Source organism: Eucalyptus grandis, chromosome 4 (genome assembly GCF_016545825.1).
Source record: "Eucalyptus grandis isolate ANBG69807.140 chromosome 4, ASM1654582v1, whole genome shotgun sequence".
NCBI classification, from domain to species: Eukaryota; Viridiplantae; Streptophyta; class Magnoliopsida; order Myrtales; family Myrtaceae; genus Eucalyptus; species Eucalyptus grandis.
Window position 1 is genome coordinate 7,360,763 of NC_052615.1, and position 71,031 is coordinate 7,431,793.

General features: G+C 38.5%; 5 protein-coding genes across 6 annotated transcripts in view; 2 read left to right on the forward strand and 3 right to left on the reverse strand.

Moving 5' to 3' along the window:
* Positions 1–1,537: 1,537 nt before the first annotated feature.
* On the reverse strand, positions 1,538–8,559 carry LOC104440832 (ABC transporter B family member 9). Its single transcript, XM_010053818.3, has 13 exons — positions 8,418–8,559; positions 7,871–8,135; positions 7,069–7,123; positions 6,545–6,720; positions 6,205–6,426; positions 5,870–6,108; positions 5,241–5,766; positions 4,644–4,917; positions 3,878–4,553; positions 3,516–3,744; positions 3,164–3,430; positions 2,802–3,065; positions 1,538–2,450 (listed from the first exon to the last, which is right to left on the reverse strand). Exons 2-13 carry the CDS (start codon positions 8,111–8,113, stop codon positions 1,803–1,805), a joined length of 3,819 nt encoding a protein of 1,272 aa, XP_010052120.2. The 5' UTR covers positions 8,114–8,135; positions 8,418–8,559; the 3' UTR covers positions 1,538–1,802.
* Positions 8,560–29,527: 20,968 nt separating this feature from the next.
* Positions 29,528–32,909, forward strand: LOC104442557 (eukaryotic translation initiation factor 4E-1). Of its 2 annotated transcripts, none has more exons than XM_010055972.3 (5): positions 29,528–29,986; positions 31,982–32,147; positions 32,237–32,362; positions 32,463–32,528; positions 32,634–32,909. In XM_010055972.3, the coding sequence occupies exons 1-5, from the start codon at positions 29,667–29,669 to the stop codon at positions 32,682–32,684; spliced, it is 729 nt and encodes a 242-aa protein (XP_010054274.2). In that variant the 5' UTR covers positions 29,528–29,666; the 3' UTR covers positions 32,685–32,909. The 2 variants fall into 2 exon arrangements, with proteins under 2 accessions (XP_010054274.2, XP_039167210.1); XM_039311276.1 differs by having other exon boundaries at positions 32,261–32,362.
* Positions 32,910–32,925: 16 nt separating this feature from the next.
* On the reverse strand, positions 32,926–39,022 carry LOC104440834 (transcription factor GTE12). Its single transcript, XM_010053819.3, has 12 exons — positions 38,657–39,022; positions 38,002–38,016; positions 37,121–37,915; positions 36,872–36,932; positions 36,694–36,798; positions 36,552–36,595; positions 36,399–36,447; positions 36,230–36,313; positions 36,024–36,145; positions 35,878–35,944; positions 33,889–34,010; positions 32,926–33,790 (listed from the first exon to the last, which is right to left on the reverse strand). Exons 1-12 carry the CDS (start codon positions 39,014–39,016, stop codon positions 33,539–33,541), a joined length of 2,076 nt encoding a protein of 691 aa, XP_010052121.2. The 5' UTR covers positions 39,017–39,022; the 3' UTR covers positions 32,926–33,538.
* A 9,296-nt stretch (positions 39,023–48,318) lies between these two features.
* LOC104440835 (bidirectional sugar transporter SWEET2a) lies at positions 48,319–50,173 on the reverse strand. Its single transcript, XM_010053820.3, has 6 exons — positions 50,016–50,173; positions 49,524–49,560; positions 49,222–49,438; positions 48,836–48,994; positions 48,638–48,757; positions 48,319–48,544 (listed from the first exon to the last, which is right to left on the reverse strand). Exons 1-6 carry the CDS (start codon positions 50,074–50,076, stop codon positions 48,431–48,433), a joined length of 708 nt encoding a protein of 235 aa, XP_010052122.2. The 5' UTR covers positions 50,077–50,173; the 3' UTR covers positions 48,319–48,430.
* A 16,956-nt stretch (positions 50,174–67,129) lies between these two features.
* LOC104440836 (exonuclease 1) overlaps positions 67,130–71,031 on the forward strand; it is a 7,514-nt gene continuing 3,612 nt past the window's right edge. Inside the window, 8 exon segments of the mRNA XM_010053823.3 lie at positions 67,130–67,385; positions 68,017–68,136; positions 68,537–68,660; positions 68,744–68,881; positions 69,004–69,213; positions 69,306–69,478; positions 69,574–69,646; positions 70,706–70,826. Coding sequence (XP_010052125.2) covers positions 67,219–67,385; positions 68,017–68,136; positions 68,537–68,660; positions 68,744–68,881; positions 69,004–69,213; positions 69,306–69,478; positions 69,574–69,646; positions 70,706–70,826 — 1,126 coding nt within the window. The 5' untranslated portion in view covers positions 67,130–67,218.

A 71,031-nucleotide genomic window follows, 5' to 3' on the forward strand; every position in this document is an offset into this window, starting at 1 on the left:
CGTGACCTCGCCAGCCACTAGCGAGCTCACCAGGGGCTATGAGGACAGCCTCACCCATGGACTATGAGGGTCGAGCCTCACTAGCCATGGGCGAGGCCGGACCTCGCTAGTGGCTAGGCGAGGCTCGACCCTCGCTAGCCTTGCGCAAGGTTGCTCTCGCGGCCTCTAGCAAGCTCACCGGCCCTCACATTTGGCCGGTTGCTGACCAATGACTAGCTCGAGGAAAAAGGAAGGGAAGGGGAAAAACAAAGGAAAGAGGGAGAAAAAATAGGAAATCAAAAAATATTAAAATATTAAAATATTATTAAAAGTTATCCATGTAAGCACCGATGTATCACGTAAGCTCACTGGCATCCAGTAAAATCTAGCCAAAATTAGTCAAAATAATTGTATTGGCACCAAATCAAAACATGTATTACTAAGTTGGTATCGATGCAATAAATTTAGGAATTTTTTGACATTTTTCTCCCAAAGAGTATATACTCAAATCTTACATCTTTACTATCAATAATAGAATATAGAGATGAATGTATTAGTATGACACCATGTTGAGGGGGAAATTTTCGTGTATTAAGCTTAGATGGGTGTAAATTCTAGAAGATATACTTGCAAGAAAAGAAATACATATAATAAATTTTCCAAACTTCTAACGATAGGGTTCCAAAACTTCCAAAACTTCCAAAACCAATAGCCGTATATTTAGATAATAATTATCACCTACTAACTCTAACTAATATCCATAAATACATTGCGACACTTTGTACCGTAAACAAAATGACACGATTTCTTTTTTTTGGGCCAAAAAAAAGGACACCGTTACTCAGGAGGGAGGAGTATACAAATCCCAGCCTGTCAACTCAGAAAAGACTACCGACCAAAAAACAAAACTCAGAAAAGACTAGACAACTATTGGGGCCACGGAATTAGGGTAATAAAGGTGATAATGAGCGAAAGGTTGGGTTCCTTATAGCTGTGATTGGTGAGTACCGCCCTAAACATGCGCCTCTGCTTGGGACATGATACTAGTAATGATTTATTTGCAACTCAAGTGATTTGATTGTACAGGCATGAAACATATTCCATCCGCTCATACGGAATATTAATTCGGTATCCCTTATGTGAGTCGCGATGGTCCGAAGGAGAATGCCAGGGTAAAGCAGGGTGTTTACATCAGCACTTGGGGAGAGGCGCCAGAGATTACCAATCAATGTATGACTCCAGAGGTTTACTGATCTGTACCGATCTGTCTATAATTATTTTTTACCCGTCAATGGCCATGTAACAGTTGCTGTTCATGTTTTTGGTCTGTCAACAACGACACCTCAATGCAATCTGCTAATGAATTCGTTGCAGTTCTTCTCTTGAATATGCTCGCATTTCCTCAACAGCACAACTCTCAAACGCAAAGGGGACTCAGACTACTGACTAGTATTGTTTGGATTATTTATCTTTTCCTGCCTTTGTTGTTTCAAGCCTCGAGTTTCTCATATATTGACAAGTCAAGTGCGCGAGAATTGGTATCCTAGGATTCTCTGTGTGGCCCTCGTAGGTTTCACATTATCCAGGACCAGAGCAATCTAGTCCTGCAACAGCTGCAACAGCTGCATTCAATCTGCCAAAAGATTAACAGTACAAAAACGTGTTTTCATCTTTGTGAAGTGTGGTCTCAGGAAGATTCTTATAAGAGCATTGTCTATGACAAGAAAAGAATTGAAGGTTATCTCATTTAATTATCCTTGGCTGTGAATAGATAGGCTTCGTACTGCATCCTAAAGCCCTGCCACCGTTTCTTGATCCCGTCTTCACTTTGAAGCACTCGCATGAAGTGCCACCAACGACGCATAAGCACCATCAGTTATCTTCATCAGAGTGTCGTGCCTACCCTGCTCAGCAATGACTCCATTCTTTACAACTGCAATAATATCAGCATTCTTTATCGTCGTAAGGCGGTGAGCAACAACTACAGTTGTCCGATTTACCATAACCCTGTCCAGTGCCTCTTGCACAATCCTCTCCGATTCCACATCCAATGCACTTGTAGCTTCGTCAAGCAGAAGTATCTTAGGATTCTTCAAAATAGCCCTAGCAATAGCTATCCTCTGTTTCTGCCCACCAGATAATTGCACTCCTCGCTCACCAACTGATGTATCATAACCTTGAGGCAGGGAAGATATAAAGTTGTGTGCATTTGATGACTTTGCAGCAGCAATGATCTCGTCCTCAGTGGCACCACCTTGCTTACCATAAGCAATGTTGTCGCGGATTGTTTCGTTGAAGAGTATAGGCTCTTGGCCTACCAAACCTAGCTGTTGCCTCAGCCAACTAAGCTTGAACTTTTGGAGCTGCACATGATCTAAAAATACACGGCCGGAATCAGGATCATAAAATCTCTCTATGAGACCAATCACTGTTGATTTCCCACTGCCGCTTTCTCCAACTAAAGCAACAGTCTGCAAGGAAAAGTTTCATGGTTCAGTTTTCTTCAATAACTTCAAATCATACTAAATATTTAGTGTCAACCATTTTCACATACGCAATCAGTAACCTGTTGAACGTCAAACCAAACACAGTCTTCTAGTTTTAATGTCATCTGGATTGTTAAGTTGTATTTGAACTTTTTACACGCGCAAAACTGCTCAAGTGTTCAAGATATTAACTTTAAATTCCAAATCTAAACATAATCATAATGTTCTATAGCATTGAAGTAAATAATCTTCTTTGTCAGTGAAATCTACAGTTTCTGATAAATTAGCCAAGACCAGAGAGAGACAGAGAGACAGAGAGATGGTTGATGCTGTTACCTTGCCGGCGGGGATGGTCAGGGACAAGTCCTTGAAGATTTGGACATCTGGTCTTGTTGGATATTTGAAACTGACATGTTCCAACTCTATGTTTCCAGTTACACTCTCCAATGTAATTCCTTCATCGTTGCTCGAGTCTATCTGAGGCTTGCTATCCAAAATGGAAAAGATTGAAGCAGCCGAATCTTTGGCCTTGTTAGTATCTGGGGCCAAGGCGCTGCTCTGGGAAACCCCGACTGCCGAAATTGTTAAAGCAAAGAACACCTGCAGATCTCAATGGTCAGTAGTATATCATCTTGAGAAGGATTATTACATAAAAGAGAGAGGCCCCAAAAGAAGAATAAAACTCCCAAACTTTTTACCTTGAAAACTTCTGAAAAGTTTGCTTTCCCGTGTTGCACCAGTATAGCCCCAATGTAGAACAGGAAGGCATTTACGCAGTAGAGGGCAAAGAAGGAGAAGCCAAATCCAATCCCGCTCACAACCCCAAGCCGGACGCCCTGCTCCTTTGGGCCTTGACATTTTTCTTCATACAAGTCCATTACCTTGTTCTCAGCACAAAAGGACGCCACCGTCCGGATGCCACCAACCGCATCATTCGCCACTTGACTAGCTTCCTCGTACTTCTCCTGTAACATGGGAATACAGAAGGTGTCATGTGATATCATGTGCGAAGCGTAAACAATAGGGAACAGTTAGAACTGGCAGACAGACCTTGGCATCAGCACTGAAACCCTTCAGGAATTTGGCTTGGATAAATCCTTGAGCGAGTAGCAAAGGTGACACTGCAAGAACTATGAGAGCCAGCATCCAGTTTGCTATGAATGCTATGAGCAATCCTGCTATAATTGTTGCGATATTTTGGACAATCAGAGCTAATGCGTCGCCAACTAGACTGCGCACTGTTGATGCATCAGTGGACAATCTTGCACCAACTGCACCACTGCAGAGTTTAAGAGAAAACAAGATTATTAGGACGTCATGATGGTGCATAACCTTTGACTTTATCAAGCACACTAGCATTAAACAAGCTAATACTTTGAAAGGGCAGAAGTATGAAGATGAATGTAGCACACCTTGAGTTAGCAGGATCATCGAACCAACTAATTTGTTGGTGCACAACCTTCTGAAAACTCATATATCGTATCCTTCTAATTAACTTGCCACCAGCAACTCCAAAGAAATAGTTCTGAAGTGGTATGGCTAAAAAGGTGAGGCATCCCATACCGATGTAAATAAGCGCCCAGAAATTGGCATCTTTCTTTAGTTGGTCCGCAGGTTCGTAGAACATTTTGATAGCAGTAGACAGCAAGAGTCCAAATATTGGAAACACCACTCCGTGTACCAAGGCTGCAAGGGATGCAACAACCAGAACCGGCAACTCTGGCCTGTTCAAATATGCAAGACGTCTCATGGATACACTCTGACGCTTCTCATTGTCCAGTTCAGTTCTCTCATATTGTTCCTCCTCTCCACCCATCTCGACGAGACCAAATGGACCAGGAACACCATAGCTGAGAGCAAAAGACTGGCGGCGTCCTGATGAACCTCTGCTTGTAGATTTCCTCATGGATGGTCTACCGGATGAGTTTTTGCTAATGGCTCTAACCAGTAGCTTGTCGGCTTCAAAACTCGGCCCAAATTTAGTATCTACCTGGCCGAGTTTTTCTTCGGTGGCTTTGTTTCCTTCTTGCAAACGGACAAGCTGCGAGTAGGCCCCCTCAGGGTCTCGGATCAGCTCCTCATGAGTTCCTAAATGTTGGATTCGAGCATCTCAAGGTGAATTAGTAGCACAAAAGAGATGATAAGAATATGTCAGATGAGGTTGAAGAATTAGTTTACCTTGCTCCACTATCTTGCCACGGTGCACGACTGCAATGGTGTCTGCAGTTCTGATGGTTGTCAAGCGATGTGCAACTATAACAGTAGTTCGGTTCGTCATGACATTCTCCAAGGCATCTTGAACAACTCGTTCAGACTCTGCATCAAGCGCACTTGTTGCTTCATCAAGGAGGAGAATTCTCGGGTTCTTTAGAATGGCCCTTGCTATGGCAATTCGCTGCTTTTGTCCACCGGATAATTGCGCCCCGTGCTCTCCAACCATTGTATCAAGGCCCTACAGACGCATTCCACTCTCAAGATTATTCCCTCGAAACATCTCATCAGAAGTTAACATACAAGTAAATAAAGCTTTCTCTTCATCTGATTGATGGCTTTTCTGATTATGCTTGTGATTAGAGATAACTTAGACAAAACATCAGATGAGAAATTTCAATAATGAGCGGTATACTATGATAAGTCTCTCTTTAATTTTGTCTCTGTATGGATGAATGAGCATATTGTAAGCATAACTTCTTTTCCGTATCAAGTCAAGCTCCTTTTTGTAGAGTTCTTTTCATAACCTAAGAATGGATACTTCAGATCAAACGAACAAGGTACCTTCGGCAGCTTGTCAATAAATTTTGCAGCGTTGGCAAGTTGAATCGCTTTTCTGATTTCCTCATCAGTTGCATTTTCCTTTCCATAGGCTATGTTCTCTCTTATAGTTGTTAAAAACAAGACTGGTTCCTGACCCACTAATCCAATTTTCTCCCTGATCCATTTAAGCTGGAGCTCCTTCAAATTGACACCATCGATCAGTACTTCACCAGAATCAGGATCATAGAATCTCTCAAGCAAGCTGATGACTGTGGATTTCCCACTGCCACTTTGACCGACTAGAGCTGCAGTTTTGCCGCTCCGTACTGTCAAAGAAAATCCAGCAAAGATTTGCACGTCCGGCCTCGCAGGGTACCTAAAATGAACATCCCTAAGCTCAATGTCACCTTTTATATCTTCCAATATCCTTCCAGAGGTGTCATAGGAGTCGATAAGTGGTTTTCTATTAATGGCCTCAAACATCTTGTAGGCCGCGGCTTTTCCTGATGCAAATGCATTTATGCAAGGAGATGTCTGGCCCAAGGACCTACAGACCAAGAAATGTCCATTAGAGAAAGATGAGAGTTTCTTCTGTAAATTGGCAAACTGATAAAAAAGGAGATAGAAGAAAGAGAAAGCACAGCGCTCACATTCCGCCGACCATAATGGCCATAATGACATTGATGATTTGCCCGCCATTGTATCCTTTCTCTATGATCAATTTGGATCCGTACCACACAGCAAGTCCGTAAGTGCAGAACACAATTAACATCATAGCTCCAAGTCCCATGCCTGAGACAAACCCTTGGTTTACAGTAGATTTATATGCAACTTCCAGCTTGCTGTCATATTTTTCTATCGCTCTCTTTTCACCAGTGAAGGATGCAACCTAGTGGTGAAAAAGAAAGAAGATTAAAACTGGGACAAAAAGATATACATAATTGCATATCAGTTTTACAGGTTCATAAATCTCCCTACTACTGACCGTTCTAATGGCCCCGACTGTCTGCTCCACGACATTTCCAGCTGCTGCATAGGCAATCTGCCCTTGACTCGACATTTTGGACATGATCAACGACATAGCCCCTCCAGCAATCACGATGAGAGGAATGCAAGAGAGGAGAACCAAGGAAAGAAGCCATCCTTTTGTAAAAGCGACCACAAAACCTCCTACGAATGTTGCCAGTAGTTGTACAAATTTACCAACCTACAAGTTACGATGAAATTTCACGAGTCAATTGTGCGCATATAACAATTTTTTCCCAATCATCATGTTTTTACTGGTACAATCATGAAGAAAGAGCAAGTGCTAGCCCTTTCTCTACCTTTTCTCCCATTGCATCCTGAATGAGAATGGTGTCTCCCGACATCCTCCCAATGACCTCTCCAGTCGTTGTTTCAGTGTCGAAGAAGGCAATGTCCTGTCTTAGTATTGTTTTCAAGTACAAACCTCGAATCTGCGTCGCTTGCCTCTCTCCAGTGACCATCCAACAAGCTACCTCTGCAACACATGCAGCAATTAAGCCATTAATTGCAGATCTTACGGAGAAGCTAATAAGATGCGGCCATCAAAAAAGAAAGAATATGACCATAGAACCCGAAACTAATTAAGCATTACAGAGAGCTTTCGGTGTCATGCTACATTCTATGTTATTGTCAGTAAATATGATTCTGCCTAGACCTGAACAACATGGATAGATACTGAAACCACATCAAATAGAACATAACTTTCTTTTGACTCCCCATTTGTGCAACTAAGAGACAAACCTAGTGACCTGACCATGTATAGACATACTCAAGCACGGGGATGTTAAAGAAATGTTGTGAGTCAGAATCCAGTTGCACTTACGGAGAAAAGAAACGACTGCGGTACCGAGAGCCAAGTACAAAAACAAGACGGCCACCTGAAAGTCAAAAAAGGTATAATCATTGACCATTCGCAAACATACATAAACATATATAGGAAAGAAGGACTTTTCTAGTATCTCCAATGCGGCATCCTGCTCAGGATGGTGCATAGAGTTAGGAAATGTGGATATTACTGAATTCACCGCAACTGAAAAATCAATGTCTTTCCTTCTCAGCCATAAGATTAATCGAGTGGTGAAATTGACTCTTGAAATAAAATATGACAGAAGGGCACTTGCGCAAGTGAAATCTAAACACAAAATCGGTACCTTCTGAGGAAAAAAAAAATGTTTTTTTCGAAAGAAAATAGGTACCGATTATACCTAATTAATAAATGCGTGCTACTATGCTAATCAGCCAAAACATATGACTAAGTTAAAGTCAAACCAGAACAGAACTTGTAAAGCATAAGCTTTCCTAAGTGAGATGTTTTCCTCCATAAATTCCTTCTGTTTCCTTTTCTTGAAAAAACCCAACAAAATGCAGAACATAAAAAGAGTCATACGGTTCTCCTCACGTTCATACACGTGACAGCTAGAGCATTTCACAGGGAAAATGAGATCTTGCAAGGTTCACCTCGAAACCCAGAAAAGTATGGATCCCGATTTCGAGCGCTTTCTTGATAATTGAACATAATCACCCATCGAAGCTTCAGACAAGCAATGCCCGATTTCCGGGTTGCAGAAGAAATCCGACCGGTTCAAAAAGAATAAGAGCTAAGCACGATAGACATATATATATACCTTGGAGACTTCCTTAACGACGTGGTCGCGGTCGGAGGAGCCGAAGGAGTTGATGAGCTTCCCGAATATGAGCGTCATGAGGGGCTGGGCGAGGCCGTTGGCGCTGGCGGCGATGGTGCCGACGACCATGTAGAGGACGTCGAGGCGGTCCGCGAAGGCGAACAGCTTGAAGAAGGACACCTTCTGGTCCATCCCTTTGTTCCCGCCGCCCTCCGGCTGCTCCGACGCATTGCCTTCGTTCATGGTTCCGCCGCACTCTCTTCCTCTAGAAAAGAAATGAATGGCCCTCTAATAAAGATCAACGGAGGAGGAGGAGGAGGAGGAAGAGAAAGCCACCGCCAATGCGGCAAAATGCAACGAGAACGGGCGAGTCCGGGACCGCAGGAGAACCGGAGCCACGCGGAACAAGCCGAGAGCGAGGGCAGACAAGAAAAGCCGCGCACGTATATTTCGTATGCCAGCAACATAAACAAGGAAACGCCGGATTCACCGGCGGCTGACGTGTTGAAAATGTGGTCTGGAGAGAGAGAGAGAGAGAGAGACGTACCGAATTCACAAGCGGACGGTGCAGAGAGAGAGAGAGAGAGAGAGGGAGAGGGAGAGGGAGGGAGGGGTTCTTGGTTTGTGTTTCTGAGAGACCAGGAAAGAGGTTGATGCAGATGGAATGGTGAAGCTCGCATGTAATGCATATATATAAGCAAGTGATTTTCTTGATGCCGAAGGGGGGCTGTTCCGTTGTCTATTTTTAAGCGGCCGACAACGTCGACGGTCACGTGACCGAGGAGGGGGGTTTCCAAGAAACGAAGCCCGACATGACACCCAAAAATAAAAACCTTACAAGAAAACCAAAAGGTGCCGCGCACTTCAGCTTCTCGAAGGTTTGACCTTTTTCCCCTCCGGTGAAAGTGCTCTTGTAATGTTGACCCCCACCATTTATTTTGTTTGTTTTCGTTCCTGTTAACCTAATAGATGAGAAGCCCTAAAAATAGAGGGCTGGAGCTTTTCCGCCTCTGTTTCGGGCGTATTTTCGCACGCGCCTCGTGCGCGGAGTTCCCGGATGTCGGGCGCAGATATTTTGCAGTTGGAGATGAGTGGAGACAGGATGCTTACGACTGATTGAACAGATGTCGAAGGCGGATGATGATCCAGCCTTTCTTTCTTTTTTTAATGAGATTCTTTTGTGGAGTTTGATTATGGCTTCTAGAACTTTGATTTGGCTTCTAGAAGACTGCCTTACTGGTGATGACAACGTATCCACTGGCGTTGTTACATTTCCCCTAATTCATATGCGAAATTCAATTTCATTTTTTTCCCTTATTTAGTGAATGATTATGCCCTACAGGTCATGAATCAGGAAATCCAAATCTTCCATTTATGCAGATGATCCTAATTCAAAACAGTTTGGCAACAATTGATAGGATGAATATGAAATCTCTCGACATACCCCAATCAATTTCGATGAGTCCAAGTTTCAAAATAGGATATGGGTGTGTATGGTTTTTTTAGTCACAAACACACACATATATTTTGCTCTTAACATTTAAAGTTACAGTACTCCCTAATTGTCTTTTGCATTCCCCACGCAATTTATTATTTATATATATATTGGAAGATTAAAGAGAACATAGAACCTCGTGGGGTTTAAAGGAAGTAATTGCTCATGTTTTATATCTAGCCATTAATTTATTCCAAATAACTAAATGTGCACTGTCGAGTTCATCACATAAATGTAAACAAAGACTCTACTTATTTAGCAGAAAATTTAAAAAAAAAAAAAAATTGAAAAACATTTTTCTTAAAAATAATTGGTCATATTGTTTATAAAAATGAGTAAACAAAAAAAAAAAAATCATTATTCACAAAAATGTTTAAACATAATTACTTATTTCTACCAATTATTTTTAGAAATAATATTTTTCAATTCATTTATTTTCTAAGAAATAAACGCACCCGAAAGTATTTTACCTTGACTCTCTCAATTTATGGTGCTAAGTTCAATTTAAGGTCTTAAATTCAATTGCAAAACCTCAAATATTATTAAAATGAGGATTGATGCAAGGTCCACAATACTCAGCACAATATGATTATGTTATATAATCATCTCGTCCACCTCCTTCCTTTACATTTTTCGAGCCTTAATTGATAAGAAAACCCACAAAAGTGAAGAAAAAAAGAATTTTTCTATATAGTACGACACTGGTTGGGCTAGAGTTCGATCAAGGTGCAATTCCCAAGTTCTCGAGGATTCGATCTTTGGGGAACATACAATGGTTGGACCACGAAAGAATAAGTTTGGATCACTCAAATATACATGCAATACGCACGACACATCCGTGCAATCACTTCATAATAATCCCGTAAAATTTTCACATAATTCCATTCAAATTGAGCCGACATAAAGTGTCCCTTCCAAAACCATATACGAGATTTTCACCTCATACAATTCCCTCACATGGAAAAAGATCTTTTAGAACATCAAACGGGTCGGATGGGGAGGATCGGTCACTCGAGAGAGACCACAAATCGTACGGGCCAAGCATTAAAATAAAAAGAAAAAGAAAAGGCAAAGGCAAAGGCAAAGTTGGGAACAAAGAAAGCCAAAGGGCTCATCCAATCTTATCTTCTCCGCAAAGCGTGTGGCCCGCCGCTGTCGCCACCCGTCGATAGCAAGTGACCCTACGAACCCTGTCCTGTCGTTTGGCGCGTTGAGAACCAGGGCAGAAAAAACACGAAAAACGTCTTTGCCGTTTCTCCTCGAGAAAGAATGCAATGTAAGGGAGAGCGGTGACGCCACTGAGTGCGTCACCCGCTCTCTCGACGGCGAATTATTGGATGCAACGATGAGTGACGACGAACCTGGAGGAACAGAGCTTGTGGTCAACGGGTTTTGTCAAACTCTCGTTGACGCGTGGATTGCGAGCAATCCTCGAGCGTCATTGATGACCTCTTGCGAAGGGCTTCTCCAATCCAAGTATGATGTTGGCTGCTTTGCACTCTCTTAAATGATGCTTTTAATTAGCTACAAGACACGCCCCCATGTGCGTGTTATATTAAATTGAAATGCATATTTAAGTTACGATTTTATTACCCTTAAGATATGTCATTTTCTATCGTGATACATCTTATTAATGATCCAAGCATCTCATGAAATTCCGAGGTAAAAAGTTTGATATCAGAATCTATCAGAGGATTGGCTTTATGTAATCTCTATCAAACAATGAGCCGGAACGAGTTTGGATCGGATTAATGATTGTCCGATCTAAATTAACTCACTAATCCGCGTCGATCCATTTTCCTGCAATACAAATTTAGTTACATATATTTGACTCAACTCATATTTGACGTGACCTATTTTGCTTAAATATTTTCATATTTTACTTAAGTTATGAAAATGTGTACTCAAACTAAAGTAAGAGTGTGAAGTGAGCGAGATCGACTAAAGATGAGAGAAAATAAAAGGAGAGATATGGAAATGGGTTGGACCTAAGTAAGTTATAAACTCATTTAACACTCATATTATATGAGACTTTATCATCCTAAACCCATTTATGACCCACAACTAAATATAAACATCTCATATAAAAACTCAGTCTATCAATTACACAACCATTCCTAAACACATATGTATATATTCGAGTTATTTAAGATGTTTCTAGAATGTTGAAAAGGCACATAGGAGATGAGATCAGCAAATGCTATCTGAGAACTTTATTTAACTATTCGGTATTTAATTATTTACTCATCATTATTCAACGAAGAATTCGACGGATCATGTTAAAAGCACCACCCTTGCATCGAATTCCTTGACCTCAAGAGCTTTAGATGATCGGTCGAGCAACATGAAAGCCATATTCTCCTGGTCATGTTTAAGAAAGAAATACTACCCAAAAAAAAATCATCTCAAAATTTGCATTCATATGTCAAAAATCATTCTCGCTTTATAAAAATTTTCAATTTGCATCTCCTCAAATTTTTTTTTTTTCGAATTCATCTCCTCAAAATTGAAAAGGCCCATTTAAAAATCAATTATTCATTAATTTTTATTCACGGAGCTCGAGCTCCATGACAAAGCTGGCTCGCAAACAAGATCTAGTAGACGAAACCGAAAGAGCAGTTTGAACAGGAGACTGTGGATTGTTCCTAGGGCAAAGGTAATTTGGGCAAGAAAAGAGCATGGTGTTTGTGAACGAGTGGGAATGCCAGGATGCAAATGGGTACGAAAAGACGAAACTCGAGATGCACTGTAGGGGTTTAAAAGCGACGGATCGTATTCGATATGTAGATCCAAATCTCGGGTGGCATATTGCAATTATCCAAAAAGAAGAAGGAAAAAAGAAAAAAAATCTCTCTTTCCCTTTTCTTTTCCTTGTTCTTTTCTGTCCTTGTAGACAGGATCAATCCCGTGAACCATCCTCAGCCACTTCACCAGACTGGCTTCGGAATTTTTAGGTTTTCACTCAAAAGTCGTGTGTTGAGGTGAGAACGCGAAGGATGGGGTCCGAGCAAATCTTGATGACCCCAAAAACGTCATCCGTGACCTTTTTGCGTAGAGGTTTCCCCGATCTAGGACGGTGTTCTATAGCTGGTCGGCATCTTCTTAAATGTTCCTTCGGCCAAGGTGGAACTAGAGAACGTGTTTACTCCTTTGGCTAGCAAAAGGACACTAGAAATGTAGGTGGAACGAGAGAAAAATGTTTGAAAGATCCAAATTGGTTTTTGATGAGGAGCATTTGAATTCCAATTCAAGAAAGCAGTACGTTAGGATGAGTTGGGGATCGACTCGACATGCCCATCCGCGACCAGCTGAAAAGCGTTGAAAATGTCCTAAACATTTTGCATTTATGTCAATTTAGTTTTAAACCTTTGATTGGTACTAATTTAGTCCAAAATCTTTTAACATAATGCCAATTGAGTCATTTCAACTAATTTTGACTGTATATTACCAACGTGAACGTCGGTCAGCTTATGCAACACGACTAGCCGACATCCACGCCGGCAATATCCTGCCAAAATTAGCGAAAATGAGTGAATTGATACTAGATCAAAAGGTTTAGGACTATATTGGTATCAATAAAAGGTTTAGAACTAAATTTGCACAAATATAATAGGTTTAGGACTATTCTGACACTTTTTTGTTGTGCCCATCTTCTCTTTGCCTTGTGCCCTCTCTTTGCCCCTAACTACTCTCTCTGTCTATCTCTCTATATATATTATATCACCAAGGTCTCCATAAAGATAAATAAAAAATAGGGAAGATGAGAAGACGACGCCCAGCACATCGGTTCCAAAAATGGCCAGCAATAGCATTTTGATAAAATAATATTGATAATTAGGCTCCATTTGTTTCATAGAAAAAAAAAACTTTCAAGAAAATGTTTTCTAGATATTTTGACGTTCGTTTCACGAATAATGAATTGGCTAGGGAAAACGTTTTCCTTGAAGGGAAAAAAGCCCTCTAAGATAAGGGAAAATGTTTTCCACTTTTGAGAAAGAGTCAAATACATTTTCCTTTGATTTTTTATCTTTTAAAAATTTGATATTTTAATTATTTATTTCTTTTTCATTTCTTTCTTTTCTTTTTTTTTTTTCATGTTCTTTCTCTTTCTTTTTCTTCTTCATTAACCAATCGTCGGCCACGGCAATGGCTGGCGACCACCCACAAGTGAGCTAGAGCCTCACCATAGTCCAGTTAGGCTCGAGCTCACTATATTCTAGCGAGGTCAAGTCCAACCTTGCCAACCTGTGTGAGCTCGAGCCCTCCAAATTTCTGCCCCTTGGGCGGGGCTTGAGCCTCACTGTAGGTCTTCATACTTCAGCAAGGCTCTAGCAACCTACGACAAGGCTCGAGCCTCACCTAGCTCGCCGAATCTGGTGAGGTCCCAGCTCACCCAACCAACCTTAAGCAAGCTCGGGCCTTGCCAAATCCAACTACCTAGGCAAGGCTTGAGCCTCACTCGAGGTCACCAGATGTCATTGAGGCCTTGGCAACCTCTAGCAAGGCTCGAGCCTCGCCCAGGTGGCTAGATCTAGTGAGCTCAAACTCGCCTGTGTTAGGCGAGCTCGGCTTCATCGAAATCTAGTGAGCTCGAACCTCGTTGACCTGTGGCAAGGCTCTAGCTCACCTGTGACTGGTTGCTGGCCACCATTGTGGCTAAGGACCGGCCAATGAAGAAGAAAAAGAAAGAAAAGGAAAAAAAATGAATAAAAATTGATTTGTTTAAAAATATATAATAAAACATTATTGAAAGGGATGCATGGAGGAAAGTTTTTTTTTTTTTTTTACTAAACAACGAAAAATATTTTCTAGTTCATTTTTAGGTCTCAACCGAACAGTAGAAAATATGATTATTTTTCTAGAAAATGGCTTCCAAAAAAATATTTTTTTTAAAATGTCATATTTTTCATGAAACGAGCAGAACCTTAATATGTCAATTATTATTGTGTCCATGCTAATGTGACAAAAAAATAAATATTCATCATTGGATATGTGATATGTGAATGAATGTAGATGCACAATTATCTGCAAGCATATACATTTATATACTTGAGTTGCTTCATACGTTCATTTGATGTATAAAATGCCCACCATGAGGGAAGGTCTTCACTAGCTATGTAAGCACTTTATTCACCTATTTATTATTTATATTTTCATTCTTTAATCAATTAAGGATTTGAGATATCAAAAAAAAAAAAAAAAAAATCAGCCATGCATTGAAGTCCTTGTACTTAGTGCTTTAGACGATGGATCAAATTTAGTGAAAACCATATTCTCCATGTTCTTATTTTTAAAAGGGTAAATTGCAAAAACCATCTTAAAATTCGTTCCTTTATATCAAAAATCATTTTTCACTCTTAAAAACTTTCAATTTGGATCTCTTTAAAACTGAAGAGCAATTATCATGATGTGTCGGTGCCTGCCTGACCTCAACTTGGACCAGATTTTAGGGTTGGCAATATAGAATACCCTTATCGTTTTCGAATCTATGATTTGCATCGTGAGTTTTTGCAATTTCATATCAACTTGCATTTTGACATTCTCACTATTTACAAAAAATCATCACTTTTCTTTCTCAAATCATCCTTGCCCCTAAGGACAACCCTCCATAGGCCCTAACTCGAGTAAATTTGATGAGTCAAGCCTTCACCGATTGAACGCCTCGAGCTTGAGAATCCACTTGCGCGAACCCAAATTGCGTCGCAACACAACCTAGATCAAGCAGCCATGTTCAGGAGCTCAAAGTTGGCGAGAGAGATGGCGGCAATGGCTACCAGCTCAATGCCTGACGACTTTGGCTAAGAACAAACTTAGAGCTCTAGACCGCGCGAGTGTAAATATGCATTTTTCAAAAACAAAAATTTATGAGTGGTATATCGAGAGAAAAAAAACTCGAGTACATCCTTTTTTATAATATGTTCCTCTCATCATCATTTTGCTGGTTATATTTAAAAAAAAAAGGAGGATCCCTTGCGAAGGGATTCTGTCAAACTCACGTTGACGCGTGGATTGGGAGCAATCCTTGAACGTCATTGATGACCTCTTGCGAAGGGGTTCTCGAATCTAAGGATGGTGTTGGCTGGTTTGCACTCTCTTAATGATGCTTTTAATTAGCTACAAAACACCCCCCACGTGCGTGTTACATTAAATTGAAATGCATATCTAAGTTACGGTATATGTCTCGTGTTGTGGTATATCTAATTAATGATCGGAGCATCTCATGGAATTCCAAAGTAAAGTAAAAAGTTTGATATTGAAATATATCGGAGGGTTGGCTTTATGTAGCCTCCATCAAACAATGAGCCGGAGTGGGTTTAGATCGGATCAATAATGGTCCGATCTAAATTGACTCACTAACCTCTGTTAATTCATTTCCATGCAATACAAATTTGGTTATATATATTTGACCCAACTCATACTTGACGGGGCCCATTTTTCTCAAACATTAAACCGATGTAAGAGTGCGAAGTGAGCGAGATTGAGTGAAGGCGAGAGAAAGTGAAAAGAGAGATATGAAAATGAGTTGACTTTGAGTAATAAGTTATAAACTCATTTAACACTCATATTATTTTGGATTTTATCATCCTAAATTCATTTATAACTCAACTAAATATAACTATCTCATATAAAAACCTAGTCTATTGATTACGTAACCATTCCTATACACATGTTTATATATTCAAGTTGTTTGAGGTGTTTCTAGAATGTTGAAAAGGCACATAGGAGATGAGGTCAGCAGGTGCTACCTAAGCACTTTATTTAACCATTCGTTATTTAATTATTTACTCATCATTAGTCAATGAAGATTTCGACAGATCATGTTAAAAAGCACCACCCTTGCATCGACGTCCTTGAACTCGAGAGCTTTAGATGATCAATCAAGCAACATGAAAACCATATTCTACCTGGTCATCAATCGAGCTGTAGATCCCAATCTCAGGTGGCATATTGCAATTATCCAGAAAGAAGGACAAAAAAAAAATCACTCTTTGCCTTATCTTTTCCTTGTTCTTTTCTGTCCTTGTAGAGAGGATTAATCCCGTGAATCATCCTTAACCATTTCACCGGACTGGCTTCGGAATTTGAAGGTTTTCGCCCAAAAGTCGTGTGTTGAGGTGAGAACGTGAAGGATGGGGTCTGAGCGAATCTTGATGACCCCAAAAACGTCATCCCTGACCTTTTCGCGAGAGGTTTCCCCGATCTTCTCAGGACTAGGACGGTGTTGTACAGCTGGCCGGCATCTTCTTAATTGTTCCTTCCGCTAAGGTGGAACAAGAGAACGTGTTTACTCCTTTGGCTAGCAAAAGGACACTAGAAATGTAGGTGGAACGAGAGAAAAACGTTTGAAAGATCCAGATTGGTTTTTGATGAGGCATTTGAATTCCAATTCGGGAAAGCAGTACATTATGACGAGTTGAGGATCGACCTGACATGCCCATCCGCGACCAAGAGAAAAGCATATAAAATGTCTTAAAACATATTGTATTCATGTTAATTTAGTCATAAATATTTTTATTTTTTGGTATGGTATTTTTTTTTTTTTTTGGTAAGGCCTAAACATTTTTATTGATATCAATTTAGTCCAAAATTTTTAACCTAATGCCAATTCAATCATTTCAGCTAATTTTAGCTAGATATTGCCAACATAAATGCCAATCGGCTAATGTGGCACGGCCAGCCGGAGTGAACGCCAGCAATATCTAGCCAAAATGACTAAATTGATATTAAATTACAATGTTTAGGATTATATTAATACCAATAAAAAGTTTAGGATTGACTTTGCACAAATATAATAGGTTGAGGACTAGTCTCACACTTTTTTGCCACTCCCCATTTTCTCTCCGCCTTGTGCCCTCTCTTTGCCCCTAACTACTCTCTATCATTCCATCTCTCTCTATATATATTATATCGCCAAGGTCTCCTTGAAGATAAATAAAACATAGGGAAGATGAGAAGACGAAGCCCAGCACATTGGTTCTAAAAATCGCTAGCAATAGCATTTTGATAAAATAATATTAATAATTAGGCTCCATTCGTTTCACAAAAAATAACTTTTAAGAAAACGTTTTCTGAATTTTCTAACATTCGTTTCATGGAAAATGAATTGGCTAGGGAAAACATTTTTCTTGAAGGGAAAAAAGCTCTCTAAGATAAGGAAAATAATTTCCACTTTTGGGAAAGAGTCAAATACCTTTTCTTTTTATCTTTTTCTTTTATTTTTTATCTTTCGATTTTTTAATTATTTTTTTTTCCTTTCTTTCCTTTTTTTTTTCTTCTTCATTGACCAGTCGCAGGCCACAACGACGGCAACTAGCGACCAGCCACAAGCGAGCTAGAGCCTTGCCACAAGTCGACAAGGCTCAAGCTCGCCAAATTCTAGCAAGGTCAAGTCCAACCTTGCTAACCTATGCGAGCTTGAGCCCTACAGATTTAGCCACTTAGGCCTGGCTCGAGCCTCATCGAGAGTCACCATACATTGGCAAGGCTTTGGCAACCTCCGGCAAGGCTCAAGCCTCGCCTAGCTTGCCGAATCTGGTGAGGCCCCAGCTTGCCCAACTGACCTTGAGCAAGCTTGGGCCTTGCCAAATTCGACTACCTAAGTGGGGCTTGAACCTCGCTCGAGGTCGTCAAGTGTCTCGAGGTTGCTAGACATCATTGAGACCTTGGTGACCTCCACCAAGGCTCGAGTCTCACCCAAGTGGGCGAATTTGGCGAGCTCAAACTCACCTACATTAGGTGACCTCAGCCTCATTGGAATCTAGCAAGCTCGAGCCTTGCTGATTTGTGGCAAGGCTCTAGCTCACCTGTGATTGGTCGCTAGCCACCATCGTGGCCGGTGACTAGCCAATGAAGAAGAAAAAAAAGAAATTAAGAAAAAAAAAAAAAGTGAATAAAAATAATTAAAAATGTGATTTTTTAAAAATATATATAATAAAAAAATTATTGAAAGGGGTGCATGGAGGAAAATATTTTTCTTACCAAATCGAAAAATATATTCTAGTTTATTTTGCAAGTTTCAGCTGAACAACGAAAAATATAATTATTTTTCTGAAAAATGGCTTCCTAAGAAAATTTTGCAAAAATGCCATATTTCTCATGAAATGAATAGAGCCTTAATATGTGAATTATCATTGCGTCGTTGATGTATATATATATTCATCATTGGATATGTGATATGCGAATGAATATCCAATGATGAATATACATTTATATACTTGAGTGTCTTCATTTGTTCATTTAATGTATAAAATGCCCACTATGAGGGAAGGTCTTCGCTAGTTATTTAAGCACTTTATTCACCTATTCATTATTTATATTTTCATTCTTTAATCAATTAAGGATTTGAGATATCAAAAAAAAAAAAAAAATCAGCCATGCATTGAAGTCCTTGTGTTTAGAGCTTTAGACGATGGATCAAGTTTAGTGAAAACCGTATTCTCCATTTTCCTATTTTAAAAAGGATAAACTGCAAAAACCATCTTAAGATTCGTTCCTATTTATCAAAAATCATTTTTCACTCTTAAAAACTTTCAATTTGGATCTCTTTAAAACTGAAAAGACCAATTATCATGATGTGTCGGTGCCTGCCTGACCTCAACTTGGACCAGATTTTAGGGTTGGCAATAGTTGGGGACTGCGAGGGACCAGTCTTGGGAATCCCGGCTGACCAATAGTGGGATAGGAGAGAGAGAGAGAGATGGTAGGTAAGTGAGAAGTTTGAGTTAGGGCCTATGGAGGGTTGTCCGTAGGGGCAAGGGTGATTTGAGAAAGAAAAATGATGATTGTTTGTAAACAGTGAGAATGTCTAGATGCAAGTTGATATGAAATTGCAAAAACTCATGATGCAAACCATAGATTTCGAAAACTATATGCCAGTAGCTCCTTTTTTTTCTTCTCTATAGATCCCGAGGCCAATCTATTATGCCCCTGTCAAACATCCTCAGCCTCTTTAGCACCTAACAGATCGTAGAACAGTCTAGAATTTGAAGGGTCACTCGAAAAATTAAGGAGCCATTAAGTTATGAAATAGATTATTATCAATAACAACGGTTTATTAGGATGTTTTTTTCAACCAAATAACATCTACATATCTCTTGCTTGTCAAAATTCAGATTTTGTACCTCAACTCCACCAAAAGAACTCAGCCAACCCCCCGGAAGAAAAACTAGAGCGTAAGAGAATGAATGATAACAATTTAGTTTCTGGACATAATTTTTGGCCGGATTTTTCTATTTATATTCCCTAGACAAATTTCTAAGTGAAAATATGCATTTGATATTCGACACAAACTTTCTATTTGAAGAACAGAAATTCATTTGATAACAACATAAAATTTCTCCTTCTCGAGCCGATGGCAAGAGGCAACAACAGAGGATAGCAAGTGGGTGACCAGACAATAACAAGGGCAAGTAATAAGAAGAGTTTGTACTTCTCATTTATATTCCAGAATTAGAAAAGTAAAAAAAAAAAAAAAAAATATTACTTCTTATTTATGCTCTAAACCTATTTCTAAACTAAAAATTTGTTTCAGAAATAGAAAAATAAAATTGCATTATTAAACAGATTTATTTTCAAACCAATTCCCGAGAAAAGAAAATATATCTGGCCAAAAATAGAATAGTTATCATGCACGCTTTAACCACCCCGTGAACGCCGACTATGCCCCTCCGACCCTACTCTCTTCTTCCTCGAGTCAAGCCTTCGCCGATTGAACACCTCGAGCTCGAGAATCCACTGGCGCAAACCCAAATTGCGTCGTCACACAACCTAGAGCAAGCAGCCATGTTCACAAGCTCAAAGCTGGAATGATTATGGGGGCAGGTGAGAGAGAGAGATGGCAACCATGGCTACCATGCCTAATGGCTATGACTAAGAGCAAACTCAGAGCTCGAGGCCACGAGTGTAAGTGTATGCATTTTTCAAAAATAAAAACTCAAGTATATCCTTTTTCTTAATAATTTCCCCTCATCATCGTCATTTTGCTGGTTATAAAAATTAAAAAACAAAAATGGCCCCTTGTTTTGGCGAATTTTGATCAAACCTCGTACAGAATAAGTATAAAATCCCAAAAAAATAAAATAAAATTAGTCAAACCCCTCTTCTCTCTCTCTCTCTCTCTCTCTCTCTCTCTCTCTCTCTCTCTCTCTCTCTCTCTCTTCACAACGGAAAGTTTGACCAGTAGTACGCAAGTGGTTACCGCCACTACAACCTTTTGGAGAAAGAGAGCGCGAGACGCCAGTCTTCTACCAGACTGGCTTCGGAATTTCAGGGCAAAACGTCATGCATGACCATTTTGCGTGGAGGTTTCCCCGATCTAGGACGGTGTCATGGCTGGTCGGCATCTTCTTAATTGCTTCCTTCGGCCAGCGAAAGAGCACTAAGAATGTAGGGTGGAACTTGAGAACATGTTTGAAAGACCTGGATTGGTTTTTGATGAAGTATCTGAATTCAAATTCGGGAAAGCCGTACATTCGGATGGGTCGAGAATCATCCAACTAGGAGAATAGCGTCAGGAAGTACCTCAAACATGTTGTATCTATGCTAATTTAGTCCAAAAATCTTTTAACTTAATGTTAATTCAGTTTTTTCAGCTAATTTTGATCAAATATTCTTAACATAAATACCAATCAGCTTACATGACAATTAATATGGGGTTATTATTTTAGCGTATTTTGACAAAGAGAATAACATTGGTGATTAACATGTGGATTATTATTGCGTACGCCACTAATATAATTAAAAACATTTTAAACGTTCATTCTTCAATCAATTAAGGATTTGAGATATAAAATGAAAAGAGGTCACCCGTGCATCGAAGTGCTTGTACTTAGAGCTTTAGATGATGGATCAAGCTTAGTAAAAGCCACATTCTCCATGTTCTTATTTAAAGAAGGGTAAATTGCAAAAACCATCTTGAGATTCGTACCTATATATCAAAAACCATTTTTCACTCTTAGAAACTTCCAATTTGGATATCCTCAAAACCGATAAGACCGATTATAATGACGTGTCGATGTCCACCTGACCTCGATTTGGACCAGATTTTGAGGTCGACAACGGTTGGGGACCGCGGGGGACTAGTCCTGGGGGTCGCAGCTGATCGATAATGGAATAGGAGAGACAGAGAGAGATGATGGATGACAGAGAAGTTTGAGTTAGGGCCTATGCTGGTTTGTCCTTTGGGGCAAGCCTGCTTTGGGAAAGAAAAGTGTTTTTTTTTTTTAAATAGTGGGAATGTGGTAATGCGAGTTAATATGAAATTGCAAAAACTCAAGATGCAAATTATAGATTTCAAAAACAGTAATGGAATTCGATATGTCGGTGCAAAAAGAGACTTTGCTTCTTTTCTTTTTCTTTTCTTTTTTTAATTTTCTCTATAGATCCCAGGACCAATCTATACAAAAAAATAATGAGCCATTCAGTCATGAAAATAGATTATTAATAACATACACTTCTGATTAGGATTTTTTTTTTTCCGACTAAATAAGCATTTGTGTTTCTCTACTTCTCAAATTACAGATTTAGTACCTCAACTCCATCAAATTTACTCAACCAAAGGCCACCGCCCCCTCCTCCCCCCGGGGCATAAAAGACTAAATCACCCCACCCTTGCCCGCCACACCCTGACCGTGCCTCTTACCCCAATGCCTCGCACCCCAAGCTTTTGAGAATCTATTGGCACGAGCCCAAGATGCGTCTCAACGCAACCTAGATCAGGCAGCCATGTTCACGAGCTCAAAGTTGGAGCGGTTATGGTGGCGGGCGAGAGAGAGATGGCGGCAATGGCTACCAGCTCAATGCCTGACGACTTTGGCTAAGAACAAACTCAAAGCTCTAGACCGCGAGTGTAAATATGCATTTTTCAAAAACAAAAATTTATGAGTGGTATATCGAGAGAAAAAAAAACTCGAGTACATCCTTTTTTATAATATTTTCCTCTCATCATCATTTTGCTGGTTATATTTTTAAAAAGGAGGACCCCTTGCGAAGGGATTCTGTCAAACTCGCGTTGACGGGTGGATTGGGAGCAATCCTTGAACGTCATGGATGACCTCTTGCGAAGGGGTTCTCGAATCTAAGGATGATGTTGGCTGGTTTGCACTCTCTTAATGATGCTTTTAATTAGCTACAAAACACGCCCCCGTGCGTGTTATATTAAATTGAAATGCATATCTAAGTTACGGTATATGTCTCGTGTCGAGGTATATCTAACTAATGATCCGAGCATCTCATGGAATTCCAAAGTAAAAAGTTTGATATTGGAATCTATCAGAGGTTGGCTTTATGTGGCCTCCATCAAACAAGCCGGAGTGGGTTTAGATTGGATCAATAATGGTCCGATCTAAATCGACTCATTAATCTATGTTAATTCATTTCTATGCAATACAAATTTGGTTATATATATTTGACCCAACTCATACTTGATGGGGCCCATTTTGCTCAAACATTAAACCGATGTAAGAATATGAAGTGAGCGAGATTGAGTGAAGGCAAGAGAAAGTGAAAAAAGAAATATGAAAATGGGTTCAGTTTGAGTAAGTTGTAAACTCATTTAACACTCATATTATTTTGGATTTTATTATCTTAAATTCATTTATGACTCACAACTAAATATAACTATCTCATATAAAAACTCAGTCCATTGATTACGTAACCAATCCTATACACATATTTATAAATTCGAATTGTATGAGGTGTTTCTAGAATGTTGAAAAGGCACATAGGAGATGAGGTCAGCAGGCGCTATCTAAGCACTTTATTTAACCATTCGTTATTTAATCATTTACTCATCATTTGTCAACGAAGAATTCGACAGATCATGTTAAAAAGCACCACCCTTGCATCGAATTCTTTGAACTCGAGAGCTTTAGATGATCAATCGAGCTACATGAAAGCCATATTCTACCTGGTCATATTTAAGAAAGCAAAATTACCCAAAAACATCATCTCAAAATTTGCATTTTATGTCAAAAATCATTCTCGCTATATAAAAAGTTTTAATTTGCATCTCTTCAAAATTGAAAAGCTCCGTTATTATGGGGATGTGAAGTGACATAAAGAGAGAGATTCCGACACCGTCGTCGATGCCTCTCACCATCGACATCGGCCCCGAGCTCCGCGACAAAGCTCACTCGCAAACAAGATCCGGTGGACGAAACCGAAAGAGCAGCTCGAATTGGAGACCGTGGATTGTTCCCAGGGCAAAGGTAATTTGGGCACGAAAAGAGCACGGTGTTTGTGAACGAGTGGGAATGCCAGGATGCGAGTGGGTACGAAAAGGCGAGACTCGAGGTGCACGGTGCGGGATTAAAAGCGACGGATCGTATTCGATATGTAGATCCAAATATCGGGTGGCATATTGCAATTACCCAAAAAGAAGGAGGAAAAAAGAAAAAAATCTCTCTTTGCCTTTTCTTTTCCTTGTTCTTTTCTGTCCTTGTAGAGAGGATCAATCCCGTGAACCATCCTCAACCACTTCACCAAACTGGCTTCGGAATTTGAAGATTTTCACTCAAAAGTCGTGTGTTGAGTTGTGAACGTGAAGGATGGGGTCCGAGCGAATCCTGATGACCCCAGAAACGTCATCCCTGACCTTTTTGCGAGGGGTTTCCCCGATCTAGGACGGTGTTGTACAGCTGGTCGGCATCTTCTTAATTGTTCCTTCCGCTAAGGTGGAACTAGAGAACGTGTTTACTCCTTTGGCTAGCAAAACGACACTAGAAATGTAGGTGGAACGAGAGAAAAACGTTTGAAAGATCCAGATTGGTTTTTGATGAGGCATTTGAATTCCAATTCGGGAAAGCAGTACGTTAAGACGAGTTGAGGATCGACCCAACATGCCCATCTGCAACCAAGAGAAAAGCATCTAAAGTGTCTTAAACATATTGTATTCATGTCAATTTAGTCATAAACCTTATATTGATACCAATTTGTCCAAAAATTTTAACTTAATGTCAATTCAGTCATTTCATCTAATTTTGGCTGGATAATAGCCAACATAAGCGCCGGTCAGCTAATGTGGCATGCCAGCCGGACTCAACGCCAGCAATATTTGGCCAAAATTAGCCAAAATAACTAAATTGATATTAAATTAAAACGTTTAGGATTATATTGGTACCAATAAAAAGTGATTGACTTTGCACAAATATAATAGGTTGAGGACTAGTCTCACACTTTTTTGCCACGCCCCATCTTCTCTCTGCCTTGTGCCCTCTCTTTGCCCCTAACGACTCTCTTTCTTTCCATCTCTCTCTATATATATTACATTGCCAAGGTCTCCTTGAAGATAAATAAAAAATAGGGAAGACAAAGCCCAGCACATCAATTCTAAAAATCGCTAGCAATAGCATTTTGATAAAATAATATTAACAATTAGGCTCCATTCGTTTCACAAAAAATAACTTTTAAGAAAACGTTTTTCAAATTTTCTTACGTTCGTTTCACAGAAAATGAATTGGCTAGGGAAAACATTTTTCTTGAAGGGGAAAAAGCTCCCAAGCAAGGGAAAATGATTTCCACTTTTGAGAAAGAGTCAAATACCTTTTCATTTTATCTTTTTACAATTTTTTAATTATTTTTTTTTCTTTCCTTTCTTTTTTTTTTTCGTTTTTTTTTTCCTTTTCTTCTTTTTTTCTTCTTTATTGACCAGTCATAGGCCACATCAATGGAAGCTAGTGACCAGCCACAAGCCGGCAAGGCTCGAGCTTGCCAGATTCTAGCAAGGTCGAGTCTAGCCTTGTCAACCTATGCGAGCTCGAGCCCCACAAATTCGGCCACTTAGGCCTGGCTCAAGCCTCGCCAAAGGTCACCATACATCAACAAGGCTCGCAACCTCCGGCGAGGCTCAAGCCTCACCTAGCTTGCCGAATCTGGTGAGGCCCCAATTTGCCCAACCAACCTTAAGCGAGCTTGGGCCTTGCTAGATTTGACTACCTAGGTGGGGCTCGAGCCTCACTTGAGGTCACCAAACGTCTCGAGATCGCTAGACATCACCGAGGCCTTGGTGACCTCCAACAAGGCTTGAGTCTCACCCCAAGTGGTCGGATCTAGCAAGCTCAAACCGCCTACATCGGGCGAGCTCGGCCTCATTGGAATCGAGCAAGCTCGAGCCTTGCCGGTCTGTGGAAAGGCTCTAGCTCACTGTGATCCATTTGCTAGCCACCGCCATGGCTGATGACTAGCCAATGAAGAAGAAAAAGAAAGAAAAGAAAAAAAAAGAAAAAAAAAATAATTAAAATTTTGATTTTTAAAAATATAATAAAAAATTATTGAAAGGGATGCATGGAGGAAAATATTTTTCTTATCAAATAGCGAAAAATATTTTCTAGTTTATTTTGCAAGTTTCATATGAATATCAGAAAATATGATTATTTTTCTGGAAATGGCTTCCTAAGAAAATTTTGCAAAAACGCCATATTTCTCACAAAACGAGTAGAGCCTTAATATGTGAATTTTCATATCAGAAAATATGATTATTTTTCTGGAAATGGCTTCCTAAGAAAATTTTGCAAAAACGCCATATTTCTCACAAAACGAGTAGAGCCTTAATATGTGAATTTTCATTGTGTCGACGCTAATGTGAAAATATATGTGTGTGTGTGTGTGTGTGTGTGTGTGTGTGTGTGTGTGTGTGAATGAACGTAGTTGCACAATTATTTGCAAGCATATACATTTATATACTTGAGTTGCTTCATATGTTCATTTAATGTATAAAATGCCCACTATGAGGGAAGGTCTTCGCTAGCTATTTAAACACTCTATTCACCTATTCATTATTTATATTTTCATTCTTTAATCAATTAAGGATTTGAGATATCAAAAAAAAAAAAAAAAAAATCAGCCATGCATTGAGGTCCTTGTATTTAGAGCTTTAGATGATGGATCAAGCTTAGTGAAAGCCATAATCTGCATGTTCTTATTTAAAAAAAGGTAAATTGCAAAAGCCATCTTGAGACTCGTACCTATATATCAAAAATCATATTTCACTCTTAAAAACTTCCGATTTGGATCTCTTTAAAACTGAAAAGACCAATTATCATGATGCGTCGGTGCCTGCTTGACCTCAACTCGGACTAGATTTTGAGGTGGGCAATGGCTGGAGACTGCAAGGGGCTAGTCGTGGGGGTCTGACCAATAATGGGATAGGAGAGAGATAGATGGTAGAGAAGTGAGAAGTTTGAGTTAGGGCCTATGGAGGGTTGTCCTTAGGGGCAAGGGTGATTTGAGAAAGAAAAGTGATGATTTTTTGTAAACAGTGAGGATGTCACAAATGCAAGTTGATATGAAATTGCAAAAACTCAATATGTAAACCATAGATTTCAAAAACGATAATGGTATTTGATATGTCGGTAGCCTCTTTTTATTTACTTTTTCATTCTCCATAGATCCCGAAACCAATCTATTATGCCCCTGTCAACCATCCTCAGCCTCTTTGACACCTAACAAATAGTAGAACAGTCCAGAATTTGAAGGCTCACTCGAAAAAGTAAGGAGCCATTAAATCATGAAATAGATTATTATCAATAAGTACGCTTAATTAGGATTTTTTTTCCAACTAATTAACATTTACATATCTCTTACTTCTTAAAATTCAGATTTTGTACCTCAACTCTACCAAAAGAACTCAGCCAAACCCCTCTGGAAGAAAAACTAGAGTCTTAAGAACATGAATGATAACAATTTAGTTTCTCGACATAATTTCTAACCAGATTTTTTTATTTATATTTTCCGGGCAAATTTCTGAGCAAAAATACGCATTTGATATTCAACACAAACTTTCCATTCACGGAACAAAAATTCGTTTAATAACAATATAAAATTTCTTCTTCCCGAGCAAGTAGTAGGAGGCGATAGTGGAGGATAACGGGTAGGCAACCATATAGTAGCAAAGGCAAGTAACGAGAAGAATTTATATTTCTCAATTTTATTTCAAAAATAAAAAAGTAAAAAAACAAATTACTTCTCATTTATGCTCTAAACCCATTTTGAACTAAAAATTCATTCCATAAATATAAAATTGAAATTGCGTTATTAAACGGATTTCTTTTTCAAACCAATTTCCGAAAAAATAAAAATATATTTGGCCAGAAGTAGAATAATTATCATACAAGTCCAACCACCCATGAATGTCGACTATGCTGCTTGCCCCCATACCTCGGCATCTTCGACCCCAATCTCTTCTTCCCTGAGTCAAGCCTTCGCTGACTAAACACGTCGAGCTCGAGAATCCATTGGCGGAGCCCAAATTTTGTCGTAACGCAACCTAGATTGAGCAGCCATGTTTACGAGCTCAAAGCTGGAACGGTTATGGGGGTAGGCGAGAGAGGGAGAGAGATGGCAACCATGGCTACTAGTTCAATGCCTAATGGTTATGGCTAAGAATAAACTCAGAAACCGAGGCCATGAGTGTAAAATTTTATATCCTTTTTGGCGAATTTTGATCAAACCTCGTGCAGAATAAGTATAAAATCCCAGGAAAATAAAATAAAATTAGTCAAACCCCTCTTCTCTCTCTCTCTCTCTCTCTCTCTTCACAACGAAAAGTTTGACCAGTTGTACGCAAGTCGTTACCGTCACTTCAACTGTTTGGAGAAAGAGAGCGCGAGAAGCCAGTCTTTTACCAGACTTGGCTTCGGAATTTCAGGGCAAAACGTCATGCATGACCATTTTGCGTGGAGGTTTCCTTTCCCCGATCTAGGACGGTGTCATGGCTGGTCGGCATCTTCTTAATCGTTCCTTCGGCTGGCAAAAGAGCACTAAAAATGTAGGGTGGAACTAGAGAACATGTTTGAAAGACCCGGATTGGTTTTTGATGAAGTATCTGAATTCAACTTCAGGCCCATCCGTGACCAGGAGAAAAGCATCAGAAAATGCCCTAAACTTATTATATTTATGCTAATTTAATCAAAAAATCTTTTGACCTAATGTCAATTCAGTCTTTTCGGCTAATTTAACCGAATATTACCAACGTAGATGCCGGTCGACTTATGTGACAATTAATATGGGGATTATTATTTTAGTGTCTTTTGAGAGAGAGAATAACATTGGCGATTAATATGTGGATTATTATTGCGTCTACTACTAGTTTAATTAAAAACATTTTAAACGTTCATTCTTCAATCAATTAAGGATTTGAGATATAAAATGATAAGACGTCACCCGTGCATCGAAGTGCTTGTACTTAGAGCTTTAGATGATGGATCAAGCTTAGTAAAAGCCACGTTCTCCATGTTCTTATATATATAAAAAAAAAAAAAAAAGGGTAAATTGCAAAAACCATCTTGAGATTGGTTCCTATATATCAAAAACCATTTTTCACTCTTAGAAACTTCCAATTTGGATATCTTCAAAACTGATAAGACCGATTGTAATGATGTGTCGACGTCCACCCCCACCTCGATTTGGACCAGAATTTACCGATAATGGAATAGGAGAGAGAGATGATGGATGAGAGAGAAGTTTGAATTAGGGCCCATGCTAGTTTGTCCTTTGGGCAAGCGTGATTTGGGAAAGAAAAATGATCTTCTTTTTTTTTTTTGTAAATAGTGGGAATGTGGTAATGCAAGTTGATATGAATTTGCAAAAACTCGACATGCCAATTATAGATTTCAAAAACAATAATGGTATTCGATATGTCGGTGCAAAATGAGACTTTACTTCTTCTCTTTTTTATTTTTTAATCTTCTCTACATATCCCGGGACCAATCTACCCAAAAAAATAAGGAGCCATTTAGTCATGCAAATAGATTATTAACAACATACACTTCATCCACTTGACTATGATTTTTTTTTTTCCTAAATAAACATTTGTGCTTCAGATTTAGTACCTCAATTCCATCAAATTTACTCAGCCAAACCCGCCCGCCCCCGGCGCAAGAAAAACTAAACCATCCCAACCTCAATGCCTAACAACTTTGGCTAAAAACAAATTCAGAGCTCTAGACCGCGAGTGTAAATATGCACTTTTTAAAAATAAAAGTTTATGAGTGGTATATCAAGGAAAAAAAAAAAAAACTCGAGTACATCCTTTTTTTTTTTTTAATATTTTCCTCTCATCATCATTTTGCTGGTTACATTTAAAAAAAAAGGGGAGGGGCTCGTACAGAATAAGTATAAAATCCCAAAAAATAAAATAAAATTAGTCAAACCCCCCTTCTCTCTCTCCCTTCATAACGGAAAGTTTGACCGGTAGTACGGAAGTCGTTACTGCCACTTCAACCGTTCGGAAAAAGAGCGCGAGAAACCGAGAGAGAAACGAAGTCCTCTGCAGACGAAAGCGAGAACCGGCGGGAGAGGAGAAGAATGTCGATCGGAGACGCCGCGACGTCTCGGCCGGCAGCGCACGAGGATCGCCCTCCGGTGAACGCGGACTCCGATCCTCGGCGGTTCTTGCACGGCGGCGGTGGCAATCGCTCGGGACGAGCCGAGCCGGAGATCGCACGTGAAGCGAGGAGTCTGTCGAAGCGGACGCCAGGCGAGGGGGTGACGGCGGGCCGGCCTCATCCGCTCGGGCACTCGTGGACTTTCTGGTTCGATAGTCCCGCCGCCAAGTCGAGCCAAGCTGCCTGGGGAAGCTCGATACGCCCGATCTACACTTTCGCCACCGTCGAAGAGTTCTGGAGGTAGAGCGATTTGTCGGTCTTTCTTTTCGCTTTCGTCGGCCTCGTTTTCGGCTGGTCTTCCTCGATGTTCTGTTTCAATCCGGAGAAATTTCGAGCACGATCTGAAGGGGAAAGATTTCGTGTTGAAGACATTATTCGCGTATGGATTCGGAGACTTGAAGTTCTGTTTGCTAATTTCAATTCGTGATCGGCGAATATCGACTGATGTCATATCTGATCCAATTTTTCGGTGTTTTTCTCGGTTCTTTGTGTTCTGATCTCGTGTTGGTTTGTGTTTATGATTTTAAAGTAGCTTTTTTTCGTCTTTCCAATCTACTATCAAACGTGGTAGGATAAATCGAAAAATCCATTAAAGATATCTCGTTTCTCTTCGGTTGAATTGAATCTTGAGTGGTAACCATGAAATCGAAAAAACCATCTGGTCTTTTTGCTTTGCTATTGACTGATGGTGTGTCATTTAACTTGGCTTTGTTGATCGCTGAAAGGGCAGCCAAGTTAAGAATTGAGAGCGCCGTCCCGCACAGCGGAACTTGAAAATCAAGTGTTCTTTTGGGGTTGGAACTTTTTTGAGTTTAGTATTTGGCATTGAGAAACCGAAAATAAAAGACCGGATGATCTGGACCCTGCATTTGGTGTAATGTATGATTGACTTTTCTAAGCCATGTTTTCTTCTGAAGCCAATTTGTGCTAAATTATCAGGTACTGCATATTACTTCATCATACGGTAATAGCCGTTTCCCTCTTTGAATAGTGTGCTCTGGTCTTGACAGTCTTGATGTTGTCAAGAGTCTGGTAGGGGTTGTGACAATTAGATGGAAAACTGCAATTTGGCTGAGTCCATAATGGCGTTTCTAATTAGACCAGCAGTATAGAGACTGATGAATTGTATAAGATGGAAAGTCATTTCGATTGCTTTGGCACTCAGGCATTTGGATTCTAGTGGATTCCTTTAGGAAAAAAAATAGAGTAGATGGCATAAATGGATTCGTATCCTGCTAGTGAGGTCAGATATTCTCTGGGTAATATCTGTTTTTGTTGTTGTTTGTAGATGGCATATGCTAAACTGGATGGAATTATTTGATAACTTCTACTTACAGAATGGGGTTCTTTATATGAAGAACTGCTATAATTTCACCGAGCGATTAGCGAATGACTAATTAAGAACAGCAGTGAGGGCAAAAGAGAAAAAAGAAGAAAGGGTGTTCAGTGCAATGCCCTCTATATGCTGATCAAAAGAGCTGGGAGAACAGTTCCGTTGTACGTACATTGTTTTGCTTTTCAAGATGCCAAGCTGATGCCAAGCTGATGCCATCCTGGGTGGATAATTGAAGGAAAGAACGAGCCTTTTTTCCCTTTTGATCCTATTCTTTAGTTTCCTTCTTTTATCCTGTCGTTACTTTTCTTCTTTTCCGTAGGTGCTTCCTTGTGAAGCTCTACAAGAGATCCTCGCGATCCTAATATTCCTTTTGTCCAGAAAAAGTGTTCAATAGTACCTTTATTTTTCAAAAGAGAAGCTTCAGTGTCGTCCATCACTATGCTATCTCTGATTTAAGAGGAGAATTCTATCTCTTCTTCTATAAAATCGTAGAAGATTTTAAGCCTATTGCTTTATGCAATTAACTCATCCTTTTCCCTCCCTTCCTTTCTTTATTCTAGCTGAAGCCACTCACTCATTCCAGGTGCTGTATTTATGGCAATGTCTGCTTTAGTAGTGTAAGAAAGGTCTTGCCATCATTCCTCAGGTGCAGTGCCAACTGCCAGCATGAAGGACATGCACTGAACGGGAACGCGGTGTGGTTGTATAACCTGCAATCCTGATGCTTTGAATTTCTTAGTAGCCTGATATTATTGTAATGTGATGTTCGTATTCAGATTCTATGCCGAGCAATTGCACGATGCCATGATGATAGAGTGCATTTTCAATGTTCTGTGAGAATTAAGGCTTGCTGTACAGTTTTCTGAGATCTTACGGATTCCTGATGTTTGGGATTTCAGTGTCTACAACAACCTGCATCAGCCAAGTAAGCTGGTGGTGGGAGCTGACCTCCACTGTTTCAAGAATAAAGTGGAGCCAAAGTGGGAGGACCCTGTCTGCGCAAACGGAGGGAAGTGGACTGTAACTTTCTCCAGAGGGAAGTCAGATACGTCCTGGCTATACACGGTACGCCTGATGGCCCAAATGACTGAAGCTCTTTCGAATTTTCTATAGGTGTGTGGGCTTGGTTTGACGCATGTTTTTCTTTGTGATAGTTGCTTGCAATGGTTGGTGAACAGTTTGACCATGGAGATGAGATTTGTGGAGCAGTCGTCAGTGTCAGAGCCAAGCAAGAAAAGATAGCTTTATGGACTAGAGATGCCTCTGATGAGGCTGCTCAGGTAACTCTTCTTCGAGCCAGTTTTAGTTCTGGTCATTTAAGCGTGCGAATATTTTCGGCCCACCACATGGACATTACTCGCGTTAGCCCGGCCTTTGCAGATGAGCATTGGGCAGCAGTGGAAGGAGTTTCTCAACTACAGCCAGAAGGCAGGGTTCATATTTCACGTGAGTTTTGAAGATAGGAGCAACTTGGGTCTTTCTTAACTTCTAGTCGTTTCTTTTTCCAGTCGTATCATGATATATGACCGAATATCTTGGATACTATTGCAGGAGGATGCCAAGAAGCTTGACAGAGCCGCTAGGAATCGCTACACGGTATGAACAGGCTATGATAATGGATAGCGCAAAATATCTGTTTTGGATGTAGCTTCAGGTGTAATGCCTTTCTCGTTCCTCGCCTTACCAATCATCTGCACAGTCTTAAGGATTTTGTTCCATCATGATCAGACAGCACATATGCACTTCTGTGACTCCATATTGATTAAAACTTCCGATGAAGATTCAACATGAATTGCTAAGTGACATAGGTGACTAACTTCTTAACAAGTACATCTCGTAATGGGACAACTCTATTCATACATCAGGGCTTTATTGTGAAATATCCCAAAACTTTAGATACATGAAATGAGAAGCACTTCTCGAACTGAACACAGGGTAGAAGGAAACGATGACTCAATATACATCTTATTTACATGTCAGCTCATTCCAGGTTCTTATCAGGCTGCCTTTCTGGCCTCCTAGGGGCCAAATCTTCCTTGGTCATAGCTCTAGGACTGAATCACCAGCAGCCACCACATGCTCTGCAAGTAGTTTACAACCTCCTCTCTATGGTCATACAAACAATATAGAGGGCAGTCAAATGCTGATACCCATGAATGGAACTCCTTCAGAGGGCCAATACATCATCTTGCATTACCGCACGCCAAAGTCTCCATTTTTACACCGCACAAATGCTTTTTTTCAAATCAGCCACGAAGCGAGACATCAAACAAATAAAGCGCATTCACATGTAGCATTTTGCTAAATGGACACTCACCAAACCACTACCTCTGTATTTCCACCAGACAAGGGATTGATTTACAGCAACGTTTAGCTCTATCGTAGGTCAAAAGAGCTATAACAATTGAGAGGAAACACAAGATCAACTGCAACCCCATTGGAACTATAAATGTAAACTATGAAAGAATCTCACCCTCCTCCCCAATCAAAATTTTCTCATCATCGTCGTCTTCCAAAAACTCATCCTTCATAAACAAGCCTAAGCGCTCCAGTGGATTCCTATAGTGAGCCCCATCAAACACTCCTGATAACACTTCAGATCCATCATCAATGTCACCGAGATGAGGCGATGAACCAGAACACCCACTCAACATCTCAAGTTCCTTAAAAATCTCAAGATTTTCCTCGAAGTCAACAGTCTTTTCCATCTGGACGCAGAATTAAGCAATTTCACAGCCATCAGTATTGCATACAAGTACTTTCTGAGTTTTTACCACACGTGAAGAAACAAGTCGAAGAGTAAAACCTTTTGAAGTGCGATCCGAGCAGCTTCCCTGTCTCTCTCCCTTTGCTTTCTGGCCTCAGCCTCTGCTCTCATTTTCTCAGCAGCTTCTGCTGCTCTGATCTGAGCTTCAATCCTTGCTTTCTCTGGCATTGTAGTAACAACACAAAATTGTTAATCACCACAATATGAGTTGTTGGGACAGCAATGAAATTCCAATAACTGTTCTAATTCCAATATCCGTAATGAACAAAAAAAACTACGACATTAAATGCAAAAAAACAAAAGTAACATATTCGAGGATTATATTCAGACAATCATATCTGAAGTCTATGGAAAATGGACTGACAAAATTCAGACGTTTTATCTACCAAAATAAAGTCCAAACCTATCAACCTATCATGGCAGCAGAATAGTCTTGTGGAAAGAATGTCAAGGAAAGAAGGGTTTCCAAAAGACCAGGGATATCATGGGAAATTGAGTCAGCCAGCTACCCATTGAATTAGCTTAATCAATAAGTGGTCTCATATCATACTTTGACAACGACACTTATCTGGAATTTGATGACTCATTCGATCACTTGATCAATCAGGATTTCACATCAGTACTATTATGCCAACAAATTACTTGGCCAACAAAAATTACCAATCACTACTCATGCAAAACAGGAAAGACCTCAGCAAACGATGTAATCTACCACTACAGAAGATGATGAGGAAATCAGCTCATTGTTTGCACTTCGCTATTGGCTTCTCGGACAAGAGACTGTCTATGCATAGTACTTCCTTTGGTAAAGCGGGTTTGCAGAGAAACCTTAATCTTGGGGTAATTGCAGCAAGCCAGCAGAAACCTAAACAACTTCAACTTTTCATTCCAAACCTAGATAGATATTAAAGAGCTTAGAGGTTGAAATTTCTTGCGAAGGACAGATGTGGTTCCAAACTTTGAACTTTGGGTCTTCATTTGAAAACTATTCTGTTTTCCAAGAACAATTATCTAATCACATATTACTTATTTCCCCACAAATAAGATTCTTTACCTCTTAAAGAAAGATTTGTATGATCATTAAGCTGAAACTATCCTCCAGCTAGTGAAAGAAAAGCACAGTAACAAGAATTTGTCCATTTGACCTAGGCAAAGAAAAATCCATGATAACTATGGAAAGCACCCCCAACAAGTAGCCCCCTCTCATTGGATAACTCTACCAATGCTCATAGAACCCGCAACAAAAGTAGTCATAAAGACTAATCTCAATTAAAGTACATTAAAAGGTCTTTGAAGCCTTCAGGGTGCAAGCAAACCAAAGAAGTCCTAGACAGAGATATTATTGATTAGAAAAACCTCTTATTTAAGGAATTTCAGCACCAGATCAAACCTTCCTGGCTCCGTCACCAACAGCCTCTGCTCCACACAAACTACTCATAGCAGTCAACATCTAGCCAGTATTAACTCATTGATCCCATCAGAATCCAAGGAGCGAGGCCAGAGATGCAATTACAAATCATACAGAATGCAGTCAGCCCCCTTGGGTCAAAACTTAAGGTCAATACAGGGCTCTTACAATGCTTGCCAAATTGGCTTCCATGGCAATGGCCACAAAGACTGACTTAACTGAATCCTTTTAAGAGATACAACACTCGTGAACTTTAGGAACTACAAAGGACCATAGTAAGAAAATATACAGAGCTGGGCTCGTGTATCCATTCATATATCCAGTTTTGAGTCTGGGTTATCACACTCAATCTGAAGAGGGTAAAATCAACCCAGCTTCTATATAAGCTCTTCAGCTGAAAGCACTAAACCAACAACTCCAGACAAGAAAAATGCAAACAATAACCCAAACTCTGCTGCTCACTAGAGAAAGTGTTCACAATAACACAATAAAAAACACAATGCTGCCCAAGAACTCAAATTGAACTAGCCAATTTCTTTTCTACTTTTGCTTCAACACTATTGAAATCATAATAGAGGAACTCAGAGCCAATAGAGAGACAAGTTTAACTTTCTTATCACCTTCCCGCTGCCTTCTCTCTAATCTTTCCTTCTCTTGTTGCATCTTCACAGGATCAGCCTTATCACACTGTAATTACAAAAGGCACGTATTAACCAACTGTTATGATACACTCCATAGCATCATCTACTACCAATAAAATGCATACATTATCTAGTAGCGTCTTCTGTTTTGCCTTTAAGATAGTGTCCGCAAAGCGACTCTTTAACATTGCAGCACGCAGAGCCTTTTTAGGTGATAGCTGTATGTCAAGGAGAGAAGCACTCCATGCTGATACAATATCACTATCGATCATTCTCCTGCTTTCTTGAATGGCCAAAATATATCTCAACCAACAATTCACGGCATACTAACCTTCCCCACTTGTGGCATCCGTAGATGGAGTTGCAAGGTGGGAACTAGGACAGACATTTCCATCATCCACAGCACTCACAGCCCCTTTTGAGTATTTCCATAACCAAATTGAATGATCGTTGTAACATTGAACAACTTCAAACATCACATATCCAAAAGATGTACTTACCATCAGAATCTGGATCAGATTTATTGGTCTGCATAGATGAGCTCCTAGCCTAAAATTGCAAGTTCAAGTAGCCACTTTCAGCACCAAATCAAATGGCATATGAACAGAACTGTTCAACTTATCAAAAAAAAAAACTCTAAAATCTAAATATACCAGTCTTGGAGAATCAATAGCACATTCATGATCTCGGCCCTTCTCTGAAGGTAAATCCAAAAGGCCAACAAACATATAATCAATAATCCATAGATACCAAAATAACAGTTCCTAAAATAGACACAAAAGAGAAGATAATTACCCATTGAAGATGCACAAGCTGGTCCAGCAACACTGCATCGGCATGTTGTATTGCCACATGCATTGCACTTGGAGCGACAAGCATGTCCACTAGCACCATCAGTGCCTATATGACACAGTGGCAATTAGCTCAGAAGAGGAGCTACAAAAGCAGAAATTATACTCTGCCACTTCATTACCTTTGTCGTTATTTCCTAATGACTTGGTTGTGCAGCTCTGTGCAACTTTAGAAACCTTGACCTGGACAAGAACCAGTTAACCACATGTCAATATATTTCTGATACAATAAATGCAAACCTCAGTCAGCAAAATCTAAACAACAAGTACAATCTGCCAGTAAAAATACAGGCTAATGTTTTCCCATTTAAATTAAATTTAGGAAAATAATAACATTCCAAACATCTATTCCTGCAAGGAACAATGCTAACCTTTAATAAAGTAGCATCACTGTTCTTCTTTAGCGTCTCTCCAGTTTGCATCCTATTTTGAGGTAAGCTGGTGCACTGAGGAGGTGTCTTGGGATCGCTTTGTCCCACAGCACTGCTTTCTCGACTTTGTTTACTCGATGCAGACCCCTTCCCTATTTTAGTGTCTCCATTGCTCCACTTTGCCTCAAGAGCTTTCCATGCCGTCTCAAAGTCCTTATTCAACTTATCTGCCATTATATGTACTTGATTGCCGGGTGGATTGTAGCACATGGCATTAGCAAAGGTCAACCTGATATCAGCAGCAAATTCTTCTGTTCCACGATACATATTTTTCTCGAGCTTAGATTTTATGGTCCCTAAATCCATTGGCTCTGATATGATAGTGAAGTAATCCGGTATGTTCAGCTTTACTGGATCGACTGGTTGCTTGAAAGGCCAACCACATTGACTATGCATTAGTTTCTTTAAAATGGTAGAACATTGTTGCGTAACAGCTCGATCCATCCTCTGTCTCTTCTTCACAACTTCAAAATCTACTTGCGGACCACGCTTATTAGCACCAGAGACAGAACTTCCCAACTTCATACAACCGCCACCATCAGCCTCGCTTTTAGAAGGCAAATTGCCATTCTTCTCCTTTCCATTCACAGCCCCAGAAGTCCAATTATCAATAAGTAGCTTCTGCTGTCCATATCCACACGATCTGGATTGGGGCTCTGCTTCAATTCTCCTTCCGGAAAACTTTATCTTCACCTTCTTTACAACTACACTTTCAGTCGCTATCATCATGACACGCTAGAAAACCAACAAGTGCTGCTCAGAATAATTGGCTCTTCATGACAATCAGCCTTCTCAACGAATAGTTACGTTGTTGGACATACCTCTGATTGCTGACGCTGAGACCGAGAATTGACATGAACGAGAGCCAGACAAGGGAAAGAGGAAAGAAGCAAAATCAGCACAGACAGAAGCATAAAAACTATGAGACTGGGAAACAACGTCAAAACCCCAACGTAATTCAAAAAAAAAAAAAAAATTGCAACCCCTGAAGGCAGAGTCAAAACACGCTGAACTAAAGAACAAGAGCACAACCCCGAAAGCCGAAACTGATGATTCCGGAAAGGAAAAAAACAAAAAACAGCGACAACCCAAGAGTCCAATCACCCAAAAGAAGAGCCCGAACCCAAAACAACAGCATCGAAGCCGAGTTCAGCTCGCACCCACACGAGAACTTTGCCCTAATTCCTTCACCAGGAGGAGGAAAACGCAGACGAGAGAAAAGAAAATTAAAAAAAAAAAAAAAAATACCCCCGACCCATCAAATTCCCGCGTAAGAACAAAGCGAAATCGAAACCCACTTCCCTTTTCCCCAAAATCCTCGCCTCCTCCCTCGGTGACGAACCGCACGACCGAGCCACTCGGCACAAAAAGGAGGAGGAAGAAGAAGAAGCAGCAGCAGAAGACGACCCAGAAAAAAGCAACCCGCGAAGATCAAACCGCGAGATCTAGGGTTCGCGGAGGACAGAGAGAACTTACCGAATCGGAAACGAATCTGCGCCCGCCGCGCTCGGATCTGACGATCGCAGCCGCCGGCTCCCGACCCCGCGCCCGCCGAGGACGTCGAGAGAGAGAGAGAGAGGGAGAGGCAGGCCGGTCGGCGAGCCTCCTCCGCCCGGCGTCTCCGGCGGCGTCGCGAGGGGGCGGGGCGGAGGGAGAGGAGGAGGGTTTAGGGCAGTGAGGGTTTTCAGTGGGGGAGGAAGGAAGAGAGAAGGAGAGAGAGCAGACAAATCGAGCTCTCTCTCTCTCTTCGGATTTTTGCCTTTTAGGGTTTCTTGTCGTGCTCTCTTTCTCTCTGTATACGGTGACGATATTTCCCGGGGACGGCGATGACGTCATTAATCCACCTTCCACCTTCGCTTCTGCTCTTTTTTTATAAATTATTCTTATTTTGTTTCCTCTTTTTTATGTTATTATTATTATTATTTTGTTTCCTGTTTTGTCGTGGGCGCTGCGCCGACGATGGCGGACGGACAAGTCAAAGGGCGGTTTCGGTGCGTGAAGTTACGTGAATGCCCTCCGGAGCGCGGGGCTTCGGGGAGGGCGGATCCGTAAATTCGGGGAGGCGGCAGGGGCGAGATTGGCGCGCGGGGGTTGGTTGGCGGTGCGTATCCCACTTCGGCACTCAACGTCCAAGCTACGCAGTCTAAGAAAGGAGTTGTGCGTCAGTATTTTATTTTTTTTATTCATTGGCTATGTTTCCAAGAGAATTTTTTTTATATGTAAGAAGTAATGATATCTCCATTTTGGCATAATGTAATCCATAAATTTTTAATTTATCCACTAAGTTCATATTTAATTTAATCCATGAACTATATTAAAATATTTGATATTATCAATACATTAATTCGAATTTGGAGACGACATTGACTGTTTTTACAGTCGTGGGACTAAAATTCAGTCTACACTAAAAGCCCAAAAAATTACATTGAACAATTGAAAATTTAGGAATAATATTGCATGTTAAGGTAAAGTTTAAAAATATTGTGTTGTTTTATATATATTTAGTGAGGAATAGTTAAAACTTTCTAAACATTAATTATACAAGTCTTTCCGAATCATGGACACTCACAAAACCATCCCCGGTGTTTTTTTTTTTTTTTTTTCTCTGAAAGGGAAATGCGTTAAGTTGAAAGACTAAGTCTGTACCTATATAACATAACGAGGGAAGCAACTTTCTAAAAGGTATGAATTGATAAAATAACAAAGAGAAACGAGGAATAGTAACGAAAACGACCTCTTTACTAGCTCTAAGTGACAGGGCTTCACTAGAGTATCGCGGCATTGATTCCCTTCTAGAAGAAAGCACTTAAGCTTTGGTCTCCCGAAACAACTTTAGCAGTGGCCTACAATCTTTATTGATGCTGCGTGAGGATGGATGCCAAGAGAAAATGTTTGGATAAAGTAATAACAAGCGTGGCATAAATTCAATCTCGAGTTCCTCGACTCGTCTACCTTTGATCAATTTTGAATGCACATCTGAGTTTAATTATACTTGTACTTATTTAGTCATAAATTTTTCAATTATGCCAACTAAATCTTAAACTATTTGATAATTTGTCAATGTAGTTCATCCGACCAATTTCAATTGAAAATCGTAGGCATGGATGTTGGGCGGTGCTAATGTAGATAATTTTTATAAATTATTAATTTCCTAATTTTTTTGTTATTTTATTACTTATTTATTTTATTTTCCCAACTACTTGCCAGCCACAAGCAAAGGGGCTCGGGCCTTGCCTGTGGGCGGCAACAAAGTCGTAGAAAAAACGAACAAAGATAAGAAAAAGGAAAAAAGTACAAAAAAAATTACAAAATTGTCAACGTTAATATCGACCGTACCATATAAGAAAACTAGTATCCACATTAGTGATTTTCGATTAAAATTGGCCGATATATTATATTGATAACTCATCTCATCAAAAGATTTAAAATTGAATCGACACATAGACGGTAAACTTAATTTTTTTTTTTTTTTAATAATTTTATCGTCACTAAACAAAATCCCCGCAAGGCATCCGCGAGCACGATCTTTTCTATTTCGTGTTTTACTTAAGCTTTCATCCGAATAATGGTTTGTAATGTCAAAGAAAGAGAAATAGAATAATCTTCTTTTTTTTCTTTTCAAAAACAACCGATTTGTTCTAATCCATCATTTTTAAAAACATATTGTTACTATTTTTTTTCCATACAAAGAAAACATATATAAATATATGGTATCTAGAGATCATACCTATGTACTTTGCTGAATGATAATACACCGCTGAAATTGGAAATTGGGATTCTATAAATATTTACATGGGAAAAAGATACCAAAAACTCAAAGTATGCTCACTATGGCATAATTTCCTGAACTTTTTTTCCGACACAAAAAACATCAAAAATTTATCTTTAATTTTTTTATTATGACTTAAAAAACCTCAAATTTGTATTATGCAACATATTTAACCTCCATGAAAATTTCATTATATAATTTTTCATATCGACTTTACTTTCCAACATTTAGATAGGTAGATTTTTAATGGTACTCATTAGCGAAACCTTGATCAAAGGTAAATTTATCGCACCGATACGGATTTGGGACTTATTATAGAAAAAAAGCTTAAGATAAACATGTCGCAAAAGATATAATTTAGTATTTTTAGTAACTTTATTTTATATATAAAATATGATGAAAAGAGGATTTTCTAAAACCTCCGTGGGGAGAGTACGGCGCATTCCGTGCGGACCCCACTCTGACCAGCTGTCACACTTTTGTTTTTTGGGTAAACACTTTATTTTATTTTTATCGTCCTCCCCCTTTTTAAAACTTTTTTGCTCCACCAACTCTGACTTACATCCTCGTTTTCAACGACAGAATAAAAGGAGGATTTAAGGCAGGGCATGCTTTGCACCCTTAAACCCTTACTTCAATGTTTTTGTTTTATTTTATATTTGCCAACTCATCTAACTCTTTTTTTTTTCCTTCTACTTAGTTTGTTACTTAAAATTGGCAAGCTCAACTTTACACATTTTATCACCATCTTGAATAGCAACGAGTTTAATTTCTCTTCAACTCAAGGATAAAGTTTTCTTGCAACTACATTTAAAGTAACATGAATTTCTACATTTCATATAGCTTTCTAATATAGTCATACATTGTAATTGTTGTAGTGCCATATTAAAAGTCTTAATTTATTATGCGGATGCCAATTTAATTTTAAACTTTTAAACTTGGCCAATTTAATCATAAACCTTTTAACAATTTATCAATATAATTTTTTTGGTTAATTTTGGTCGAAAATCGTTAGGTGGACACCGATAGTCTTACATGATACAGCTAACATTGATGTAGATAATTTTTGCACATTTTAAAATAGTTTACGAATTTTTCCTTGTTTCCATTTTTTTTCTTTTTAAAGAAGGAACATAAAAGGAATTGCAAAAAATATCCACATTAACATCAATCGTATTATACAAAACTGTCGACGTCCATGTAAGTGATCTCCATAAAGAAATTAGCTAGAATGATTATTGACAAATCGCTAAAAAATTTAGAATTAAATTGGTCAAATCAAAAAGTTTATGACTGAAATAGTATTTGCACAATAAGTTCAGGATTTTATTTTGGTAATTATCCCTTTTAAAGGTCAAAATTTAATTTTTTTAAGAATAAATAAAAAAAAGGGCAAATCAGAAAGGGCCACGTTATTTCCACCCCTAAAAAACTATATCCACCCCCATTTACTCTAAAAAGACAAAGCTATCATTAATCTTTCAATGCCAGCTTTCTAAAGTAATATGAACTTCTACATTTCATATAGCTTTCTAATAGATTTATACATTGTAATTGTTGTAGTGCCATACTAAAAGTCTTAATTTATTATATGGATGCCAATTTAATTTTAAACTTTTAAACTTTGACCAATTTAATTCTAAATATTTTAACAATTTACCGATATAATTTTTTTGATTAATTTTGGTCGAAATCGTTAGGTGGATGCCAACAATCTTACATGACACAACTAATATTGATGTGGATAATTTTTTTCACATTTTAGAAAAGCTTATGAATTTTTCCTTGTTTCCATTTTTTTTTTCTTTTTAAAGAAGGAACATAAAAGGAATTGCAAAAATTATCCACATTAATATTAATCGTATCATATAGAATGATTATTGATAAATTGCTAAAATATTTAGAATTAAATTGGTCAAATAAAAAGTTTATGATTTTATTTTGGTAATATCCCTTTTAAAGGTCAAAATTTAAAAATTTTAAGAAGACATGAAAAAAAGAGGCCAAATCAGAAAGGGCCACGTTATTTCCACCCCTAAAAAACTATATCCACCCCCATTTACTCTAAAAAGACAAAGCTGTCATTAATCTTTCAATCGCAGTTTTATTTTTTTTTTTTTTTATTATTTTTTATTTATGATAATTACCATAATTAAGCATTTCACATTTTTTTAGTATATTAAAGAAAAATGCATTCTCAAATATTTCTATGATGATTTCCATGTCTTGATATTTCTTTATAAACAATTCGTAAAAGATATTAGTTTTTGTCAATTCAAACTAATGATATTTCATTGGTATTTCCAAAAAAAAAAATCTTACTTTATGTAATATTTGATTTAATTAAATTTTATCCACTTAACAATTTATTCATACATATGATTGACAACATGGAAAAGAACTAGATTTTTAGAAATTTCTCTTTTCAATGAAACAAAACTTTATGGAGTAAAGCTAACAATAAAAAAAGCATAGTACCTTTGATATATGTAGAAAATCTACAATATATAAAAACTGAACATATGAAATTATTAATTATGGTAAGTCGTTCCTACATAGATATAGAAAAACTAAAGAAAAAGGAAAGTAAATAATTTGAGACCACAAATCTAAATTGCAATTGAATGAAAGAGGGCAGCAACAAAGTCGTAGAAAAAACGAATAGAGATAAGAAAAAGGAAAAAAGTACAAAAAAAATTACAAAATTACAAAATTGTCAACGTTAGTATTGACCGTACCACATAAGAAGACCAGTATCCACATTAGTGATTTTCGATTAAAATTGGCCGATATATTATATTGATAACTTATCTCATCAAAAGATTTAAAATTGAATCGACACATACATGGTAAACTTAAATTTTTTTTTGATAATTTTATCGTCACTAAACAAAATCCCCGCAAGGCATCCGCGAGCACGATCTTTTCTATTTCGTGTTTTACTTAAGCTTTCATCCGAATAATGGCTTAATGTCAAAGAAAGAGAAATAGAATAATATTTTTTTTTCTTTTAAAAAACAACCGATTTGTTCTAATCCATCATTTTTAAAAACATATTGTTACTATTTTTTTTCCAGACAAAGAAAACATATATAAATATATGGTATTTAGAGATCATACCTATGTATTTTGCTGAATGATAATACACCGTTGAAATTGGAAATTGGGATTCTATAAATATTTACATGGGAAAAAGATACCAAAAACTCAAAGTATGCTCACTTTGGCATAATTTCCTAAACTTTTTTATTCTGACACAAAAAACATCAAACCATACTCATTATGATAAATTTACATTCAATTTTTTATTGTGACTTAAAAAACCTCAAATTTGTATCATGCAACATATTTACCTTCCATGAAAATTTTGCTAGATAAATTTTTCATATCAACTTTGCTTTCCAGCATTCAGATATGTATATTTTTAATGGTACTCATTAGCGAAACCTTGATCAAAGGTAAATTTATCACACCAATACGGATTTGGGATTTATTATAGAAAAAAGCTTAAGATAAACATGTCGCAGAAGATATAATTTAGTGTTTTAAGTAACTTTATTTTATATATAAAATATGATGAAAAGAGGATTTTCTAAAACCTCCGTGGGTAGAGAGTACGGCGCATTCCGTGCGGACCCACTCTGACCCGCTGTCACACTTTTTTTTTTTTTTTTGGGTAAACACTTTATTTTATTTTTATCGTCTTCCCCCTTTTTAAAACTTTTTTGCTCCACCAACTCTGACTTACATCCTCGTTTTCAACGACAGAATAAAAGGAGGATTTAAGCCCCTTACTTCAATGTTTTTGTTTTATTTTATATTTGCCAACTCATCTAACTCTTTTTTTTTCCTTCTACTTAGTTTGTTACTTAAAATTGGCAAGCTCAACTTTACACATTTTATCACCATCTTGAATAGCAACGAGTTTAATTTCTCTTCAACTCAAGCATAAAGTTTCCTTGCAACTACATTTAAAGTAATATGAATTTCTACATTTCATATAGCTTTCTAATATATTCATACATTGTAATTGTTGTAGTGCCATATTAAAAGTCTTAATTTATTATGTGGATGTCAATTTAATTTTAAACTTTTAAACTTGACCAATTAAATCATAAACCTTTTAACAATTTATCAATATAATTTTTTTGGTTAATTTTGGTCGAAAATCGTTAGGTGGACACCGATAGTCTTACATGATACAGCTAACATTGATGTAGATAATTTTTTGCACATTTTAAAATAGTTTAGGAATTTTTCCTTGTTTCCATTTTTTTTTCTTTTTAAAGACGGAACATAAAAGGAATTGCAAAAAATATCCACATTAACATCAATCGTATTATACAAAACTGTCGACGTCCATGTAAGTGATTTCCATAAAAAATTAGCTAGAATGATTATTGATAAATCGCTAAAAAATTTAGAATTAAATTGGTCAAATTAAAAAGTTTATGACTGAAATATTATCCGCACAATAAGTTCAGGATTTTATTTTGGTAATTATCCCTTTTAAAGGTCAAAATTTAAATATTTTAAGAATAAATAAAAAAAAGGCCAAATCAGAAAGGGCCACGTTATTTCCACCCCTAAATAACTACATCCACCCCCATCTACTCTAAAAAGACAAAGCTGTCATTAATCTTTCGATGGGAAAATCTCAAATAAGGACCCAAAGTGAGCTTACTTTTTCAAATAAAAACTCGAAGTAACCTTTGTTCCAAAAAAAGACCCGAAGTGGCTAACAAGTCTCAAATAAGGACTTGAACCCGACGACCGGCCAAAATGTTCACCTGTCAGCGAGCGTGTGACATTTCCGGTGGTCGAAATATGGGCAATTTTGTCCCAAAAAATTATAAATAGAAATTAACAAACCCTAAAAACAAAACCCCAAAACTCTTCACGTTCTTCTTCTTCCCCTCTTCATCTTTTACACTTGTCCCCTCTCATTTGGAGAACCCAAATTCTCCGTTGATGGATCAAGATCCCTGTCTCCCTGAGTTCCAAAGGTACGTGCCCTCTCTCTCTCTCTCTCTCTCTCGCTCTCATAATTTGAACGAAATTGATCTTGGTTGAATGGGAGTGTGAATCAAAGTGTATGGCGAACCTAGGAAAAGATAATGAAGAATCGAGGCCCTCGTGTTACACACAAGTGTCTCAATAATGAAAAAGTGGCTTTACTCAAGATTTTTCTTATTCGTTGGAAAGAAACAAAGACAAAAAACAAAAGAAAGAAGATATGAAGAAACGAAAGTAGAGGTTTCTTATTGTGTTTCAATTCGTGTTCCATTAATAGAAAATTTCCGTGCTCCAAGCGAGAAAGGACAAAGAATGGAGAAGATGAAGAACAGAAGAAGACAAACGTGAGAACATGAATAGTTTTTCTTTTTAGGTCAAAAGAAAGTTAAGAATTTGGGGGTGGTTTTTAGGGTTTGTTAATTTCTATCTATATTTTTTTTTGGACAAAATTGCCCATATTCTAGCCACCAGAAATGTCACACTCTTGCCGGGCGGTGAACATTTTGGCCGGCCGGCAAGTTTAGGTCATTATTTGAGATTTGTTAGCCACTTTGGGTCATTATTTGGGACAACGGCCACTTTTAGTTCTTATTTGAGAAAATAGGCTTACTTTGAGTCCTTATTTGAGATTTTCCCTCTTTCAATTGCAGCTTTATTTTTTCTATTTTTCTTTTTTTTTTTATATAATTACCATAATTAAACATTTCACATTTTTTAGTATATTTAAGAAATATGCATTCTCAAATATTTCTATGACGATTTCCATTATCCGTGTAGAATCTTCTTGCTAGTAGTAAGGAGAAAAGACATTCTTTGATATAGTATAAAACTAAAAGGTCTCTTTTTCATCATTGATCTTATAATACTTTATTTATTTTTTATCCCTCTAGTCTCAAAAGCTCACTTTTTCGGTGAACTTTTTATTAATTTTATTAGTCTACAGTATATATCAAGTTTCTTTATTTACTACATCAATATATATATCTTTTCTCCCTTATTATACTAGTGAGTTACTATTCTATAGAGCACGTAAAACATCAAAGGAATATGTAGGAATACACTAAAAAATTTTGCACAATAAGGTGTCTTGATATTTCTTTATAAACAATTTGTAAAAGATATTAGTTTTTGTCAATTCAAACTAATGGTATTTCACTGGTATTTCCAAACAAAAAATCTTACTTTATGTAATATTTTGATTTAATTAAATTTCATCCACTTAACAATTTATTCATACATATGATTGACAACATGGAAAATAACTAGATTTTTAGAAATTTCTCTTTTCAATGAAACAAATTTTTATGGAGTAAAGCTAACAATAAAAAAAGCACGCTACCTTTAATATATGTAGAAAATCTACAATAAAGAAAACTGAACATATGAAATTATTAATTATGTTAAGTAGCCTCTACATAGATATAGAAAAACTAAAGAAAAAGGAAAGTAAATAATTTGAGACCACAAATCTAAATTGCAATTGAATGAAAGTGGGCAATTTTATATTTTTGATGAAAATTGGGTGGATTTAGTCATATAAGAAGTAAAGATAGCACTACCTACGAGGAAGGGAGAGAGCGCACCGTGGGTGGAGAATCCCACATCCCAGGAGCAGCGGGGGAGGGTTGTTGATGAGGGACGGCGCTACCACGAGGTGTTATGGAAATTGACCAAATTCAATAAAAAAAATAATTATGACTTAATTGCACAAATTGAAATATTTAGGATTTGATTACACGTTGACACGTTTCTAAGTTTTGGTGCGAATTCTCCGAGTTGAGTTGCAATTTCATTTTTCAGTTTTCATTCAACTTTTTGCTTTCCATTAATCAACTCCAATCGAGAAAGTGCAATCAAGACCTCTCGATGATATCATGTTACTTGGTTTATCAAATTATTGACGTAGCAAAAAATTTGAGAGTGCCACACCAAAATTTACACCTCCAATCAATTCAAGTCTCTGATCAATTGAGCGCATGGGGTACCGTTCGAGCATGAGAAGGAAACATAAGTTGAGCTAGAGAAAGGTATCGGGTTCATATTGCGCGCTTGAAGGAGAGAGAGAGAGAGGATGGACTCATCCTCAGTTTCATTCATTAATTGAAGAGTGTATGCAGCCTGTAGTTGCAACAGATGACGAGACAGGTCTGCTTAGCATACATGAGGGATTGGCTCCACGTTAGTCGGTCTTTGATCTATGCATATTCATCAGCTTCTCCAGCAAATCTGGTTTTTTTAAGGTGTCGGTTCAACGCTTGAATCCGACAAACACGTCTCGAGATGCTGAATCACTTCCCGAAATGCTATCGACCGTCGACAGAACATGGAACCCCAGGAGATAGATCGACACAGATTTCGAATTTGGACTACTTTGACCACGCCACTATTCCAGCTTCTATTCTCACCCGGCACAAGAGAACGGAAACCGACACAAAGATCAGTCCCTCGTCGTGTATGTGATCTTATCAGGCGCACGAGTTTATTAAGGGCTCTCTCAAGTGCACTGTAGATACATTCTTGTAGTAGAAGTACAACGCCAGTTGAATTATTCCCAGAATCGTCCCGATTCCGTTCGGAAACTGTAGAGAATACTGGAAATGTTAGATCCTTTTCCCGATCATGGCAACTGCAAAATGCAGGATATCGCGTAGATAACAGAAATGGGAACTTACATAAATGAATGGATCGGCTTTGAACAATCCGTACGCGAGGAAAGATAGGCTCGTCAAAAAGGTCGAGAAAGAGAGATAGAAAGGCATGTACTCGACGCTTCTCATCTTGATCACCAGCTTCTGCAACAGAAAGCAAAGTACCAGTATTAGTAAGGTGCCGTTCGATGTCGGTCTGCAGAACTATTGAGATGGACTTACGATGATGAAGAGGGGCGATGCGAACATGGAAATAAGGGAAGCGACGCTCAGGTACCCGACGAAAATCTGCCGCGAGTGCGAATCGAAGAATTGCAAGCTTATGATCACCACGACTAGGAAGAGCACGATAACTGATATGCTCAGTCCCAACATCTTCAGCTGTAGCAAAGTCGCTGTGAAATCAGAAGAGTACAGAAGCAGCAGAACGTGTATCCACCAAGCAACGGCTCGGAGAAAATCTTTTTGACGGATCGCCATAGAACAAATACGACAGATTCAATCAATCAGAACCCGGAAAACACGTGAAGGAGTTTTCTGAGGTATGATTGGTCTAATCTATAAGGCTTGATTTCAGGGGATGAATCTTTCGTGGTTAAGCAATTTACCTTCTTGGCTTTACTGGCGTATACAATGAAGACGGTTATGTAGACGGCCTGAAAAACAACCCCAATCCCATTGACGGTCGCGACCATTATCACGCCGGGCGACACGAGTGGCAAGCCGTACCACAGACATATCAAGGAGTTCAAGAGCGTGTATATGTAAGGCGATCCTGAGAACTGCTCGGTGGACTGATTCCGAACAATCCTTCGGAATGTCGGTCTGCAAGTACATCGAAACCCATTTGCAGTGAATCAAAATTATCGGAATCGTATGCTTAACTGGAGTGCGTATGGTAACAACTTACATTGGGGACATGAACAGTACGAGGGCGAAGACATTTCCTGCAATTCAGGCAGAAATTAGAGACGACGAATTCGCATTCACATCAGTGTCAATCAAAATGGCGTCTCAGAGGGGGGAGGGATTGTTCTGAGTACAAATCATCCAGTTGCAGATACACGGAATGCCCATAAGTCAGCAGAAAGCAAATTATTTTCCAATTCAAACTATTTAAAACAAGTAGGAACCTGAGATTTCTCTACTGTTCATCCTGGAATCAGATTGAACCAATCGATCTAAATGAGGATGACCTCCTGGAACTCTCTGTGATCGCATTTGCATTGATCAATTCGGGAAGAGGAACAATCTAAGCCAAAACCTCTTTACAATTCAATTTTACACGAGGCGTTTTCGTGAAATCATTTCAGTTCTATCAGTGTTGGCCAACTCATTACTAGTAAGTACCAAAACAAGTTTTATGGAGTAATAGATGAAGGGAAACCTCATGCATATGTACCTGCAATTCCTGCTGCAGCACTGCATATGGAATTTGCGGGGAGACACGAATTGGGCAGCATCTACGCAAATATCTCTCTCTCTCTCTCTCTCTCTCTCTCTTGTACGTTTGCACATAAATTGCAAAAGGAAAAGCATTTATATACAAAGTTCGTATGCTTCCTCAGGCAACGAGAGTCACAATAATGATTCTTGGATATTTGTGGGCACTTGTTATTATGGCTGCAGATGTGCAATCACTCCGCGTGGACGTGGGGCAACCGTTCCATGACATATACACCACAAATTAGAAGCTGCTACCATAAAAAAACCATCTTCATCTTGAATTATAAACGTTTGACAATTCTTTTTCTCATGTGTGTCTCTTTTGGTTAATCGGTAATAACTTACTATTGCATTAAGGAACGAGCGATGCTCAGTATTGCAAGACCAATTGACAAAATTGATTTATTAAATGATATGATAGACAATAATGGTGTTTTGAATAAGTGGGTTACAAATTCAACAACCAAGAGGAGGCGGACACATTACCAAGAAATCTGTTTGGTATAATCATGGCTGACTAATACCGTGACATATTGTCTTATTGTAATGTGAAGCATTGGACTTATACGTTTGGTAATACATATTCCAAAATTGCAAAAACCTTAAAGTTTATTAAGGTAGCTTCTTAAGAACGGTTGATAAATTGTCGTAGTTTGGGCAAACACCTAATACAAATTGCAAAACCCATTTCCTTGGTCGAAGCTATTGTGGGGTGATTGTACCGAATAACATTTTAGTAGACTATTCTTAAAATAATTAGATCTTACTGAAATGCGCCATTGCTTCTGTGGAAAATTTTGTCATTGGGAGAAATTTGGTGAAAACCATGGAGGAGATACTTCAAATTTGAGCCCAATTTGGATAGGCACAAAGCTCAAGGGCAGGTCACCCACCACAAAACCATGTCGGGTAGGACCCCCTTGCAAAAGCGGTGGGATTCAATTCCACATCAATTAGCCATTAATTTCACGTGCTTCTCCGACAATGGCTTCTCAACCACTCGAATAATTGTGTCCCCATGCAATGGATATTCTTGGCTATTGACGTCCGATGCGACGACGTAGCACGTCGAAGATGGAGAAGAAGAAGACAGACGTGGGGGCAACGTCTTCGTTTGAGTCACATCAGCAAACATTTTCAATATATTATTTATCACACGCACGTATAGAGTAAATGACAGAAATGGACAAGGAATTTTTTTTAATATGTAATGTGGTCTTCAAACTTTTGAATTATTTAATGTACTATATAAAATTTTAATATAAGATTAATTTAGTCCCTAGATTATATAAAATGTTCAATAGTGTCTCTAAATTTAAATTAATGAAAATATAGCATTAAATATTTTCACATAATTCATAGAATAAATTGAACATATGTCAAAAATTCGTAGATCATATTGTATATTAAACAAAAGTTAGGGACCAAATTGAACAAATTAAAGTTTCGGGGGACCGTATTGCATATTAGGCCAAAGTTAATAGACTATTTGTGTAATTATTTTGTATAAATATATGGGAATATAATTATTTTGCCAATAAAATGAATGAATGTTGAACTTTGCATTCTATGTATATAATAACTATATCCATCTTATAATTAGTACAATGATTTCGATAATTATATTCGTTTTGTTCAAATTTCAAAGTATAAGTTTTCTTTTTGAATCTATTTGTATAAAAGAATGTCTTATTATAATCACATATGTATCAATCCCTTATGAGAATTGGACTTGAAAATTTGACGTCCATTCTGCAGACGTTGTTTTTTGGATCATTTTTTTTTGATCGAAAGATTCCTCATTTCATTTCAAGTAGTAAAATTAAAGGAACAACCCAAATAGGCTTCTGAACAAAGAACATCCAAAAACTCTCCTTCCCTGGTTCTAAGTCTAGGTCCATTCATGGTATCAGAGCCATGGTTTCATTTTTAATGTTATCCATTCCATGTGCTTGATAGGTGAATCCAGTGCTGAGAAGATTATTTCACATTATGTCTACAGAACCAAAAATCCTCGAAGCACCCGTTTCTCTTGCTCCTTCTCCTTCATCTTCAGCCCTTCCAGAATTTCGTGTTTTCAATGCTTCTAAGATAGATTATCTTTATGAAGTCTCTCTTAGTGATGAAACCAAGATTTCTGAAACCCAACTTTCTCTCATGAATTCTTACTCCACTTTTGCCAAACCCAACTCATCATTTTCACCTATCCGCTCCATCCACCAACTTATTCACCAAACTCCAAATCAAGTAAAGGAGTACGTCCAGTCCTCAAAATTCGATCAGCATCCCAGTCTTGCTACTGAAAAAGAGTACTTTGTTACTCTTCAAATCCCTCCAGAATTCCCTAGACAATGGGTTCAATAGGGATATACTCATGTCCATTATGGCGCTGTTCGTCTTGCTCTTACCTTTCATGGTCGTAAAGGTTTGCCAGTTGTTGCAAGAATAGCGTTGTTGGATACCAGGTTCTTACAATACCAGCATGCTTGCATCGGTATTGTCCAAACTACTTTGAATGCTGGAACAATCTTTGTGATTCTGTATCCAAACTTCAACATCGCTCCTTCAGACCCCCAACTACTCTCTTTTCTAAAAGTTCAAGCCCAGCTCACTGGAGCTCCTCAAACTGCTGACTCTGTAGCTACAACCCTACATTACCAGATGGTTTATCGGGTGCAAAATCATACTTTTGATCTAAACTTCAACAATGGTAACGAAGATGCCTTGTTTATCTCCATGCAGAATGATCAGGCATCCTGCATCCATGTTCCCAGACAAATCCCAAAGGATACGTTGGCCAAGCTCCTTCTAGAGACTTGGATTACTAACTACGAAAAGCTACACCAGCATAACAAGCCTTTCCAGTCCACGGACTCTGAGTTCGTCCGGAAAAAAGATGGAATTGTTTCTATCAAATTTGGCAAGGAAAAGGAAGAAAGTCCTTCTATCTTCCAAACCCTCTTCATGATTGAACCATGTGTTCCTCAATCAATTTCCGAGCCAGATCCAAAAAAGCTTGTTCGACACTTCAATAGTGATGGACATCCTGTCCATTAATACAAAGACAATTATGGCCATTGTTTCTAGGATCCTTTCTGCCAATGTTCCTATTGTACAAATTCCCCTGACGAGGTAGATCCTTTGCAAAACCTCCACCTTGAAGGAAAAGGCCAAAGGATAAGGTGTACCAAAGGTACTTAAACGGAGATCCCTCCGTTGATACTCTTGGTGAGTGTGATAAATACTAGTTCATGGTTTCTTATGTACCACCTCCACCACCAGAGTACAATTCTACATCCCAAGTTTCACTAGATCCACCAAGATCACCTCCACCATCTCCTCCTCTGAAAAAGCAAGCTCTCTCCCCATTTTATAAGCCAATCCTAAAATGGGCTAAGAAACATTCTTACCCACTTGAAGCCCCAACAGAAACACCACCCACTTCTTCCATTGTTATGTTCCATGATACTGACTTTCCCCTTCTTGTCAGAGAAAGTTCTAAACTCTCGTTTCCCGCTTCAGAGGAATTCATTGATCCATAAGGCAGATATCGCCATGTTCCTAAGATAGCTGCCCCCACTAATGTGGATGAGCATGGAAGACATTTAAAAGAACTCGCACTCGAAGCTGTTCTAAATTGGCAATCAGAGACTCTGTTAGCACAAAACAATGCCTTCAAGGCAATTGATTCCAAGATTGGAAATGTGCAACAAGACCTCCGAAAGTATAATGAGACCACTAAGAAAATGGTTTCTAAATTCCAGAAGAGGCTAAGGGCGCGCATGATAAAATTTCTGTTTTTCAATTTCTCTGTTTCTCTATTCCTTGGAACAGGTTTGGAACAGAAATCTGTTTGGTAACGCAAATTGATTTCTCTATTTCTAAAATAGATTTCTATTCCGTAAATAGAGAAATTGAAGAAATCGAAGCTAAAATTTTTAACTTCTCGTTTCGAAATAGAAATCGAAACCGAAATCAAACAATATAAAAGAACTTTGTGTTTTCTTGCTAACTTAATTCACTCATAACCACAACTTCATAAATTATTGCTAAGTTTCTTTTTCTTATTTTGCTCGTGTTTCTTTTTGCATTTTTTTCAATTTTTTTTATAATTTCCTTTTAGGATGAAAGGCAATTGAATGGGTCCCCGATTTTCAAAAACGACCAAAGTTCTTAAATGCTTACTTAAAAACAATGGGGCTCTTTCTTCCTAAAAAAGGCATGGGCATGGCTAGTTGAAGAAAAAGTTCTTACATAATAGATGAATAAAAAGCATGCCTAGAAATTTAACCTTATTTTTTTACGGATTCAAAATTCTTGCAAAATCAAAATAATTAGATTGTTACACAATCTTGAATTTTAATTCGAAGGCAAGAGATTCAAGAGAATCTCTCTTTGCTATGCAAGGGCCATTAAAGGTTATTGAGCAACAATAAAGAAATTAGGGATGAGCAACTGGACTGATTCAATTCGAGAATCAAAATAAACCGACCTTCCCTCGATTGGTTCCTAACCATAAACATTACTTTAAGGTCTTTTTATTTTGTTGATAATCTTGTATAATACTAGTTTTTTATAAAATGACAAGGCTGTATAGGCACCATTAATGGCACCCATATTCATGCTTCCGCAGTACTTGTTTGAACATACGCAGGATGAGCTTGTAAACGATACATTGACCGAGGAGGAAAACCAAATAAATACGCTTAGGAAAACAATTGCTAATAAAATGGCAAGGGATAATAATATGCCATATATTCCATGAAATTGTATTTTTCAACTTTTGTAATGTATTAGTATTATTTCGACTATTATTTTGTATTTGAGGATTTCTCATGTTGTTTTAGTATTGTTTCGACTATTATTTTGTATTTGAGGATTTCCTATATTGTTATCTAATCAATTTCTATTCCTAGAAATAAAAATTTTGTTCTGTTATCAAACGGATTTTTGTTTCAGAAATAAAAATTTTGAGTCGTTATCAAACGGGTTTCTTTGCTCAGAAACTTGTCCGGGGAATAGAAATTAAGAAATTTTGTCATGCGCAACCTAAATGCCTTGGAATCAGGACAACATCTAGGGTATCATCATCTAGAGAGCCCAAAGCTAGAGATAAAAAAACTCAAAAGGTAAATTCAACTCCTTGAAGAAGGAAGGTTAAGACCTTTCGATCCCTTTGCAACTCTTGTCAGAACTAGGTATTTGCCTCCACCACCCCAGACGTCTATTTTTGCTGCCATCCCAGTATATTCTTTCAAAAAAGAACCAAATATAGCATAATTACGAGATTGTATCAAAAGGTTGCAGAAAGACAAAGGAAAATAAAAGATGCCTACATAATCAAGTTCGGTTGTTATAAGAGAAAAGCCAGATCAAATGATGTTATCCAATCCATTATAATATTTTCTAAAGGATTTAGGTATTCAGGAACCTGACCTTGTTATCCAACATCCTAATCCTGCCATTCTAGAAAAACAGATTCTGTTCCAGCTGAACAAACTTCTCCTAGCATCTTTGATACTGAATCAGATTCAGTATCCCTTTCGTCCTCTTCATTCTTCTCGATTCCTACTATTGATTCCCTCCCTATTGAGCCAATCACTTCATCAATTTTCATGGCTGATCCTCCAGATCATGAGATGGAATCAAACTATTCTAAGCCAGAAAATATTCAGATAGACAATCTCGTAAGGCATGTATCCATGGCATCAAAACAGTTTTTCACCATCGATGATATTCCTTATCACAAATGGCCAGAAAGACTTAAAGAATTTCATATTTGGTTGAACACTCAGTCCATCACCAACCATGATATAAATGATGTCCTTTACAACTTTGTTACGAGCTTCTCAAGAAGCCTCAAGCTTTGGTGGAAATCAGTTTCAGAACAAGATCAAATTCATTTTTCTGATGTCACCTGATTTCAGTCATGCCATCACTATCTTATATCATGTCTTTGTGGGAAAACCCACTGACCTCATAGAAATGAAAAGAAGAGAATTTTTCGAAAGAAAATGTTGCTCTCTCCAGAAGAAATATCTTGATAAGCATTATCGAATAATGCTTCAGCTTTTTTATCAGATTGGAGCTGATCCAAATCTGAAACATGTTCTCTTGACTTCCATCCCTAAAGAGTTATCCCAGATGGTTGAAAGATCTTTCTTTGGAAGACAAAGGTGAATATAAGATATTCCCTTGGGAGAAATATAGCAAGAAATCCATCTATGCCTTGAAGAATTGTGCTTAATGCGCCAGATGGTTCGTACCTACATCACAGATGACAGAAGTCTCGAGATAGCCTACTATCGCCAGAAGTTAAAAATCAAATGTTCAAAACAAGACTGTGATGGTACTTGTGGAAAGTATTCTTGAAAGAAGAAACACTTCAAGAATTTCTGGATGAAGAAGTCCAAACATGGCCCCAAGAACTTTCGGAAAAAGAAGAAATGACGATACCTACGCAAAAGAAAGGATCACACAGGCCATAAGAAATCAAACCGTTGCTTCATCTGCAATCAAAATGGACATTTTGCCAAAAATTGTCCACAAGCGAGAAAATGTCAAAACCGTCTAATTCATCACATTGAGAATGAAACAGGTTTTTTTTTTGAAAATGATGATATTGAATCCTTATTCTTTGCTGATAAAAACTCTCTGAACAAACTCTTTGTGTCATTCCCTCTTACCAAAATCCAGTGAAACTGAGTCAGACTCAGAGTCTGAAGATATTTTTCACATATCCCCCACATCTTCGAAACCAAATCTTGACATATTTTCAAGCCAAACTCACTGTCCCCATTTCCTTGTAAAAATCCTCACCTTGAAGTTTGCCAAACCTATCACTGTTATTGCTCTCGTTGATACCGAAGCAAGTTGTTCCATTCTAGATACTAAAGTTTTACCTGAAGAATATTGGACTCCCTATGTCCGATATTTCAACTCCGCCTCTGGAGATACTTTCTCCATAAATGTCAGGACCACTCATGTAACTGTCTAATTCTTTCCCCAGTGTTCCATAACCACAAAGATTTTTGGATCCAGTCTCCCCAATAGAGACCTGATAATTGGGTGGGATATCATGATTCAAATCTCTTAGCTCCGTATCATTCCTAGAAAAGGTCTTAGGTATAAAGATTAATACTTTGAGTTCGTCAATATTCAGAGACTCTTTTCCATTCAAATGAGTTTATTAGATCAAATCATGCAAAAGTTGTTAGAATCTTGTTCGGAATCCCATTCAGAATTTGCTCAAAAGTGTTCCCATCCTTTATGGGAAAATCCCGAGTTTTTTGTTCGCCTTCCTTTGAAGAAGAATGAAGATATAAACCCAACCAAGGCGAGCCATATGGGAATGAAGCCAGAGCATCTAGCTTTAGCCCAAAGGGAATGCTCAGAACTATTGCAACAAGGTCTTATTGAAATCTCCAACTCTCAATAGGCTTGTGAAGCCTTTTATGTCAATAAGCGTGCTGAGCAAAACATGGGAAAAATGAGATTGGTGATCAACTATCAACCTCTCAACCTTTTTCTCCAAGATGATAAATTCCATTTACCTTCCAGAGATTCTCTCTTTACTGGTCTAATCAAGGCCCACATCTATTCCAAATTCGACCTCAAAGCCGGATTTTGGCAATTGGGCATCCATTCTAAAGACATATCCAAAACAGGATTATGTATTCTGAACCAGCATTTCCAGTGGAAAGTTCTTCCTTTTGGCCTAAAGGTAGCACCATCCCTTCAAAAGGCTATGTGTCGCATTTTCCAACCAATCCTGTCAAGTGCAGTCGTATACATTGATGATATACTGCTCTACAGTCTTGACGAGCAGTCACACTGTCAACTCATTGAGCAGTTCACAGAGATCGTGAAGAAGCATGGCATTATGCTCTCTCAAAGAAAGATGAATATTGCTCAGACAGAAATTGAATTTCTTGGTATGCACCTCAACAAGGGTACATATTATCCAAGGCCACATATTGCTCAAGAGTTATTGAAGTTTCCTGAAGATAACTTCACCACAAAATAAGTCCAGCAATTTCTTAGGATAATCAATTATCTTATAAATTTTGTCCCAAACATTGCAAAACTCCCGATTCCTTTGCAATCTATGCTAAAGAAGAATCCCCTACCTTTGGGAAAATTCCAGACTAAAGTAGTCACTGAGCTTAAGGAGATTATGCAGAATCTCCCACCATTGCAAATACCATCAACAAGGAAAGAATTTTTCAAATTGACGCTAGTGATGAATATTGGGCAGCCATCCCGTTCGAAGAAATTGATGGTAAGATACACCTTTGTGCTCACAAAAGTGGAAAGTTTTCTCAAGTTAAAATGCATTACCATTCCACTTTCAAAGAAATCTTAGCAGTAAAAAATGGAATAAAAAAGTTTGAGTTTCATCTCATCGGCCATCACTTCCTAGTAGAATTAGACATGGCATATTTCCCTCAAATGACCAAGTTTAAACAAAAACAGATTCCAAATTTCCATCTGCTTTGATGGGCTTAATGGTTTTCAAAATACTATTTTGAAACCAAACATATTCCTGGAAAGAAGAATGTGCTTGCTGACTTTTTGTCAAGACCAAAAGCACCAGCTGAAATCAACATGTACATCAAGAAGCCTGCTTTTCATATGCTCAATCATGGTGTGAAATACAAGATTGAGAAAATCAAAGATTTGCCAAGTTGGAAATATCCCCAGGAGATTATTCAGCAAATCCAGAATGACAACCTTGCTGAGAACTTGTAGAACCTTATGTGGCAATGCCATACAGATCTATTCAGATTCAATGGAGGTTCGATTCTTTATCATTTTGGATAAATTCGGATTATCAATTCATACATCCTCTCATCTAGAAAGAAGATGATTTCCCGAACCAACTCAAGACGTTATTATGGTATTTAACCAATAGGAACCACATCCTATAAACCTCACTTGGACAGTCGAGAGGCTCGGATTCACAAATCTTATCCAGAATCTGTTAGATCTTGTGAATACCGGTATCGAGAACTCTAGAGAATCCTGTGCCAGGAAAACAAAACCATTCCTCAAGATGTCTGGAATTACAATGTATCTGCTGCATGGGACGTTTATGACTTAGCACCAGAAGCCAAGGAAGCACTAAGACAATGCAGACAAGCTAAATCATCCCAAGATCATGAAATGATAGGTGCATATGACATTGTCCAATCCACTCAAGACCCCTATGCACGCTTTGGAGGTCCCCTTTCCCAGGATCCCTACGATCTAGGACCTTCGTCCTCATCTCCAAGCATGAACACCTCTTTTTATGCACAGCCAACCAATTGGCCTCAGCCAAGCATCCCTGCCAACATTGCAGTACGTGACAATATAGATTGGGCTCGAGAAGAAGTATCTCACTAGGCTCACGAAGAAACATCCTCATCAAGACAGCTCAACCAAATTCTCTCACCATAAGACCTTGAAGCACTTGAGCAAAAATACGATGAACATTGCCTAGCAACAGTACACAGCTCGAATGACTCTGACTATGACTACAATGCCCGTGACGAATGAGACCGTTGAGTCCGTACATTTTCACTGTAGCAAGTCACTGTTTACTTTTATTGTAGCATTAGGCTAGGGAAAGATACAGTTACTATTCATAATATGTGAATAATTCCCTCCCGGAAGTTCCCGATGCCTTTGTTTGTATCTGGACCCATAAGCTTGGTCCTTGTGCGTGTCTTTGTGACCTCTTATTGTCTATAAAAGGCGAAAATGGTGTATTGTGTTGGGCATAGTCCCTTGAAGTAAAGTGAGTGTTTTATGAAAACTTCTCTATGGCTTTCTAAACTCCTCATCTTCTCCAGCTTGGTAGGATCCTCCAAGAAATGCAGCCTGGGTAGGTTAGAAACGTTTCCATCCTAGCATCTCTGAGTGTCTCTAGGCTCCGAACTACAGGGCTGAGTGGTTTTCTGCTAAAAGGCTATCCCTGAAGGGCTTGAATGGGAGTTGTTCGCCCACTGTGGGATGCATACCTACATGAAATTTACTCTCCTTCCCTAGTTCTAAGTCTAGGTCCATTCATGATTGAGGGGGACGAGAGACCCAATTTTGAGGTAGAGATTGGTGGAGTTGGGCTTTTGCAACCCAATCCACGGTTTTATTTAATTCTCTCGGTTCATGGGTCAATTTTAATCCGAGATTAGAATTGAGCGCAACCCGACCCGTCTGGACTATGTGGTTGACTTCCTAAGGGGGAGGATCTATTCTCAAAATTGTCTAAACTGCTGTGGAGCAGTCAGACTCAACAGCTACCCCACGTGACCCTTCTTTCTTCCTCCACTTTCCTGCCATTTCCAAACCTTCACATATAGCTAGGATTTCAACATGCAAGGGCGATTGCGCTTTAACCAAGTGAGCAAAACCATCGAGTAGCATGCCATTCTCGTCCCTGCATACCCCTGCTACAAATCCATCGTTAGTCCTTGGTGTGAAGGCTCCGTCGATGTTAATTTTCACCCATCCCGGGTCCGGCGGTCTCCATCTTGTAGGTTCTTGCGTTACTTTTTTTGGTATTTTGTTGCTGTGATGAAGCTTGATCTATTAATTTTTGTTGTGATGTGAGCAGATCAGCCACTACGCCCTACAGATCTAGCTTTCTTGCTCGGAAAACTACTGCGTTCCTCTGTTTCCAGATGAGCCAGAGAGCTTTGACTACTATTTCGGGTTGGGGAGCGTGAGACAAGTGGCTTTTATACTCCATAAACCAACGATCTATACTCCTTAATCCCGTGCTTTGTATTTGAATATGGAGAAGGCGATTTGACCATATTTCACGGGTCCAGGGGCAAAGTAAGAACAAATGTTCTGCTGATTCGGGGGATGCTTTGCATAGGGGACACCACGGCTTCTTTAAGACTTTTCTTTTAGCTAGATTCTCTTTAGTAAGGAGGTCATTTTAACATAAGTTCCACATAAACACTCTGACTTTGGGGGGGGGTGCGTAGACTCCATTTTGCTCCATAGTTCTTTGGGTTTTTTTATATGAAGATGAGGGTGATGTGTGGGCCAAGTGGTCTTCTAAAATTCTGAGTTGATAATACCCACGTTTTATTGAGTAATTGCCTGATTTGGTCGCCATCCAAATATATTTATCTGCCCTTTTGTTGGATGGTAAGGGGATGGTCAAAATTTCGCTTACAATTTTGTCTTCGAACAAGTTTTGAAGGCATTCTTCCTTCCATGTTGAACAATTTGTATCTATGAGCTCAGCTACTATCAAGGGATCATCTCAATTAGCTGGGCCAAGGATGGTGCCTCGCTTTAACCATCTGTCTTCACATATTTTAATTGATGCTTCGTTACCTACTGCCCATAGTGCTGAGCCTAAAATAACATTTCTACCACTTAGTAGACTTTGCCATCCCCATGATGATCAATGGCCTATCTTGGCATGATAGAAATCTGTAGAAGGGAAATAGAGTCCTTTGAATAGTTAACTCCATAAAGACGAGGGGTTTTCTATCAATCGCCAAGCTTGTCTTCCTAGCATTGCCTTATTGAATGTGATTAGATCTCTAAAACCCATTCCTCATTGGTCCTTCCTCATCTTCAACACATTCCAATTTTTCCATTGAATTCCAACCTTAAATTCAGTGTTCTTCCACCAAAAGGAAGTAATTTTTTTCTCTATACCTTTACAGATGGAGACTGGAATCTTAAAGATGGACATCGTGTATTGGGGTAATGCTTGGATGACTGCTTTCACAAGAACTTCTTTCCCAGCTTTGGACATCAACTTTTCCTTCCATCCTTTTAGCTTCATATTCACTCTAGCCAATATCCAAGCAAACATTTGTTTTTTTAGATGTTCCTCAATCCGACGGAATGCCTAGATATTTCCCCGTTTTATCAATTTTCGGTACTCTCAATTCCCATGTCATGTTTCTCCTTAAAGTTTGAGGACAACCCAAACTAAAAAATATCTCAAACTTGTTCAAATTGATTGCTTGACCAGTAGCCATGCAGTATTGGTTAAGAACATCAGCCAAATTTTGGCATTCCTTTACCTTTCTATCCAAAAAGAATATCGAGTCATCCGCAAGTAAGAGATGAGATAGAGTTGAGCAATTGATGTTTAGTTTTATGCCTTTCACTCTCCCTTCCCCAATTGCTTTTTTCATAAGAAGAGATAAAACATTTGTTACTAGTATGAAGAGATAAGGGGAAAGGGGATCACATTGATGAAGTCCCCTAGATGGCTGAAAATAAGGTAACGATTCTCCGTTAAACTTGATACTAAAAGAGACTGAAGTCACACAATGCATAATCCATGAGACCCACTTCTGACAAAACCCCATCTTCAACATACAAGCCTTCAAAAAGTCCCATTCAATTATGTCATATGCCTTCTTCATATCAAGCTTAAACGCAGCTTGAAATTTCTTATTTCTTATCCTTATTCTTAGCTTGTGAAGCACCTCCTGAACAATAAGAATGTTGTTCTGGATTTGTCGCCCTTTAACAAACACACTCTATTCCATTTTGATCAATTCTGGAAGAAGGGGCTTTAAGTGATTTGCTAAAACTTTAAAGATGATTTTATAAGTAAAATTGCACAGGCTAATTGATCTATACTGATCAAGCGTTTTCCGGGTTTGGGACCTTTGGAATGAGGACAATTTGGGTTCTATTAAAGTTTGGGTTGAATTGATTTGTCTCCATAAAATCCCCTACCAACCTCAATAGATCCTCCTTGATGTCTATCCAATGATGGCGGAAAAATTGACCATTTAAACCATTCGGCTCTAGAGCCTTGATGGCTCCTAATTGAAAGATAGCATCCTTTACCTCCTGTAGTGTAACTTTTTCTATCAATGCTTCATTCATCTCCTCTTGGACTAGTGTTGGGCATTGGTCAATCATTGGGTAGAAGTTACGGGGACCAATGTGTTGTATAAATCAGAGAAGAATTGAATTATCACATCTTTGAATTTCCTAGTGTCTCTACACCACTCGCCATTTGGCAGCTGGAGCATGGAGATTTTATTTCTTTGTCAACATTGTATTATTGTGGCATGAAAGTATTTTGTGTTTCTATCGCGCCACTTCAACCACATGATCCTCGAACGCATTCCCCAATACATCTCTTCTCATTTCCACAGTTGTTCAATTTCTCATTTGATGCTTTGGACTCTTCCCCTTTCGTTATCAGCCTCTTGATTTTTGTGATGGATACTAATTCAGCTTTGAGACTTTTGCACTGGATGCTGCCAAAGCCGATTTAATGATGCCCTCATATTCTGTCTTCCGCCTAGAAAGCTTCGTATTTGAATTCCTTTCTTCGTCTCACCCTTTCAGCTGATAACGACACCAACATGGGGCTGTGATCATATCCTACTGCATGAAAAACGAAAGCTTCAGCCTCAGGGTAAGAAACCCTTCATTCCATGTTGCATGATGTCCAATCAAGTCGTTCTTTGATGTAATCCTCTCATTCCCGATTGTTTGACCATGTAAATGCACAACATTTTCCCTTTGAATCCATCAATGAACAATCATTTAAAACTTCTCGGAATGCCATCATCCGGTAATGTTTTGCCATTCTTTTTCTAACTTTCTCCCAATGGTAGAGAACTTCATTAAAGTCACCTACACACATCCAAGGAAGAGAGTTGCAAGACTTGATGTGTCTTAATTCATCCCATAACCTCATTCTCTTCTAAAAAGTATGTGGGGGCATGGATTAGTGTAAGTCTCATAATTGTTTTGTTTGCCTCCCATCTGCAGGTAGCATTAATAAAATCAGTAGCAAAAGAATCGATTGTTAATGTTTAATGTTATGTCTTCATTCCATATTAGTGCAAGCCTCTCAGTAATACCTTCTAGATTCACAACAAAAATAAATTGGTAATTTAACATTTTCTTTATCCTTTGCACCATTGGTTCCCTATTTTTTGTTTCCATCAAGAAGACTACATTGGGCCTTTCACGAGCCACTGTGGCTCTAAGTTCTCGAATGTCAGGGGATTGCCTAACCCCAGACAATTCCAACTTAAGATTTTCATTGGTACCCCGGTGGCTTATTAGGGTTAACCACCAAAGCCCATTAACCCTCTCATTTCACCACTTGGACATGGGTTTCTAACAGCTAAGTTTCATCAATTAATAACTGCATATCCTTTTCTAGAGCATAAGGGCTGAATCTCTTTTGCTTTTTAGCACTTAGTTTAACCATTTTCCTTCTTTCTAGGTTGTTTATGTAGATTTTCTTCCTATGTGGATAGAGGAGCTTTCCCCTTATCAGGCCATGTTAGTAGCAAGAAAGGAGGATTAACACTTGCCTTATTGCCACCTGAACTCTCGTTGTCCATTTCCTTTCTCTTCTCAACTCTGTTTGAATGACTAGGTTAGGGGTATGCTAGTGGGATGATCTCCATTTGGTTCGAGAGGTTTTGAGTTTTAGGTATGACTTCCTTTGTTGCCTTGTCCTCCCATTTATCTTCATAAAATAGCTTCCAAATAAGACTAAACTCCCTAGCTTCTACTTTCAGCCAGAATCCAAACCTTAGGTGCTCCATTTTGTCTTCATCAACCGGAATTTTAGTGCAGTGGATAGTAAAATGACCCAGTTTGCCACATGCATAGTAGAAATGGGGGTAATCTCTTATATTTGTACTCTACCCAATTTTTTTTTCCAACACGTTTGATTTACACTCCCCTGTTTCAAAGGCGCATACAAATCGAGCTCCACTTTCACTCTCTCCGATGCAAAAGCCACAAAGCCTTTTGTTTTTGTTTTGATTTCAATAACATTTCCTAACTCCATGGCTATTTTTCTTACAGCTCTTTCATTATGCCATTCAACAGGATAAGCCATAGATACGCACCCAGAAAACTCCTCTCTTGAAATCATAGCAACGAAAAGGTGTGTTAGGTTCCCATGGTTTCAACAAGACAATGTGGTTGGCAAAAGACCAAGGACCCCCATCCAGCACTCGTTTAATATCCATAGCAGATTTGAAAGCAAATAAGAAGTGACCTTGTTCCAATAGAGTGATACTGACATTATCTATTTTCCATGCATTTTTCATTGTACTTTGGAAATCTTAGAAATTAATAGAGGGGCTTGTGAATAGCTTACCGATCAACATCAGCTTACAATCCTTTTCTTGTGCAGTGGCATCCATTTCTTCTAGATCAATAATGTCATTTTCTGACCACATATCTCCTAATTTCTTGCATAGCAACTCCAGTTGGGGATCGGCTTTTCTATTCTCCATTTCTAAACTTCAATTTTCAGTTAGGCGAATCAACAAACAGGTGGAAGATTCAGCTACAAATAGCTAGTAGAACCAGCCTAGAACAATGCTCAAGATTGAAGATCCTTACGCGTTGCTTCTATACCCAAAGACTTAGCGACAAGATTAAGATACAAAGGACTACAAAGATTCGAAGACTACTTGGTACTCAGCGGCAAAATGAGAGAAGATAAGATGAAAGGAGACTATGGGGATTCCGAGCGGGTAGGGTAAGGCAGGTTGAAGATGTGGGAGCTTGGTAATGGAATGGTAGTTGTGTAGATTCCTTCCATCGTAGAGATAGTTGTTTAGTTCTGAAAGTGGAAAGGGGTTTTGTTGAGGAAGGTGATTTTAGGGTTTAAAGAGTGAGCGTGCTAAGAGGGATATGTAAGGAGTGGAGATTTGGGGATGGTGAGGAGGTTATCTAGGGTTTTTGGAGAAGAAGATAATAGGTATTGAAGAGTGGGAAGACATAGCTACACCAAAGGTAGAGAAGCTCTCCATGCAAGAGAGAAGGGGCATCATCATGACTAGTCTTTTCGGATCATGTTACAAACTATCCTTTTGGGTTACTGTTGTCGGCTTCGGTGCTGCAATTGGACGACAATAAATTGTGAAATTTTTAAATATGGTTTTGATTATATTGTGAGCTTGGTTTTATGTTGACATCGATATTTTTATGGTCTTTATGAAATGATTCTCAATTTTATATTGAGAGAGGACATGATATCGTTTTTTTTTGCTAAACCAAAATCTTCCATTGCATCAAAATAGTTCAAATATTACAAGGAAAAACTAAAGCTTACATTGAGATGATAAATTCAAGAAGATTCTGCCAACATTAAATTTTTAACTCTAGAAGGAAAATCATTAAGAAGGAAAGAAGATGTAGTTCTTAATTGATGAAAATACCTATTTTGCAAGCTCATGAGTAACTTCATGAAAAACCCATTTTCAAGCTCACGAGTAACTTCATTATAAGTTCTATCGGTCCATTTCAAACTGCCTTTGGAATTGGCGCTTCTATTAGGAAGAGTTTTTTTTATTCAGAAATAAGTAGTAAACTTGGAATAGAAAAGAATAGAAAGAGCAACAATTTCTTTTTGTATTTATTCATTTTTATTTTTGCCGACGGATCGCCGCGAGACAAAATGCTACTTCTAGAAATTGTTCAGGGAACAAGAATGAAATACATCAAGGGTAAAGGCCGTTTTGTTGAATAGTAGTAATTAAAGGACACGATATTTTGTTATGATGGAAAAAAACAAAAGCAACCCTGTGAAAGGAAAAATTCACATTCTATGACATAATTTGTATTTATTTACATCAAAATGTCGCAATCCTTTGTAGAATATTCACAACCAAAGACATTTGACTTTTGGTCACCGTGAAATCACTTAAGCTTTCTATAATATCTTAAAATAAACAGAAATATGTTTTACAACATTTTACCCCTTGAATTTCATGAAAAGGCTTGAGTTTTTCAGAACATCGTAAAACTTGATATTTATTTGTAATTCTTTTCTTTTTCGAATTTTAAACGTTACACGATGATCAACAAGTTAATAATAGATGCAACAAAATAGGTTTTTTTTTTGATCAAATTTCACGATATTAATATACTCCGTTTCGCGTAATCATTCGCAAAAGAATATTAAAATAAAAAATCAAGCCAAAAAAAAAAACATATTACGAAGGGGGAAAAAGAAAGGATTGCCATAGAATTTCGGAAAAATCCCCATTTTACCATCCGCCCGCCAAAAGCTCAGGAATTTTCCCGCCTTCCTTTCTTCTTCCCCGTCGCGGCGCCCTGAACTGGCCATGGAATAGAGCATTCTCTCTCTCTCTCTCTCTCAAGAAGAGAGAGAAGCTGAGGAGAGAAACAGAGAGATGGGGATACAGGGTCTTTTGCCGCTGCTGAAGTCGATCATGACGCCGATCCACGCGAAGGAGCTGGAGGGCTGCGCCGTCGCTGTCGACGTCGACACCTACTCCTGGCTCCACAAAGGCGCCCTCTCCTGCAGCAAGGAGCTCTGCAACGGCGTGCCCACCACCAGGTCGGTCTCTCGCGTTTCCTCCCACGAGTTTCTTGCTCGTAATCGGAAATTGGGCAGTTGGGTTTTCGTTTTCTCGGTCTGATGTACGCTGCGTCGCACGAAAGCAAGGAGCTTTGAGTCCTGCTCAATCTGTTTGGAGTTCGCCCTGGAAAAAAGAACCTCTTTTGGCTAGGTGGGTTCTTGTGAAATTTGAGGGGAGGGGGAAATGGAGGAAATTTGGTGCTGCCCATTTGATCCGAGTGATTGGTTTGATCGGTCTTAGCTGTTTGTAGCGAAGTGGTATGAGTTGGGTCTTCTCAAAATTCGATGGTGACTAGTCCCATCGGCTTTTTTCTGCCTGGTGAGTTTGATGGTCCGCGTCGATGAAGTTGGTAAAAGGTGTTGTCAGAAAGTGAAAGTTTTGAATACGAAATGAGAAGACTGCTAATTGGCGACTTTACTGTTGAGAGCAAGAATGTTCAGGGCATCAGGGAATCGGTTGCAAGAATTATGGTCGAGTTGGGAAGTGTTTGTATTAAGTAATGCTTACAATAAAGACATTAAGTGCAATAATGCCAAAATGGTTTTGTCGTTCTGTTATGAGATGTCTAATTTAGGTTCATTCATGCTTTTGTGGTGTTTAATTTTTCAGGCACATTGAATACTGCATGCACAGAGTGAATTTGCTCCGGCATTATGGGGTTAAACCAGTTCTTGTTTTTGATGGAGGTCTCTTGCCGATGAAGATTGAACAGGAGAACAAGCGTGCAAGGTATTTTCTTTTTTCAGCTCTGCAGTAGAATCTCTATCCTTTGAGCTCGAACCCAAGATATTCTATTATTTTTGGAATCTGTAGTGGGTTCATTTGTCTACTTATCTTATTGGTTTTAGTCAAATCACGAAACAATAAAGATTGTGCATCTTTCTCTATGTGCATGATAGGAGCCTTTTCCTCCCACAAGAGTTAGAGCTTGCCTAAAAGGAATTAAAGTTCTGCTGGTCTGGACATTCCTCTTCACTTTTTTAATGTGTCCTAAGTTCCTAAATGTCCAAAATGGAAGGGCTCAGTTGATTCTATGAGACTTCGTTATCTTAGGAAAGGTCCAGCCCTTTCAAAATTTTGCAATCATATGTAGAGTCACTAAAGAACTAAAACTACCTTGCTTATGTAGGTCCAGGAAGGAAAATCTCGCTCGTGCTATTGAGCATGAGTCAAATGGAAATCGTGCTGCTGCTTATGAGTGCTATCAGAAAGCAGTAGACATCACACCTTCCATGGCACATGAGCTAATCCAGGTATGCTTCCTGTCATGTATGTTGTTAAAGTAAATTGGGTCGCCATTACTGATGAAGTTATCTCTTCTTGATTGGCATGGAAGGTCTTAAAGCAGGAGAACATTTCTTATGTTGTTGCCCCTTATGAGGCGGATGCTCAAATGACTTTCTTGGCAGTTAGTAAACAGGTCGGTGCTGTAATTACAGAGGACTCGGATCTTATACCGTTTGGCTGTCCCAGAGTGAGTTATTCAGCGGCTGCTTCTAGCTATTGCTTCTCCGTTACAACACACATCCACTAAGCAAACCATAGCCTTTTTGACTGACGAGTGTTTTCTGTGATTGTGTAAATTTGATTTTCCAGATAATCTTCAAAATGGACAACTTCGGGCAAGGTGTTGAGTTCCAATACTCCAAGCTACAACAGAACAGGGAACTCAGTTTTGCTGGATTTACTAAGCAGATGGTTCTTGAGATGTGCATCTTGAGCGGTTGTGACTACTTGCAATCACTCCGCGGCATTGGTCTGAAAACAGCACATGCCCTCATTAAAAAGTTCAAAACATATGATAAGGTGAGTATACATTTGTTATATAGGTCACATAACTGTTCATCAGATAAGATTTTTTGTTTCTTTCTTTGTAACTGCACATTCATTGGATATAGGTAATTAAGCACTTGAAATATACCAGCTCGGTTCCTCCAACTTATGAACAATTATTCCGAAAGGCCATTTGGACTTTTCAGCATCAAAGGGTCTATGATCCAATTAGCAAAGCCATTGTACATCTAATGGATATATCAAATGTTGCTGATGATGAGCTCGAGTACTTAGGACCATATCCTTTTTATGGAATCAATCTGGATGTTGAAATTATTATATTAGCTTGTTAAGGATGCTCTGCAATTTGAACAAAACCTTAACTAGAAATACACCGATACCGCAACATGTGGCCAGAGGTATTGCAGAAGGTGATCTTGATCCAGTTACCAAAGTTCCATTTCAGGTATAATATTTATTCATTGTCTATCTTGGTTGTGCACTTTTTTTTTCCTCATCTTCAGATTTCTACTGAAGTGAATGAAACCACCGTTTTCCTTTACATTTAGGGAATGTAATCACCATTTTTGCCGTAAATACCATTGCCTAGATTCCGAATGCTAGCTGATTGAGGAAATATTATAATTTAGAAAGAAGTTCTGTGAGCAGATACAGCATTCAAAGTGATCTTCCAAAAGCTAACGAAAACTGAAGCTTGAATAAGAGATATTTGATAAGTTGGATAATTCAAGGAGACATCTTCCTAATGAAACATAGAACAATAGCAAGGATAGATAGAACATAAGATTTTCTGAACATCTTCTCAACCTTGCTGACTAGAAAGTAATCCATTGGTGTCATTTACTTCACTTTCTTTTTTCAGTTTATTCTTGAATGCTTATGGTTGTGTAACAAAAAGCATCGACAGTACAAACATTTGTTTTACTGTGGTAAAAGACCTTTCCTTAACATAGTTGACATGATCTTTTTGGCTGCAAGATTGTTATTAGAAAGACCCAAGAATCGCAGCTGAACTTCTTAGGAATTGAGAGGGTCTGATGTAACGGTGTAAAATTCAATGCATGAACTTCTGTTCACATAAAGGATAGCGACAATGAGAGCTTCCGGTTCTGGAACAATTCCATAGTAAAACTTTTAGAGAATGGTTTCTTGACACGAGATAGTAAGGTTTGGGTAGTCCTCTGCGATAACATGCACTCTCTTAATTCCACACACACTAGTATAAAGGTGACTATGGTGAAATACGAAAAGTACATGTTGACAGATTAAGCAAGGCACTTATTATTACTATGTTTTCAATTAAAGTGTTGAGTACCTGGTAGAATTATCTCACACCTAGATCAAGATAACTGCGTAGTATAGTTGATGGACATTTGCCCTGCATACTTCCATGTGTTGACGGATGCATTTAGAAATGGTTTTGACTTTTTATACCATAACTGAGATGATCAATGGTGCGTACTCAATAATGCTTGAATGAATCTGCATTTTCTGATTTTGACAGGGCAGGGATGTTAGTGCCATTGTGATTGACAAAACACATTATACGAAACTTTTCAAGCCAAAAGATGAAAAGAAGAAGCTAGACTTACCTGCACAGAAGAATGTCCTGACAAAATATTTTTGTATCCTTTGAAAACCCCATTTTCTGATAATCTTTTCTTCCATACCATGTGTGTTTATTTTCTGTACTGTATAGTATAATGCTTTGCGAAACCTTATTGTGAATGCTTTGTGCAGTTAGATAGTGCTTCACAATATCTTGTCTGAACAGAAGTCGCAGAAAAATTATGCTGACTGTTGGAAGCGAGTGAGCTTAGTCTAGTTGAA

Excerpts from the sequence above, each read along its gene's own strand:
- LOC104440832 (XM_010053818.3), bottom strand. The coding sequence starts at position 8,113 with ATGAACGAAGGCAATGCGTCGGAGCAGCCGGAGGGCGGCGGGAACAAA. Across the intron at positions 6,427-6,544 it reads AGGATGCAATGGGAGAAAAG|GTTGGTAAATTTGTACAACT; the intron begins GTAGAGAAAGGG and ends CGTAACTTGTAG. Across the intron at positions 5,767-5,869 it reads GCCATTATGGTCGGCGGAAT|GTCCTTGGGCCAGACATCTC; the intron begins GTGAGCGCTGTG and ends CTTGGTCTGTAG.
- LOC104442557 (XM_010055972.3), top strand. The coding sequence starts at position 29,667 with ATGTCGATCGGAGACGCCGCGACGTCTCGGCCGGCAGCGCACGAGGAT. Across the intron at positions 32,148-32,236 it reads ATACGTCCTGGCTATACACG|TTGCTTGCAATGGTTGGTGA; the intron begins GTACGCCTGATG and ends TCTTTGTGATAG. Across the intron at positions 32,363-32,462 it reads CCTCTGATGAGGCTGCTCAG|ATGAGCATTGGGCAGCAGTG; the intron begins GTAACTCTTCTT and ends CGGCCTTTGCAG.
- LOC104440834 (XM_010053819.3), bottom strand. The coding sequence starts at position 39,016 with ATGACGTCATCGCCGTCCCCGGGAAATATCGTCACCGTATACAGAGAG. Across the intron at positions 36,933-37,120 it reads GTGATGCTACTTTATTAAAG|GTCAAGGTTTCTAAAGTTGC; the intron begins GTTAGCATTGTT and ends GTTCTTGTCCAG. Across the intron at positions 34,011-35,877 it reads AGAGAGAAGGCAGCGGGAAG|AGAAAGCAAGGATTGAAGCT; the intron begins GTGATAAGAAAG and ends CTACAATGCCAG.
- LOC104440835 (XM_010053820.3), bottom strand. The coding sequence starts at position 50,076 with ATGCTGCCCAATTCGTGTCTCCCCGCAAATTCCATATGCAGTGCTGCA. Across the intron at positions 49,561-50,015 it reads TGCTGCAGCAGGAATTGCAG|GAAATGTCTTCGCCCTCGTA; the intron begins GTACATATGCAT and ends CCTGAATTGCAG. Across the intron at positions 48,995-49,221 it reads ACGCCAGTAAAGCCAAGAAG|CTGAAGATGTTGGGACTGAG; the intron begins GTAAATTGCTTA and ends ACTTTGCTACAG.